This window comes from Hesperophylax consimilis, unplaced genomic scaffold (genome assembly GCF_061612785.1).
Source record: "Hesperophylax consimilis isolate HC1 unplaced genomic scaffold, BYU_Hcon_1.0 scaffold_36, whole genome shotgun sequence".
NCBI lineage: Eukaryota > Metazoa > Arthropoda > Insecta > Trichoptera > Limnephilidae > Hesperophylax > Hesperophylax consimilis.
Window position 1 is genome coordinate 64,950 of NW_028301266.1, and position 72,089 is coordinate 137,038.

At 33.1% G+C, this 72,089-nt stretch overlaps 1 protein-coding gene and 1 pseudogene across 2 annotated transcripts; one reads left to right on the forward strand and one right to left on the reverse strand.

Moving 5' to 3' along the window:
* Positions 1-7,006: 7,006 nt before the first annotated feature.
* LOC149409076 (uncharacterized) lies at positions 7,007-37,361 on the reverse strand. Its single transcript, XM_089650133.1, has 3 exons — positions 37,108-37,361; positions 35,801-36,171; positions 7,007-7,135 (listed from the first exon to the last, which is right to left on the reverse strand). The coding sequence occupies exons 1-3, from the start codon at positions 37,301-37,303 to the stop codon at positions 7,007-7,009; spliced, it is 696 nt and encodes a 231-aa protein (XP_089506259.1). The 5' UTR covers positions 37,304-37,361.
* Positions 37,362-42,975: 5,614 nt separating this feature from the next.
* Positions 42,976-44,681, forward strand: LOC149409077 (uncharacterized; annotated as a pseudogene). Its single transcript, XR_016305271.1, has 7 exons — positions 42,976-43,118; positions 43,201-43,310; positions 43,450-43,687; positions 43,923-43,994; positions 44,107-44,223; positions 44,392-44,466; positions 44,559-44,681. The product of XR_016305271.1 is annotated as an uncharacterized LOC149409077 (transcript).
* Positions 44,682-72,089: the final 27,408 nt, after the last annotated feature.

Consider the following 72,089-nt stretch of genomic DNA (forward strand, 5'->3'; position numbering starts at 1 on the left):
TCGGGGGTTATAAATGTACTGTGAATCCACAATTGATTGTTGACAAATATCCCATGCCGAAGATAGTAGTTTTATTATCACAAATTTCGGGCGGAATAATATTTTCAAAAATTGATTTACGTCAAGCTTATTTACAGTTGGAACTAGACGAAGAAAGTATGGAATATACTACGATTTCTACACATTTAGGGTTATTTAAATTCACTAGGCTAGTGTTTGGGATTAACAGTGCACCGGCAATAGTCTGTAGAACTATAGCTTCATGTCTACAAGGTTTGAAGAAAATAGCGGTTTTCCTGGATGATATTATGGTTACAGGAGAAACGATAGAGGAACATAATGCTAATTTAAATGCAGTTAATTAATTAACATAATGCTAATTTCATAGGTTAAAAGATTGCGGTTTGTGCGTAAATATTCAAAAGTGCAATTTTAACGCTTCATCGGTATTTTTCTTAGGGTTTGAAATCTCGAAGGAAGGGATTAAACCTATGGAAGATAAAACGAACGCAATTAGTAAAGTCGCGCAACCAAAAGATTTATCAGAGCTACGCAGTTTTTTAGGAATGGTAAATTTTTACCGATCTTTTGTGCCAAATATGTGTATGTTATTAGATCCTTTGCACAAATTATTGAAAAAAAATACGAATTTTGATTTTAATCAAGATTGCGTAAAAGTTTTTAATAAAATAAAATAAATTTTATGTGATAATCGAGTGTTAGCACATTACGATCCAAATGTTACTTTGAAGGTAGTTACGGACGCCTCAACGAAAGGTTTGGGTGCAACATTGTTACATGTGTATGAAAATAATTTACAAAGACCTATTTCTTTTGTTTCTCGTAAACTGACAGAAGCGGAAAAGAAATATTCAATTTTAGACCTCGAGGCTTGTGCAATTGTGTTTGCTTTTAAGAAGTTTTTCGAGTACATTTACGGAAGGGAATTTTTTCTAGAAATAGATAATGAACCTTTATTTGAATTTTTGGTGAAAAAAAAGGAATTCCTGTTTTAACTTGTAATAGATTACAACGTTATGGTGTAATTCTCTCATCTTTCAATTATAAAGTTCAATACGTAAAATCAACATTAAATTGTTCGGATTACTTATCTCGCGTACCTGTAGGAGATCCTGTTGAGGAAAATAATAACTTTGATTCAAGAATTTTGTGTTTATTCAAAAATAATAGCGAGATGCCAATAGATGTTGAGGAAGTTAAAGCAGAATCTAATACGGATAAATTATTATTAGAGATAAAAAATTATCTTAGAACAGGGTGGCCAAATAAAGTCAATAAGGATGATTGCAAATGGATTTATTGGATAAAAAGGAACGATTTATCAATAATTGATGATTGTATTTTCTGGAACCATAGGTTAGTAATTCCAATAAGTTTAAGGGATAAGATATTAATCTTATTGCATAGATCTCTTCTAGGGATTGCCAAGATGAAAGGGCTAGCTAGAGGCTATTTTTGGTGGCCGGGGATAGACAGTCAAATTGAATTTTTAGTTAGAGAGTGTGGAAGTTGTGCGGAAATTCAACCATCACAACCCAAGAGTGAGTTAATTCCATGGCCGATAACGGAAGAAATTTGGAGTAGGGTTCATATAGATTACGTAGGGCCTATCGGAAATAAATATTTTTTGGTAATCATAGATTCAACCTCAAAATGGTTGGATTGCGTGGAAGTAAATTCACCTAACTCAGATAATACCATTAAAATCTTACAGAGATTATTCAGTTATTTCGGTAGTGTACAAACCTTAGTTTCTGATAATGGAGCAGCATTCATGTCAGCAGACTTTAAACAGTTTTGCGAGTTAAATGGCATTAAACATTTAACAACACCTATAAATCATTTTCAATCTAATGGATTGGCAGAGAATGCAGTCAAAACGTGAAAAATTTTTTAAAGAATATATTGTTAGAAAAAAAATTTCAGTCAGGTTATAATGAGAAGTTAGAATGTTTTCTCATAGATTATAGGAATGCACCACACTGTACAACAGGGTTAGAGCCAGCAGTTGTAATGTTTGGTAGAAGGTTAAGGTCAAATTTGAATAATTTTATACCTAGAGGGGGGAAGGTAAAGGAAAATGTGATTGATAAAGATACCAGAATGAAAATGTCAAAATGTCAGGAAAATCAGAAATTCTATTATAAAAGGAATAACAAAGTATCTACAAATTTTAAGATTAATCAGAAAGTTATGGTTAGGGATTTTAGAGACCAAAACAATGATAAGTGGGTACCATGGAAAGTACATAAACGTTTGGGAAATAAACTATATTTAATCGAGGTTAAATTGAATGATAAAATCATGTACTGGAAAAGATATTTTGATCAATTGTCCAAACTGTGTGTATCATGGGAAAAGAACGCTAGTATTTTAATCCCTGAGTCTGAGACGAGGAGGCTATCGTTCGATGAGTACGATGTCTCCGACTTTGTTTCGGATGACAATCTAACGGGTGACCCTCTTTTTCCTTCCAGCTCCAGTGAACCCGTGGCGTCAACGTCGGGGAACTGGAAGGAGCGCCTTCGACCAAGGACAGAGAAATCATAATAAGCAGCAGTCAACTCCCGAATGAACATGGTTATAAATAAAAAAAGAAAATGTTGTAAAATAATAATTAAATATGTGTATGTATGTTTTATAATTATTATTATGATAATCATGTTGTGTTACTGTCTGCTGATTTAAGTGTGGAGAGATATGGTGAACGTATGTCTGTCGGTATGAAAGAGACAGGCATATCTGAGTGAGACAGCATGACCGAGACGTATAAAAAGGCGTGTCTGTTGTAACTCGTCCTCTCTTTGCAATAACATCTCGAATACTGTCCATTTGTATGAATACTAAATAAACCAAATAGTATGGAGTTTCAAACCGTATATTATTTACAAATTATCTGAGTGATCGGCACGGCAGATCACCACAAAAATTACTAATAAATAAATCCTAGCACGCATTTTGTGACGAAAATCCCTCATTTGACTATTTATTTATGGTCTCACAAATTGGTATAATAATAATATTTGGCTAATTTATATAGCGCCGTTTTTCGTGAGAAATCACCTCAAGGGCGGTTCAGATTATAGATGACATTATTGAAACAATATATTTTTAAAGTATATAATAGTAATTAATTTCGATTCGCGTTTGTGCATTTTTATCAACTCGGCGCAAGCAGAAATTTTGTCAACGGACGTTTGGTCCGCGCCGGTCTAGTTAATAACATTTTATAGAAATTCTTAGCTTAAAAATGGGGAGGAAAATACCCTTGGAAAAAAGTTTTATTAGAAATCACAAATTACGACATCAAAAACGTACGTGGGAGATATATTTTCAGAAAAAACAAAGGTTACTGATATTTAATTATCTCTGTACATTCTACGTACTTTATATGCTACAGGGTCGTTCCAAAAAAACAGTCAGAATACACATTTAGCGATAATTATTTTGTGTTGTTTAATTTCCAGGGAAAATAATCAACTATGGACTATCAGGAGTTTATGTCTGTCATCGATGTTCCATGTATAAATTTTAAAACTTATGCCAAAGTACTGTAACTGTTTGTTAAATTTTGATTCTTGATGTGCAATTCAAATCATGTTTTTGTTCATAATTTCTATTCTATTGTCCAATTCACTATTACATTGGTATAATTCAACAGATTTAATATTTTTTGTGTTACTTTGTGTCAGTTTCACAATATCATATTATGAATTGAGCCTCTTGTTTTAGGAAAAAAAACTAGGTTATTTTCGACATACTTACCTATAATTTTTCAATTGAAATTTACCTCGTGAATTTAAACTATAGTCTTTCTACCTCCGCTAACCATGAAACAAATACATGAAAGCGATACAATATTATGCAATCGCATATCTACATATGTAGGTAGGTACCATAGAAAATAGTTGGAAATAAAACCTAGTTTTTATTTTTTCTTTTTATTTATTTATTAAATTGAATATAATTACATTTAATACAATAAAAGATATGGGTAGTCCCACAAAGCTGTGACAATCAGCTTGTCTCTAGGTTCTACCATTTAATCTAATAACATAATACACAGTAGCTTAAGTTTAAATATTAATACCAAATATAATGTTTAGGATAGATAAACGTATTGTTCATTTATTAACCACTTTTTTGTCAGTTTAGGGCAGGGTTCCTCATAATTTTTTAATAACCATACCAAAAAATAAAGATTAACAGTCTTACTCATAATGAAATCCCTAATACGACGATAATACCCCGTATTAGCTATACAGGGGTGGGGGCCTATACTGGTCAGATTAAAAATCTTTACTCATAATCATAAATTTTCCCAATATAGCTCGACCGCTGGATTATGGAATATGATTTTTTTTCAGTAGCAACACTTGAAAAATTTGGCATTTCGCAGCGTGTTGCCAACTTCACGTTTATTCATATGTCAAAAAAGTAATCCACGAGTTGGTTTGTTTATCTTTGAATAACCTAAAAATGGATAATGTTGAGATTAATTTGGAGGTAGAATTAAAAAGGCTCAAGCGTAACAAAAATTGGGGTGACGTTGAAAAGGTTTGTTAACTTTTATCTTGGCCTTAATGTTTTGTTCACTTGTTTGAAATTAGTGTAAGTACAATGATTAACCTGTATTTTGTTGTTTGTTTCATTTTTGTAGGATTTATAGAAAAAATATAAAAATTCGTAAAGTTTATAATCGCGTGGATCCTGCGTATTTTTTTACTTCGAAACTGCTGTGACAGGTACTTTTTCGAGTCAACATGAAATATTTTATAATTCTGTATGTTGTCTGTGGTTTACTTGATAATAAAGGATACATGTCTATGGAAAAAAGACTTGATTTTAACCGTAAACAACCTTTCAGAGATCGTGGGTGAAAAAATATTTCAAAGAATTTGATCACGGACTGTCCAAATGTAAAGAACTAAATTACTATATTTAGTACATTTAACACACTGAAATTGTATTAAATTAGAAAGATAATTTCATTGTCTACAATTCCCAATAACAATTATTACAATTTTTGCCTTTTTTTAACTAATTGAATAGTATAATACAGACAGTCTATTTTACAATGTCAAAATCGAAGCGCCGTTTTTTATATAATTGAGATCTAATACTGGATATTTATGACCATGTTTTTATATTGGATAGTAAAACAAGAAACAAGGTTTTAAATAAGATATATATCAAAGCAATACATATTACTAATCTTTCAGAAAATACTTTGTTAATTGCTTAAATTCCGTGTTATTTCGACATTTTTCCCCCAAAATACGTGATTTTACATCGTTTAAGCTCAAAACACACCAGGTGAATTAACCTAGCAAAGTTGATGATGGTGATGAAACCTTTCATGTCAAACTTGCAGGAGCTTAGAGCGGTAATTAAAATCTTTATATTATTGTAGAAAGCAATCACTTTGTGGTTTGACATATTTAATAAAATACTTTTAGTTTTAAAACCACAAGTAGTAATAATTTGTACCCTGAAGATGCTTGACTAAAGCGAAACCGGTCGGTTGTAAAAATTATTTAAAACTCGTGGTTTTAAAACAAAAAGTATTTTATTTTATTAAAATCTTTCTGATTTTTATACCTAAATGTTGGGTTTTGAAAAAAAATAGCAATAAAAATAATTATTTTTTTTATTGGTGTCACATAATTCAAACAAATCAATATATAGTATCATTATGCCTCGTTGCAGAGTTATACTCTTAGTATCGCCCTGGTGACAGACCGCCATTCAAAATTGAACATTGCTTGAAATGGTTTCATTATGTTTAGCTACTAGATCTAAAATAGCCACTTTACTAGATATAGATAAATTGAAAAAACATATATAAAAAGACAAAAACAAAACAAGTAAAGTGTACAATATACAGGGAAAAACGAAAATACCTATGCATTTTTCAATATGTATATTTCAATGATCAGAATTGAAATATACATATTAAACGTCCACCAAACCTTCTCCAAAAGGGCCCCAAAATCGAACCTTTGGGAGCTTTGTCGTAACAACATTTTAATGAGATGTAAATACGCGGAAAGAACCTGGAAAGAATGCGGAAAGATCTGGTCACCAAACACAAGTGAATAGCCAAGTAATTCACCACCTTCCTCTTCCCCATCTCCTTCCATAACTTCAGTCTCACAACATACCACCAATTGGGGATGCTATCACACAAAAAAAACCTCAGGCGGCAGAATCGATCGCATTGCCTGCCTATCATCCTGGTATTGTCTCCTAAGTTCTATGGCCAAAGCGGGGTGAAGTGCATTGCTAAAAATTTGAGATGGTTCTGGTAACATGCATAAAGTATCCTCGTTGCTCACTACGTGGTCGACGTCGCTTGCTTCATCGTCCACGTCGCTCGCTTCGTCGTCCACGTCGCTTGCGCGGCTATCCTTCATGTCCGTTTCTGAAACAACAGAAATCACAAATTAATTTAATGCGTCTGTATTTAAATTACGGACCGCCTCTGGTACGACAATTAAAAAATAAACTAATAGCACGATCAAACGAATCAAATACTTGAGGCGGGCAATGTCAAGGTTTAGAATAACATCAGTGTATGTATGAGACGATGTATGCATGTGAATAAAGCAAAGATTATGTCTGCCAAGACGGAGTTGTGTAGCGGACCATAATTTTTGCCTACCCCTGCGAGGAAATGGTATGGTGGATTTGGTGGTTAGTTATTTAGTTTTTTAACTAACGGTTCCTAAGTGTTGACTTTTCTTGATAGCGAGCTGCTGCGTCCACGTCGCTCGCTTCATCGTCCACATCGCTCCCGCGGCTATTCAACATATTCGTTTCTGAAACAACAGAAATCACAAATTAATTTAATGCGTCTATTTTTCAATTACGGTCCGCACCCGGTAGAGTGTTTTAAAAAATAAACTCACCATTTCCAAACGCAGGCACTTCTTGGTAGAGTGGGACGTCCACCCACAACTCGCTATCATCACCCCACCGCGGTTCATCCCGTGATGTCCCAGGTAAGGGAGTGAAGGTAGCGGGAGATGTCAATGTTGGGGGAACTGGTGAAGGTAATGTTGCTGGTGTCCCTAGTGAAAAAGGACACCCTATTCTCTCCGGAGATGGAATTCTGAAAACATATACATTAATCACATTAACGGATTGTTCTCATTCACGCGTGAACTGAATCTGTAAAAAGCCAGTAGGTAAAATAAATGAAAAATCAACATCAGTGTCATGGACAGCTTCGAATCTACCTCATGTGTACAATGCACATATAACCAACGCTAATCCAACTCACTCTCACTGTTGCAGAACACTCAGGAAAACAATAATATTGTATCATGCATATTTAAACACGTTCACTTACTTTTTTTTGTTTTTCTTGGGGGCGCAGTGGGGAGAAGGATTCGCGCCGCCTGCTTCTGGACTTTCTGAAATCAAATTCCAGTTGGAAGGAAGCAGACTGGGCCCTTACTGCCTTTTGGGCACTGGCGCGATCCTCTCTCACTATTAGTAAAGCTGGATCACTGTTAAAATATAAAAAAAATATATATGATAGCACAACACAGATCCACAGTAAAAGAGCGACTTTAAAAATATTAAAAAATACTAACACTCCATACCGAGCTGTAGCTACAGCTTCTCGCCTACGTCCACGACCTCGCCCTCGTTCTGCAGCTAGTGCTGATACTGGAGCGGCACCAGCGGCTGGCCCAATCCCTCGTCTCCCTCTGCCTCTCACCAGTCCACTATATATTTTATATTCAAAATAATTAATGTAAATACTTATATTTTGTAAAATACATTTAAACCTTCAAATTTGAAATAAATTAATTAATCGTAAAACGAAATCATCGAAAACGTATTGTGTAGTGGGACCTTAATTCCAGAAATGTCCTAAAATGGCGAATTTATGTTCATAAATTGCTACAGATTTCAAATGCAAGTTACTTGTTTAAAAAACACCCAATCTATATAAAATTTATATTTTTCTCTTTGTTACGAATCACTATAATGGAATAACTTTATTTCCAATGCACACGTGAATTAATTAAATCGATTTTTGTAAAAACAAAACACATTCTGTAATGGCGTCGAAAAATTCACATTTGGTTTTAGAAATGTATTAAAAACAGTAATTTTTTTATATAATAGAGTTGAAAACACGTTAAATAGTTATACAAATGATTAGCAGATACACTGGTACAATAATATTAAATTAAAATGATATACTTACGACATTTCAATGATTTATATTTCTGACAGCTGTAAACCGCACGCGAAAAAAACACAGAGAATTTCTGAATAAAAGAGTCAACTTGAAATTTCCATAGAAGACGAATTAATCCTAGGATTTGCGACATCTGTGTTTTACCGGATAAAGCATTTCAATAGCTTCGTATTTAGTGCAAAATAATAGACGCGGGAAGGGCTAAAATTTTAAAATAAATATTTTCCGAATCACGAGATAATTTGCAATTTTTTTCAATATAGCAATCGGAGGCATTTAAATTGGCGCATTTATATTACTAAAAGCAATCCAGTGGATAAGGTATGCTTATAAAATGAAATTGATGTACACAATATATCAACAACATCGGAGTATTTGTTTCCTAGCTGTTGAATCCGTCGCATAGGAGTGTGATATTGGGACGTTGATATAGAATTGTTACAATAATACGGTAGGTACTGTCTTGTAACCGACCTGCTTGGAGTATGAAAAGAGATTACATATAATAAATAGTATCAAACATTGAATTAATGATTTTATACAAACAGGTTAAATCGGAAATGATTCTACGATCAGATAATTTTATTAAATTTACTGAACAAAGTACGTTATCGTAATTTAGGTTTTCTAGGAATGCCCAACTTAAAATTTACATATCTTAAAAATTATTTTGGATTCTTTTAATCGCATGTGAATGAACCTCATAATTTGGGGACCAAACCATGGAATTGTATTCTACATGACTCCTTACTAGTAACATGTATAATGTTTTTACAGTATTGACATTATTGAAATCACTAGATACCCTTAAAATAAATCCCAACATTAAAGTTTTATTGGTTATTATTTCTGTATGATTGATAAAGTTAAGTTTCGTGTCAAACCAAATGCCTAAGTCATTAATTTTCGAGACAGATACTAACGACATATTGTTAATGGAATAATAAAAAATATTGGATTCTTTATTCGATAAAACCTCATAATTTGACATTTGCTTCTGGTTGCAAGCGGTTATCACGACACCATATAATAAATCTTGACAAGTTATTTGACAATATGTGGCAATCCTTAATGTTTCTGATTGCTTTGAATAATTTCAGGTCGTCTGCAAACATTAATCTTGAACATCATTGAAAATATATAACACATCATTAACACATAATAAAAACAGGATTGGACCTAAGTGTGACCCCTGGGGAACACCACTCGTAGCAGTGAATTTGTATGAAAATGTACCATCAATTTTAACAGCCAGTAATCTGTTGGTCAAGTAACTATTATACCACCTATATAGTGAACCACCTATACCGAATTTATGGAGTTTATTCAGCAATAACTCATGATTGACTTCATCGAAAGCCTTGCTAAAATCGGTATAAATAGAGTCAACATGACATTTACTAGACATGGAATCAAATATATAGTTTTGATAGGTTAACAAGTTAGAAAGGGTAGATTTTCCAGTTATGTGAGATGTAAACGCATCGACGCCAGACGACGGTAAAATAAACCGAACTTAATCCTTGGAGTAATAGAGTACTGTTTTGAGTCCGATGTGATAAGTTTGGCCAAACAGAAACGTATTCGTTTGTGAAATCGAAATATACCGAGTAAGCCCCCTGAAGTCACATCTCATATACGGCAACCTGACTCAATAAAACACTGTGACCTTCACAACATCTTTCATTGTATTTTGTTGTTGTTGTTGTTTGTCTCCTCACCAGATCCCCAAAATTCTTTTTGCAGAGAACAATGAGTAACATAAATTGCTTTTAGTTGTTTTATATTTTCTGCGAAGAGATTCCTTGAATTTAATTGTATCAATTATACATTTGTCCAACCACACCGGATAGTTGACATTTACTTTGATTAAATTAATGAAATAGAAATAGGGCGAGTGGTTTATTTATGGATATTTGTGAGAGTTGTTGCTTCGGTATTTTTGCTGCTGTGTTTTGGTAGTTCTACCACAAATATTTTGGGAATATCATACCGATCAAGATACGAAGATCATGTAGGCAATTTTGCTAAGGCACTGGTACCTATACGAACCAGCAAACAAAAATATCGACTGGGTGACGACAAAGCACGTGACAAAGCTCGCAAATGAGTGACAGTATTTCATGATTGTGATATATGTTTATTTTTAAGTTATTGCCACTTGTTGACGATTTAATACCGTCTCAAAATATTATTTCTTCTCGAATGGCAAAACTTTTCACATGAAATCGAAAATAAATACAAAATTGAAAAACATTGATAACGAAAAAATTATCGTGGAAGACAAAAATATTTCGTCTGATCCCGATATAGTGATCAATATTAAAAAAAGTATGGTGTAATGCATCATTAAAGTCGCGTTTATAATAGAAATAAGCGGTAAGAATAAGCCGTAAAGCCCTAGGCCGTAGAAGTTGGAATATAGGTAACCTGTGTATCCGTTTATAATAGATGGCAATAATCTCTTATTTTTTTCCATAACCGAAAAGATGGTCCAACTTTATCTTTTACGGTTACGGATTACAGAAAGCTGAGATATTTACCGAGATTTATGTATTTTCGATCGATACTCTATGGTATCTACTATTTCCAACTTCTACAGCCTAGGACTTTACGACTTATTCTTACCGCTTATTCCTATTATAAACGGGCCTTAAATATTTATATATATATATATATATATATATATATATATAAAATAATTGTCTATGACTCATAATTGTTTAATTTCTATGCTCAAAAATTTTATTTGACGTACGCTTTCTCTACTGCCAGTGATTTCATTTTATTTTTAATCTTTAATTATACGTTGTAGTCCTTCAACTGTTAAGCCCACGCAGCTTAATTTATATTCCCATACTTGTTATTGTTATTGGTAAGTACTGATGCTTATATTCATCGCTATTAATTTTGGTAGCTACCGTTATTCTGAATCAAACTGAGCGACCAATTTCCTTTAATTTGTTTTATAGAATTCTCAAATGCACAACGGCGCTGTGTCTAAAGCAACTTATCTTATCTTACACCAATTGGTACCTTAGTTGGGAAATCCATTGGCATTTTGCTTGAGGAACTTCAAAATGTCAATTGGAGGTATACCATTTTTAAGTGTTTTGGAAGAATATCAAATATCGGTAACCAATATTCTGTTAATAGTATAATGGCGAACACAACGAACGGTTTACTGGCTTAACTTAAAATATGAATAAATTATATATTGAGTTATACGACGACTGACGACAATTCTCTCGACCGATTGCAAATGTCGACTTCAAGGTCAAAATAGTCACGATTATTTTATCCTTATTCCAAATATGCGTTAATCATACGATATCATTGTTTTGACAGAATATTCCGAGCACATTCAAATAAGGGTTCCGTTACAACTATGTTTCTTTTCATGTATTTTTGTTTGGTCTTGTACCAATTATCAAATCCCACTACAGCAGTGCCATGGACCTGCTTAATATCGATACAATTCCCATATTAAAGACGGAACCAGCGCCCCAAGAAGACGGCGGAGGTGAAATGCCGTATACGGATATGGATTTTGACCTCCCGGATGTGAAGATGGAATGTTTGCAAAATGCGGCGAGTTCTCGGACAGCCAGTTAGTTGCATTGCATATATAATATAGGATTGCACGAATTGTCAAAACTTACATAGCAGGTTATACAGAAGTTTAACCTGCTGTCTGGGCAATTCTTTCAAAGCGTTCTAAGCATTCATTTTTAACGTCCGGCAGGTCTATGTCAATTTCCGTATATGGATATCCCCCTACATTAAGTCAATTTTCCGTTCTTCACGTGGTCCATGTTCCGCCTTTGAGTCATTTCCGGCACTATTTACTAGTATAATTTCTTAAATATTGTTATATATGTATTTAAAAGCCATATTAGGCGTAAGATATAATTTTTTATTTTTTTATTTTGTGAACTCAAAGTTTTCTTCTCACTTTTTACAAAAATATTACATAAAACATGTCAGGCTGGGTTGTTTATCTTCCAAAAAGACTACGACGATTGTTTGTAATGTCGCGCGCCCGCCCGAATGTTGCAGGACAATTATAACTGTTAAAGTCATATTATGGAGCAAGCGATATTTTTTACGCCAACAATTTTTCTTGTCATTTTCACAATCGCTCTTGTAATTAATTTCTTTAATGCGGTTTAAGTAAAATAAATATTGATTGACTAAAATAAATTTCTATGACTCAATTATTATATAATGTCAATGAAATAAAAATTACCTACTCCTTTCTTACTGCTAGTGATTTCATCCTGTTTTTAATCTCTATACATCGATATACATTATAATTCTTGAACTGTTCAGCCCACGCAGTAAAATTTATAATCTCATAATTGTGATTGTTATTGGTAAGTACTGATTCTTATATTCATCGCTATTCATTTTGGTAGCGACCGTTATTCCAAATCGAACTGAGCGACTGTCATTTAATTTGTGCTATGGAATACTCAAATGCACAACTGCGCTGTCTCTAACGCAACTTTTCTAAACTTACGCCGATCGAAACCTAAGATAGGGAGTCCAGTGGCGTTTTGTTTGAGGAACTTTAAACTGTCAATAAGACGTCTACCATTTTTAAAGCATTTCTAATATCGATAACCAATATTCTGTTGAAAGTATAATGGCGGACCCAATGAAAGGTTTACTTGCTTAACTTTAGATATGGATATAGTATACATTGAGTAATCCGACGATTGACGACAATTCTCTCAACCGATTTTAAATGTCGACTTCAAGGTCAAGATAGTCACAGTTCTTATATCCTTATGTCCAAATATACATTTTGCATACAATATCATTGTTTTAAAAGAATATTCCGAGCACATTCAAATAATAGTTCCGTTACAACAGTGTTCTTTTTCAGGTTTATTTGTTTGGGCTTGTACTAATTACCAAATTCTACCACAGCAGTGCCATGGATCTACTAAATCCGGATACAGTTTCCATAAAGACGGAACCAGAGCCCCAAGAAGACGACGGAGGTGAAATACCGTATACGGAAATGGATTTTGATGCCTCAGATGTAAAGATGGAATGTTGGCAAAGTGCGGAGACTTCTCGGACTGCCAGTTAGTAGCATTACATATGTAAAAAAAAAATTTCATTCCCAGAAAATCCCAGTTCGTTTTGAATTGTCCTCTCTTGCCGTACATACATATATTTGGCATTTTTCATAGACATATATATATATATATATATTGATAGACGAGAACTTAAAGGTGAGGGGTCAAACCAACAGTTGGGGGACGCAGAGGGGAAAGGTGACTGTGATTCGTCAATAAATCAATCTGACAGTATATAGGCATCTCGCATTATAATATCACCATTTATTTCTTAAAAGTAAAATCTGCCTTTGAATGATATTTTATTTTATATTTTGTTTCCGTATTTAGTTAAGACCTTTTTATAAATGTTTCATAATTTACATTCCAGTAAACAACGATGAGCACACTTGAGAATCGCTACATTCGAGCAATTTTGGAGGGTTGTCACAACCGCTCTCAGCTCTGTTCCTATTAATAATAAAATAATGAAATAAAATATATAACATTTCACTTTTAAGAAAATAATAAAAAAGGAAACCAACTAAAAAAAACAAATGAAATTATATACACACAGCTTGTACCAGCGATTTCTAAGAGTATTTGGAGTAAAAATTTAGACATCATTTTGCCGTCCGATGACACTTTTTCAATTAAAAACAAAAAACATGTTTTTCTATCACACATCGCCACTCGGTATAACCTAGCGCATTACGTGATATGCACTCCTTCTCGTTCTAGCAGTACCGTACATACGTAATGACGCCATTAAAGTGGAATAAATTTAAAAATGATTGGTTTATTATCCTTAATTAATACGACGGAGTTCCAGCAAGAAAAAACAGATGAAAAAATAGACGTTCCAAATGATACGATTATGTATTTTATAAAACCCAAAAGGCGAAAGCACATCCCTGATTCTTATGCAAACGGCTTTGTGTACGCGTCCAGATGTATCTCGATGTGAAAGTATATGTTTCTACAACTGATCCATATTATACGATGTGAATAAGCTTAAAATAAAGTAAAATAATGCTAACATATGAAACGTAATACGACAATTGGGTTTATTCTCTTTTTCACATCTATTTTTATAAGTGTTCATAGCACAAACCACCATTTTGCCGTGTTATTTCGTAAAATGAACCGATGAAGCTCGACTATAGCTCGACGCTAGTTCGCACAAGAATGATGATGTCACATTTTCTAGATTCACCGGAGGCCATACGCGAGCCCAGCCGGCTCCAATGGAACCGGTATGGGGAGTGGGGAATAATACGCTTTTATCAATTAGGGAAAGTCTACTAATATTCATATGTCTATGGGCATTTTCATATAAAATGTGTCCTTGCCTTAGATGTGGTCACTAAACACGCCCAAAGCCATTTTATACACGTTTCATTTAAGAATTGTGTTCATATGAATATAACCATGAATATTTTGTGTATATTTGTAGTTATATTATATATGTTTTTTTTATGTCTGTTAACCCGGGCGATACTGAGCGTATCCTAAGAAGTTAAACGTGTGATTTATTAGGCGGAAGGTGCTCAAGAGCAAACAGTTTTCCGTTCTTGAAGCATCGGTCCATGAATCAGACTTGTTAGGCCATTCCTATTACTTAAATTAATCTTAAGGTCTCCTATCCAAATTATCGCTTCTACATTGTTAATCTAAGCTATCTTCAATCGTTCAAAAAAACCCTTTGTTGTTTTTCGATGTTCAACATTCTTATTGTTTTTATAGGTGGCATTAATGTGGAGACTGTTAGCATCAAGGCAGAACTAGGACCCCGAGCTGAAGATGAAGGGGGGTTTCCTTACATGGAAATTGACATAGACTTGCCAGGTGTTAAAAAGCAATGCTTAGAAGGCTTTGAAAGAATTACCCAGACACCAGGTAAAACAGATGTAAAACCGCAGACTCACAGTGGAGAAAAAACCTTTTCGTGTTGCGAGTGCAACTATTCATGTTCTCGAAAAACACAATTGACTAGCCACATGATGACTCACAGTGGAAAAAAACCTTTCTCATGTTGCGAGTGCAATTATATATTTTCTTATAAGAGCAATCTGACGAGCCACATGCGAACTCACAGTGGAGAAAAACCATTTTCATGTTTTTTGTGCAACGATTCATTTTCTCAAAAGAGCATTCTGATGAGCCACATGCTGACTCACACTGGAGAAAAACCTTTTTCATGTTCTATGTGCAACAATTCATTTTCTCATAAGAGCAACCTGACGCAACACATGCTCACTCACACCGGAGAAAAACCTTTTTCATGTTCTGTGTGCAGCTATTCATGTTCTCGAAAGAGCAGTCTGACAAGACACTTGCTGACTCACACTGGAGAGAAACCTTTTAAATGCTCTGAGTGCAACTATTCGTGTGCTGTAAAGGACAGTTTGACGGCGCACATGCGAACTCACACTGGAGAAAAACGTTTTTCATGTTCTTTTTGCAAATATTCATGTTTTCAAAGGAGCGATTTGAAAATGCACGTGCTGACTCACACTGGAGAAAAACCTTTTACATGTTCTGAGTGCAACTATTCATGTTCTCGAAAAAGAAACCTGACTCTACACATGCGGATTCACAGTGGAGAAAAACCATTTTCATGTTCTTTGTGCAACAATTCATTTTCTCAAAAGGGCAGTCTGATGAGACACATGCTCACTCACACTGGAGAAAAACCTTATTCACGTTCTCAATGCAACAATTCATTTTCTCAAATAAGTAGTCTGACGAATAACATCCTGACTCACTCTGGAGAGTAACCTTTTAGATGTTCCGAGTCTAACTATCCATGTTCTCCAAAAGGATGTTTAAAGAAACACACGGTGATTTATAGTGGATAAAAACCTTTTTCAGATTCTATGTGCAACTCTTCATGTTCTCGAAGGAGCGATCTGAAGAGACACATGCTAACTAACATATGGAAAAAACCTTTTTCATGTTCCGAGTGCAACTATTTAAAATAGCCAGCTGACGAACCATATGAAGACTCATATGAAACATAACCTTTCCAAAAATACAAAGGAGATTAGATGGATAACTAAACTCCCAAATTACTTGAATTCTAATGAATCACTCGTACGAGGAACGTTATCAAGTTTTATCATGCCTCTGTCCTACTATAACACACTTTCAAAACATGGAATATCTTGCAATTGGAACCTGCCTTGATCACTCACACAGAGCTGCTCAACATAGCCAAAAATAAGTTTACGCTTAAGAAAATTCTAAAAGTTCTGGTCGGAACTCCCACAGACGAAATATCTTTAAGTTTTCAATCCACAAAACCTTTATTTCAACATATCTGAATATCCCTCTGCTTAAAATAAATACAAAACCAGGGGAAAAATCGAAAATTCCTGGTAACAACTAATTTTAACACATCTTTTGGAAAGAGAAATATTTCATGGTGCGAAACTATATAATTCCCTAACAAATCAACTATCTAGTATACTAACTTAAATCAAACATGGCTGAGAGAACTAATTGATAATCATTATAGCTTGCAAACATTAACTCACTACAATAACTTGGAAACATGATGAATACAATGTAAAGATATATAGATAATCATTTAAAAATCTAAAATGCCGCCTCAGAACAGTAAACCATTGTGGGGAGGGTTGTGGAAATTGCAACATTATTCTCATACATTTAATAATATATTTTATTTTATATTAATGCTCAGTTCATTATGATACAAGTGATAAGGTGTATTAAATTATACTTGATAAGAGTACCTTTTATGTATCTGTATTCAATGTCTGACGTTTGTGAATTCAAACTGTACAGTTCAAAATCTGACCATACTATTGGTCGGCACACGGCCTGTCAAAAGCAAATCGGCGTGACGGAACATTCCGCCCACCAAAATAATAATAAATTAGGTGTTTAAAAAAACAGTTTATTTTAAACAAGTTCTGCTGTGTAATTATTATTACGCGTGACAGCTGTTTCGCCCTCTAAAGGCATTTTCAAACTGTGGGTAGCCCACTTACAGACGATACATTTATATTATTTCTAGGTAGGTATTTTAATTTCAATTACTGATTTCTTAATTGATTTCTGAGTAAAAATGTTAGAAATTATTGATGGTTATTACCCTAGTAAAGTTTCCCCAATTAGTGTAATGTTTGAATTTGACTGAATGTCTAAATGTTAGTTATTCCCAAACGATGACTCATAGGGTTATTTTAATAGAGGGCGAAACAGCTGTCACGCGTAATAATAATTACACAGCAGAACTTGTTTAAAATAAACTGTTTTTTTAAACCCAATAATAATATTATTGTATATATAAAAAAAATTAAAAATAAAATGGAGTTCTACAAATTAAACTTAATAACAATAAATAATAAACAACAAGGTGTATTTTAAAGAAAATTTAGAAACCAAAACAGGCAATGCTGTGAAAAGTTGCGTGAACGAAGAAACAGTGAAAAGAAAGAAGAAAAAAAATATTAATAATAATAATGATAATTATGATAATAATTAGAAAATGGAACAATAAAAATAAGAATAAGGAAAATCGATAAGAGAGAATGCGCCGCGAAAGCGAAGATGATTAGTCACATTTACTAGGCAATGGACATAATTTGGTTAATGGTCTCGTGAGAAGAGAACCATTCGATGTACGAACCGTAGCGATACGCACAACGCCGTCGGGACCTGGGTGCAATTTGTCGTCTCGTGCGAGAGGCCAGTGCAAAGGGACAGATTATCGATTCGGATTATCACTACATCATTCACAGAGAGTGAGTTGCAATTTTTGGTCCACTTGGCGCGCTGTGTTAGCAATTGGAGATATTCAAACTTCCAACGTTTCCAAAAATCCCCTTGGAAACGTTAAATGAGTTGCCAGTGACTCAGATGGTTGATTTTTAGATAAGTATAATCCTCGTCCGGCACGGAAGTCAAGAGTTCCAAAGTCAAAAAATGACCTGGAGTCAACACGCGCAAATCGTTTGGGTCAGAACTCAACGGGTAGAGAGGCCGAGAGTTTAGCATGGCCTCAATCTGCACAAATAGTGTCGTCAGCTCCTCGAAAGTTAACGTTTTGTTACCGATTAAGCGATGAGTTTTAACCGATTTAACCTGAATCTCCCATACGCCACCGAAATGGGAACTCGATGGTGGATTGAAACGGACCTCAATTTTTTCTGACTGTGTAGCAGTTTGCATAAATGAATTGAGCTGAGTCTTAGTTCCAACGAAATTCGTGCCGCAATCTTAGTGTATGACGTTTACACGACCTCGTCGACCTACAAATCGAAGTAGCGCTGCAATAAAAGCTTCGGTAGACAGGTCAGAAGCTACTTCAAGATGTAGAGCCTTGGTGGTAAAACAGACGAATAAGCAAAGATAATACTTGTTTATCTTAGCGATAGTTGCCGGCCATTATACGAAACGGACCACCGTAATCAATGCCCACAATCGAGAATGGTTTAACCTGATTAACACGAGCGGCGGGTAGGTCACATGAAAGGCTGTAGAGGTGCTGGATTTATGCGATAACATTGTATACACTTTGACAGACAATGTCGGATGGCGTGCTTGGGGGACAGAATCCAGAACTGCTGTGTCAAGAAATATTGCATTGTGTTAATGCCTGGGTGACAATGTTCTCGATGTAGAGCGTCCATCACAAGAAAAGTAAGGTTAGATTCGAAGCAGGACAGGATGTTTATGCTCGAATTCGAGCCCAGATCGAGATAACCTGCCACCCACCCTGAGCACACCGTGGTCGTCAATGAAGGGATCAAGCTTCCGCATTTGTTTCGACAAAAGGTTGCCCTCCTTCAAGCGCGTGAAATCATCATTTAAATGTACATGTTGAGTGCGTTTGACTACTGTCAAAAGTGAAGTGTGAATTTCGGCACCGTTTAGTGGAAGATAAATAGTTTAATAGTAGAAGTTTAAATAAATAAATATTATAATACTTAGTTTAATATTATAATACTTAACTTAATATTATAGTACTTTGTTTAATATAATAATACTTAACTTAATATTGTTATACTTTTTGACCGGTCGGTGGCCGAGTTGACATCGCGCCTGGGTCCCAACCAGGCGTAGTGTTTTCAATTCCTCGGCTGGCTAAGTCCTCCATCACAACACAAGCAACATTTTCCGCTTACTATGGTGGTAGTAGGAGATTTTCAAATATTGTCAGGTTATTCGTAACCCGGGAATGTTTGTCTTTGTTTAAAAAAAAATATATATATAAATATATATATATTTATATCGGACAACACTTATTGGAACATCTTTGAGTAAACCACCTTTCTTGATCATCCTTTCACATGTGATATATAACGCTGTAAATTACGTGGCAACATGTTTTTTTGTGAAATAAATTTAAAATGTGGTCAGCTATTATATATACAGCTATTTTATGCATATGCTCACAAAATTTTCATCATTAAATCATGAACGCTTGTTGATCTTTTTTATGAAAGCACTTACTTGATATGCAATGTTGCCAAATCTTTTGTCCTACTGTCGAGCTTCTGTTTGGACGGACTTGAACAGATTTATTTGTTGGTTGAATATTCGAAAATACGTAATGCATTGTAACGTTTGGCGCGAATATTTAAAATTGCGGGTTTATTTAAAATTAAAGTTATACAATCAAAACTTATTTATATTACGTTTACAGTTGAATTCATTATTTTGAAATTCGTTTTGTAGAACAGGCTTTTATAAGATATTCTATCTTTTTAATAGCATTAATATATTATTTGAAAATGTAGATTGATTTACAATTAAAATACCAAAGTTCAATAATATTAGTATTGTGTTTACAGTATTATTGAAAGTATATTTTATAAAATCTGATTTATTTGAGTTGTTTTCTTTCCTTTTATTATAGAATACCTATTATATGATTTTCAGAAAACTATTTTTGTACACAATATTTGTGCTGGTGTATGTTTATACATATTTTGTATGAATAGTTCTTCATTTTTGTTAATTTTATAACCTTAAATATAAAAGTTACAAATCAATGTACACCATTATATGTATGTATAGTTGTAATGTGTAAACTTTCCTAAATAAAGATATTATTATTATTTTTTAGTGGAATAAATCGTTGATTTTTTTTTTACATTTACTCCACACAAGAGGCCCAGAGGATAATAATTTCCCTCAGGGCCTATGTCATCTTTGAAGATGCTGTGTGGAGGGTCTTTTTGAGGAGGGGAAGGAGTGAACATGTGTCTTGAAGAGACCCATGTTTTATGAGGGAGGAAACACAGAGGCCGGAAAATTGTACTGATTTATTTGAGTTGTTTTCTTTCCTTTTATTATAGAATACCTATTATATGATTTTCAGAAAACGATTTTTGCACACAATATTTGTGCTGGTGTATGTTTATACATATTTTGTATTAATAGTTCTTCATTTTTGTTAATTTTATAACCTTAAATATAAAAAAAAAAATTCAAGAAAAAAACAAAAAATGTTGAAATCTGATGTTATGCCTTCAACTATCGATTTTAAAAAAATGTGCGACGAAGTTATGAAACTAGAACTGAATATAGCACAACGATTTGAAAATGAAAAATCTTATGCGGTCTATGAGGAACTTTGTAAAATAACAATTGCTCATATTATAATAGTTCCTCGGAGCATCTTCCATAGAAATACCGGTAGAACAAGCATATGCTCTAAAGATTGCAATCCGTTTGTTAAGATGGGAGAATCTATCAAACAGACCGCCCGTTTCTGCACAGAGTCGAGGGTTTTTCAGGTATTTTCGGGCTTCGCACCAGAGGTGGCTGCCAAATCCAACCGTGGGGCGCACTTGTGATTTGTACAGGGTCAGCAGTTGTGTACTATTAAAGTATTTACGGGCCCTGTACAGTACGCCCTCATTAACCTCAATTATTTGAAATATTCAGAACTAGTTATGTTACTGAGCCATTTTTTTGTTTGTTTAACAATAGCTCCACACAGGAAGCCCTGAGGAAAATATTTTCCCTCAGGCCTATGTCATCTTTGAAGATGCTGTGTGGAGGGTATTTTAAAGGAAGGGAAGGAGAGGAAGTTTTGGGAAGGATAAGGGGTGGGTAGGAATCTGGGGTGTGTGGGTCCAGGAGTGACGGACGTATGAATCCATCCCTCCCACTGCGGTGCAAGACGATGTTCCCAAAGAGTTCTGCCTGAAAGGTTTCCCTCAACCCGTCTCTCCGGCCTTCCACGCAGCTGGAGGACACATCCACCGCCAAGACCCGAGCAAACCTCACCCCATGAACCCGGGCACAGTCACCAAACCACTTGGGGTGACCTATGGCAGAGGTGTAGTTATCCAATAAATGGTTCCCGGGGTGGCAGTACCAAATTGTAAATAGATTAGAAGATACTTTCCTGAATGGTCGCCTTTCCCCATGGGGTTACCAGTCACGTCTTCCACTCTGGAATGTACCCGGCAGTAGCTGTAGTATAATCTACCATAGCCACATATTGCACAAGTCTTGTGTTTTAATAAAATTTTGCACAAATTCATTGTTTGGTAAAATAAAAACAGATTTGAAAAAATTCACATTTTAATTTATTTATTTTCAGACATTTTTAAAAACTTTCATAAGGAAATTCAACAGAACTAAATAAACTTTAAAACTAATTAAGTAATGATTTTTACATAATTGCAGTTTAAAAAAATATACAATACGTTATACAAAACTGACATTATCAGAGTTTAACAAAATATATAATAGCAAAATCGAGATAAACAAAACATACTTAAAAAATAATGAAGTAATGATTTTTACATAATTTCAGTTTAAAATAATATGGAAAACGTCATACCAAACTGACATTATCAGATATTAACAAAATATATAATAGCAAAATCGAAAGAAATAATACACACTTAAAAAATAATTAATTAATGATTTTTACATAATTTCAGTTTAAAATAATATGGAAAACGTCATACCAAACTGACATTATCAGAGCTTAACAAAATATATAATAGCAAAATCGAGAAAAATAAAACATACTTAAAAAATAATTAATTAATGATTTTTACATAATTTCAGTTTAAAATAATATGGAAAACGTCATACCAAACTGACATTAACAGAGTTTAACAAATTAGAGAAATAAATCATACTTAAAAAAAATTGCATTCATTTTCAACTAATTAATTATTTAAAATAATATGCATACCAAATCTTTATCAGACTGAAAAAAAAAACTCATAGATACAACGAGTAACGAGTCAATAGCTACTTTACTTGGCACCAACTGAATCGCATGACGTTACGTTTCATGACGTTGGCTCATAACGTAGGTTACTGGAGTCGTTCGAGCATTCGTTAAGCATCTTGCAAGTTTGATAAATAAACTTCAAATGGTGTTCCGTGTGATTACTTAATAATAAAGACCCATATGAACATATTAATGGGTCAGACATTGCTATTTTTGCAATATTATCATTTTTAAATACAGGAAATATTTTTGCATCTTTCTTTTTCGTTCTCGCAGATCAGTATCCAAAATTTTATTGTATTCAATAACTTCTGCCTCTAAGGGATGTTGGGTGCTAATATGACGTGTGAAGTTCGTTACCAGTTTAGTACAATATGGACATGAGTTTTTACGGTCATGCACTCGTGCTCCTTTACTAGTAGAAATAGTGCTTCGAGTTGTAGTCGATGACACTTCGATTGCCTCCTGCTTCTCTAAATGATGTTGCTCATCATCGGCGTTGGAAATTTTTATGTCTAAAAAGTAACAATACATTAATTAGCTTTCTTTAAACTTAATTAGTAAAACATCAAATTATAAGAAAGCAGTAATTGTTGAATGAAACACTAGTATATATTGAATTATTTCGCGGATAAGCGATAAGCCGCCATAGCTCAGTGGTCAGAGCTGTCGACCGGAAATCGAGGGGACACGGGTTCGAGTCCCGTTGGCGTCATGTATCTTTTATCAGGAGATTTTTCAATGTGGATGAGTGTTTCAGGCGAATAATTATTGCTTTTAAAATAATTATAATTAAATTAAATTATTTAATTAAATGAAGACAATATTAGCATCACTCAATCTAAAATCTGAAACAGAAAAGATATGGTCACATCTGGGACTCGCACCTAGGACCTTCGGCTTTCTGGGCCGCACCTCTGACAATATAATAATCAAATTATATGTTACGTATTGATTGTTTCAAGAGTATTAAACATGTTTTCTGTAGATACCTGATTCTGTGGAAGAAGTAACGTTGTTCGGTTTGTATAGTGAATCATCATCGTCGGACATTGGCGGACTCCTTTCTAACATTACTTCAGTTTTGGTTTCTAAAATAAAGCATAATATATTATATATTTATCCAATAATAATATCTCAATGTAGTAAGTAAGTCAAGTGCACAAATGTGAAACCTAACCTAATATAATGACAAAATAACAGACTCATTACGCATTTGCAACGGAATATTAATTAGCAGCATTTCTGATATTACCTATAACAATTTACTATAAGCTAAGGTAGCTCTGTAATATTTCAGATTATTATCAGTGAATATTACCTGAATCTGAGGAAGTTTCATGGTTAATTTCTTCGCCCAGTATGCTCTGCATATTGCTGATTATTAAACTTTGTCCTTTGGAAATTGGCGAGAAGGGTGAGTAGAGGGCGAGTTGTAGTCGATGACACTTCGATTGCCTCCTGCTTCTCTAAATGATGTTGCTCATCATCGGCGTTGGAAATTTTCATATCTAAAAAGTAACAATACATTAATTAGCTTTCTTTAAACTTAATTAGTAAAACCTCAAATTATAAGAAAGCAGTAATTGTTGAATGAAACACTCGAGTCCCGTTGGCGTCATGTATCTTTTATCAGGAGATTTTTCAATGTGGATGAGTGTTTCAGGCGAATAATTATTGCTTTTAAAATAATTATAATTAAATTAAATTATTTTATTAAATGAAGACAATATTAGCATCACTCAATCTAAAATCTGAAACAGAAAAGATACGTTTTTTTGTTATTTGTTTTTGGGGTGTTATGCCGTGTTGCGTAACTCCTTCTTTAGCCAACGTTTCGGACAACATTGCAGTGTCCATCATCAGGGCAGATGTGTTATTAATAAATAACCAATAACACATCTGCCCTGATGATGGACACTGCAATGTTGTCCGAAACGTTGGCTAAAGAAGGAGTTAGCGCAACACGGCATAACACCCCAAAAACAAATAACAAAAATACTTTTGGCCGTGAAAATCTTAAATCATATTAGAAAAGATACGGTCACATCTGGGACTCGCACCTAGGACCTTCGGTTTTCTGGGCCGCACCTCTGACCATATAATAATCAAATAATATGTTACGTATTGATTGTTTCAAGAGTATTAAACATGTTTTCTGTACTCTCATACACGCTTCTGGCTTTTTGCGGATGATAATAAGATTCTTCAGATAATTAAATCCTACCTTGACTGCTTACATTTTCAACGTGATATTGACTCGTTTAATAATTGGTGCAAAATAAACTGCATGGAACTTAATGTTGATAAATGTAAAATTTTGTCCTTTTATAGAACCAAAAAACCTATTCAGTTTGATTATAAATTAAACAATGTTTGTTTATCTACTGTAACATCTATCAAGGATCTTGGGGTCACTCTAGACTGCAAACTTTCTTTCCGTGAGCACATTAACAACATTGTTAACAAATCACTTAAACTACTCGGCTTCGTTCATAGAATAACCTCTGACTTTAAACATATAAGTACCCTTAAAACTCTTTACTGCTCGTTAGTTCGCCCTCACCTTGAATACGCTAGTGTTATTTGGTCTCCTTTCTATACTGTCCACATTTGTCACATAGAATCCGTACAACATCGCTTCCTACGAGGAATCGCTTGGAGGTTGGGTCTTGAAAGAGGAGAGTACTCATATGATGAAGTTGAACAAACTTTAAACATTTCTTCTTTGGAGAAACGTAGAAGGGACACTGATCTGATTTGCATATTTAAGATTATCAATGGTATTACAGACTCACCTGCTTTGTTGCAACTTATCCAATTCAACATCCCTTCCCGTAGACTCCGAAATAATGAATTGCTGTTCGTCAATCAACATTCTACCAATTATGGATACCATTCTCCTTTGTCCAGAATGTCGAGACTTGTCAACTCACTGTCAAGTCAAAGCATTGAATTTTGTGGTATATGCCTAAATGACTTTCGACAGTCAATACGCAATGTCTAATTTCTAATGCCCTTTGAACCATCTTCATGCTTTGACTTATTATTATTATCTCCCATTGTTACTTTTATATTATTATTGTCATTATTATTGTCTTCGCTCCTCATTTATATATGCTCTCCTTTCACTGTCATCTCTGTTTATAAAACTTATTCGTGTAATTAATATGTTGTTAATGGACTATTTGTCCGTAAATAAATAAATAAATAAATAAATAAATAAATAAATACCTGATTCTGTGGAAGAAGTAACGTTGTTCGGTTTGTATAGTGAATCATCATCGTCGGACATTGGCGGACTCCTTTCTATCATTACTTCAGTTTTGGTTTCTAAAATAAAGCATAATATATTAAATATTTATCCAATAATAATATCTCAATGTAGTAAGTAAGTCAAATGCACAAATGTGAAACCTAACCTAATATAATGACAAAATAACAGACTAATTACGCATTTGCAACGGAATATTAGTTAGCATTTATGATATTACCTATAACAATTTACTATAAGCTAAGGTAGCTCTGTAATATTTCAGATTATTACCTGAATCTGAGGAAGTTTCATGGTTAATTTCTTCGCCCAGAATGCTCTGCATATTGCTGATGATTAAACTTTGTCCTTTGGAAATTGGCGAGAATGGTGAAGACGAGATCATGTCGTCAGTACTGTTTATTGATGTACGTAAATCACTGGTTCTTGGAACATCTATAAAATATCAAGAACAAACATATGTACCTGCAGTTTTCTGTTTTGGCAAATTTTATTTAACCACAAAGGAATTTGCTTAATTTGAATATGAACAAATTAATGGGTGATTATCCGACGTGTAAAACTTCGTTTTAACTTAATTATTTTAAGAAACAACTGTTTGAAAACAAAACATGCTTTTAAATGCATATTTTAGTATCGGAATGTCTTTAGTTTGATTTGACATTTTTACCACAAGTTTTTAGGTTAGCTTGTTTGAATTTTGTTAATACATATATCTATTATTCAAAATAATTTTACTGCTTGGGCTCTCATATTACATCATATTCTATTCTATAATAAAATACGGTAATTATTCTGTACTCATTTGATAACCATAGATTAAAATTGTTAATTACTATATTTTACAATTTAGGTTATTATTTAGAAATATGTTATAGCTTACCGTATTTAAAATCCATTTCGCAAAGCTGAAAGATTAAGAAAGAAGAAGAGCAAAAACAACTCAACCTGTCAACTGATTCGTGTTATACGAATATTGAATTTAATATTATCTGTTAGCCAGTAACGAGTCATTGACGGTTCCAGTAAACTAACCCGAAGCTAGCTTCAAATGGACCAATACAAACAAACCAGCCTTGTGCTAGCAAACAACATCATTCGATAATGGGCTCTAAATAATATAATTTTAGAGGTTAATTTTGCATACAATTCTTGAGCCTTAGGTATAGTTCCTTTCGAATATTGTTTAGACCAATACGCAATGTCGTACGATAATAAGCTCTAAATAATATTACTTTAGAGGCTATTTTTGCATACAATTGTTAAAACATTTAATTACTTTAGAAAATTATTTGTACACCTGCGTTTGACACAAATAACGATGGCAACGTCGCTTTTTGATATCAATGAAGTTAGTTTAACATCCGATAGAAATAATTAACAAAGTCAGGTTGAATATCTGAGATAAAATCGCATATAGGAGCATATCTAATGCTCACGAAAATCGTACTTGTCACATCAAATTGAGTTGAAAATGCCACTGATCTCGTCTCGCCGAGACGATTAAAATGGTATTTAAATCTCAATTTGTCGATGATCGAGTAAGTGCTCAATGATCTAGTAAGTCGAAATGATCCGATAGTTCCGGTTATTTGCAGACGCTAAGAGGTACAAAGTGCCGTATCATAAACCTATATATATATATAGGTTTATGATACGGCATATATATATTTATCCCCTCTCGTACTATGTTGATCTTGCGCGACGGTACGCCAGGTATATGTTGATCCGTTTGCATTTGTTGATCCACCTCGGATATGTTGATCCATTACCCAAGCTGGCATACATATGTAAATCCCTATAGATCAACTTGTGTCATCGAGATTTAGTTGTAAGCCACGCCCATTTTTCGGTCGCATATACATTTTACACGATTTATTTTGTTGATCTATATATTTCTGACAAACTTGACGGCTTGCATGCGTTGTAAATTGAAAACCGCCGATTTCGCGCGCGTTGTGGTACTTTTTAGATTGTGTTAGAACATCCATATTCTATGAAAATGACTTTGTACTTAAAGAGGATAGACTGCCTCACGAGTATTTATATTGAAAAACTTTCGCAAACATCAAATCCATGCTAAAAAAATCTTTTGAACTTGATTAAACAAAAATTGTAAATTTAATACATCATTTACTTACTACGTTTCGTGACTTAGCAGGGGTGCCCGGGTTCATGGGGTGAGGTTTGTCTGGGTTATTTTATAAGAGAAATTTTGAACTTTGATTGAATAAAATTTTATTTTAATGTATCTTTTACCATCTCTCCCGACTTAAGTTTCTTGTAATTATTAAGTTGAAACAAAGCGTAATATCCATAATATGTGCCTATTAAAATTGCGGCGATTAGATTGGTGAGAATTTAATTATTTCAAATTTTAAATTAAAATTGCTATAAATTTATTCAAATTTGTTGTTTATTAAACATGGCTAAAGTCATTTCAAGCACCGATTCCAACCAACGATGTTTTAGTATATGTTCGTCAATCAACAGGAGCCATAATGTCTGTACATCAGAGCCCTCGAGAACTATTACAATTATGTGTACCGCCGCCCCGGGAACCATTTATTAGATAACCAACACCCCTACCATAGGTCACGGCCAACCTTTAGCGAGATTGTTGTTTATTTCTTATATTTTTTACATCATTTCCACACAGGAGGCCCTGAGGAAAATCTTAACCCTCAGGGCCTATGTCATCTTTGTGAATGCTGTGTTGGGGGAATTTTGAAGGAAAGGAAGGAGAGTGAGTTCTGGGAAGTAAATAGGTTTGATGGGTGGGTAGTAATCTGGGGTTCAGTGTGTTTGAGTGATATACATAAGAATCTAACTCTCCTACTGCGTTGCAAGGCGATGCGTTGAAAAAGGACTAATCGATCCGGCCCACCACGCAGTTATTAGGCAGGCGCATCCGCCGCCAAGCCCCTCACATACCTAATCCCATAAAATCGGGCACTCCTGATAAGTCACCAAACATATCAAACAACTTGGGGAGACCTATGGCAGAAGTGTGGGTTATCCAATAAATGGTTCCCGGGGCGGTGGTACACATACCCTCCTCCCAAATTGTGATAAACGTCTACTTTCAAATGTAAAACATAATTTAAAACGTACCTAAATGACGGCCTCTGTTATCGAGGGGTAAGGCTATCGACTAGCAATCCGAAGGTCGCGGGCTGAAATAAATTTTACTAAAATTAATTTGTACTATTTTACAATTAGTGTTTGGCAACCAGATCTGAATAGCCAGGTACTATCCCAACTTCCTCCTCGTCATCTCCTTCGAGGTTCACAATATCTTCAGTCTCACGACAACCCCGATTGGGGATGCCATAGTCTCACTGGCTCCAGGGACTCTGGTGTGATATTCATATATTATTTTTTTTTATGAAAACAGAAATAGTGTCAGTGAATAACATTAATTTAACATGACCACCCAACGAGAGGCTGATTTGTTTCACAGTTTATGGATGACACGTGCAGTGCTATACTAATACCAGCTAGAGGAGAGCGTAAAACACTTCAATATTTTTTTATTTAAATTTTGATAATTCCTCGATGATTCATATTAATGTTTCATAAAAAAATACAAATGAAATCACACCACATCCAGACAAAGAAGCCGATATGTTTTTATACACTAAAAACGTTTATTTGGATATTCTCTGTATGAAAACTAATTTCGTTAATAAAATAATACTGTATTGTGAATTTGATCAGACCTACTCTTCGTTGTTAAGATAATGCACCTGCGGACTCTGGCCTTAAAGTAATAATACTCTAAAAGCCCAGCTACACTACTCGCGAAGTTGACCGAATACGATAGTGTGGGCACGAACTTCGCTTCGCTTCGGGCATCTTCGCTTCGCTTCGCAAGACTTCCGATTGTTGTCGGTAAATGCGCCCGAGTCAAAGGACTCGAAGCGTCACGGCATAAATAAACCAATCACTGACTGGTTGGACTGAGTTACTCGCGAAGTTGCGAAGTGTGTGGGCACGCACTTCGAACTTCGTCGAGGACTTCGTCGAAGCGTCGAAGCGAGTAGTGTAGCGGCCGCTTTAGTCTTTGGCCGCCGGCCGAGATATAACGACACCCTGATTAGAATACATTTAATTGTTTTGTCTTTGATATCATAAATATTTTTAATAAATTAAAAACGGCTATGGAATTCCACGTTTTGCCACCGCGATACTATTGATTACTTAACACGGCTAGATATTTCATAACGACTTATTAACGATTCCAGAATGTATTTTATTTATTACTGTTTTAAAAATTTTTCTGTTTCCTTAGACAATTTTTTTTTATAAAGTGCCTATAAACTACATTTTATTACTTATCCACTGGAGCGATTTCTGCCATATTTTAGACCGGTCGGTGGCCGAGTTGACATCGCGTTTGGGTCCCACCCAGGCATAGTGTGTTCAATTCCTGGGCTGGCTAAGTCCCCCATCACAACACAAGCAACATTTTCAGCTGACTGTGGTGGTAGTAGGAGATTTTCAAATATTGCCAGGTTATTCTTAACCCGGGAATGTTTGTCTTTCTTTTCAAAAATTAGTTTATATTGTTTATGTTTTTATGTTTTCGGGGGATACCAGTACAATTGACCCAGTACTACAACTAAACGTCAGTTTTTTTTTTTAAGTTTCTGTTAATACAGCTCCCAAGTCTTGCTCAAGTGCATGTCCGTCCGTAACACTTAGTCAATGTACTTATTTGTTCGTTGTCCTCTCGTTCCTAATGTGAAGTTGCTATTTTAATTTTAATTCATAAATGAGATCCCTGAGGCGTATGTGTGGTTAAACCATGTTTGATCGTGTGAGGAATGTGGAGATCCGCAAAGAGTGCAAGGCTGATGTAAGCGTAATGAGTAAGATTAAGAAAGGGACGCTTAGATGGTTTGGGCATGTAGAGCGAATGAGCGAAGATAGGAGTGTGTAAAGAGGATATATGATGCAAATGTGAATGGTAGCAGAAGTCGGGGAAGCCCGAGGAAGACATGGCACGATCAAGTGAATCAGATACTCGAGTCGGGTCATGTCAAGAGTCAGAATAATAGAAGAGTATTATGAGACGATGTATGAATGTGAATGAGGCAAGAAGTGTGTGCCAAGACCGAGTTGTTTGGCGGTCCGTCCTCTCTGTCTACCCCTGCGAGGAAACGGCGTGATCGTCAATTAGTTAGTTAGTTAAATATACACGTTGTTTGGGGGAAAGTTTTATCTCATTCATAAAAAAAAACTTTTTTCCTTCTTTTTTATTGAGATTAAAGCAAACTATGATATAAACATACTTTTTTTATTTTATTTTATTACACTAAATAGTTACGGTTCGTGACTAGACTGATTTTCTTGATGCCAGATAGTGTATTACGTTAAACATAATTGAAATTTTGAAAAATTATTATTTAACTAATTAAAAAACTTCTTTTCCTCGTCGAAGTTATTAAAATTGGACAACTTTGGTTGAATTGGTTCAATTGGCCACATATAGAATTCATTTGAGCCACTGTAAAAAAAACTTCATATAAAATATAATCGAACAAATTGATTAAATATAATTGCATTTGTAACCACCTTGTAGCTGTTTTTTAGTTTATGATTTATTTATTTCAAAGAAAGATGCCGACTTCCGGTCATATTGTTGTATAATATTAAATATGAGATGTTTCTTTTAAGAGCATTTCATTTTATTTAGAGAACTTTAAAATATAAACATTTCCGGTAAGGGTTCCATGATAACTCAACACAGTGACAATTCAACACACCTTTAAAAAGTGATGTAAAGTCATTAGAAACGATGAATACAAAATTTAAACCTAACCGAACCTAACCTACTTAACCCAGTTAATAATGTTTTTGTTTCATCACTTTCCATGACTTTACATAACTTTTTAAAGATGTGATGAATTATCATTTTGATGATTTATCTGGTCATCTCCGGTAAGATGTAACAATCGTTTATACAGAATATTAATATTTGAAGTTGAGTTGAGTTCTGCGATTATTAAGCTTACGAGTTTTTTTAAATTCTAAAATAATGTGATAATCGATAAAAGATGGGTGTATTCATTGCTTATAATATAGATCATTTTGTATGTCTCTATATTCAAATTCGGAGGTATGACTTTTTTATGTGACACCTCTCACAAGAGTGCCCTTGTCTTTATACGTTAAATACATAGAAACTATGTCTCCACCCAGTTGGGCAGCATTATGGGGCGGATTAAGATAGGGTCTGTAGGAATGAATTTATTAATGCGGGTCTTAAAGAGGCCCGGATTATATTGAGGAAGAAAAACAGATGCCGATAGCTCGTTCCACATACGAGCCGACTTACGATAAAACGAGTCGGAGAAACGACCCGTTCATATATGTATAGATAACATCAACTTAACTGTGAACGTGTATTCCGCTCGTGTCCGTCGAGTTGTCGAGTATCAAGCACGTGCACGGTGCACCGGGGATCAATGCTGCTAGCTCCTTTTAACAGGCTCTAATAAAATATCTGTAGAATAGACACAGCATACGCACATTTCGTCATACATGATTTTACCGTACATATGCCTCAGGGATCTCATTTCTACAGTATTCAGTCTACTTTCAGCCTTCTTCTGCCAGTTCCATGCCTCACTTCCATATATTAGGGTAGGTACCAGCACTCCATTGTGGACTGCTAGCTTCGCTTCTTTGGACAGTTTTTTCTTAGCTCCAACCTCGTCCAATCATCCATTAATTACCCATTATAACCAAGAACCCGGCCACCCCTACTAAGTCACGAAGCGTAATCAGGAGAGATGGTAATAGATGCAAGTTCAATATTTCCCATATAACATTATGCCTTTTGCCGCCATTTTGGATTTTGATGGTCAAAAGGTATCCCTCAACCAGTCTCTTTCGATCCGGCCCCCCACGCAGTAAGTATTTTTTTTAATGGATTTGATTTTTGCGAAAGTTTCGTTTCAATCTAAATACGCATACATTTCTTATAAACAATTCAAGCAACAAACAGTCGAATGAACACGTCATTTTGATTTGAAACGGTACCATCTCACAGTCATTTCATGCGATATCCGACTCTAGAGACTAATACTTTGAGTTCAATATCACAAAAGATTACGGAATCAGATAAAACCTTGTGATGAACAGTCCACCGATTGCTCTTGATTGGTTCATTTAGTAAAACCATATATAGGGACACAGATCAACTTTGTCCAATAACTTCTTACCTGGATCAACATACTACGGGAATAGATCAATATATATGAGATCAACATAAGTATGCCAATTTAGGTAGATCAACATAAATTATGCATCCGATTTCCATACAAATTTAGAAAATTTTATGAACAGTATATCAAATGGTTTTTCTGGCAAACTGGCAACATTGATAATTATTGTACCACTGTTGTCAATTCATTCAGATGTATTCCACAATAGCCAAGTTATATGGTGTTAAAGGTGGATCAACATAGTCTAACAACTTCTTACTGGATCAACATACTACGGGAAGAGGTCAATATATATATATATATATATTTTTATATATATATATTTATACTTGGTTTAATATTATAGTACTTGACTTAATATTGTGATACTTGGTTTAATATTGTAATACTTAACTTATGATTAAACCAGGCAAAATCAATAAAGTTTCTCAATATCCTGATAAATCTACCAATAAACCTGGAGCTCAGAGGATGATCGTTATTTTCAAAGATGAAAAGTCCCAATCTGAATTTCTTAACGCACGCAAAAAAATAAAGCAATTGAAGGACTGTAAAGTATTCATTGGTGAAGTTTTATCCTCTTATTCAAAAAACCTTCTTTGGAAAACCAAACAAAAAGCTAAAGAAGCTAAGTTTCAATTAGTATGGTTTCGTAATAATAAAATTTGTGTGAAAAAGAACCCGGAACAATCCTCAAGAGTTCTAATCATTAAACACGTGGATGACTTGAATCAATTGTCTTAATCATCACTCAGAGACTGAAAGAAAAAATGGATGATATTTTCAACATAATTGATTTGGCTGACAATAATGAATCTAACATAGCATTAGAAGATTCACATTCTTGCAAAAAATTTTTGAGGGATTCAAATTTTTTTCTATTGTGCATGAATATTAAAAGTTTAAGCAAAAATTTTGATGAAACTGTTTCTATGCTTGATTGCATTAATCATCGTCTAGAAGTACTAGTCTTCACAGAAGCTTGGCTGGGCAGTTTGATTAATATGCCTATCATTCCCGAGTATGTAGTCTACAAACCAAAAATGAACTATTTGCAAAATGATGGAGTAGCTATTTATATAAAGCAAAACATTCAGGTAACTGTTGAGGAAATTTCTCTCCCCAATGCCAACTGCTTAAAAATACAATTTTCCAATACAATATGTTTAATAGCTATATATCGATCTCCATCTCAGATTAATATAGATAACTTTCTCGATTCATTGGATGAATTGCTTGACTAAGGAGATTATATTATGTGGAGACTTAAATATTGATACTCTAGATTTGAAGAACATAAAAACACCAAAATATCTATCACTTCTAGCATTTCATGGTATCAAGCCCATAATAAATTCACCAACAAGAGTAACTCCTAACAAATCAAGCTGCATTGATCATATTATGGCGAAATCAAAATTAAAATCACAGGGAGCAGCTTTTACTACTGGCATATCGGACCATTTTGCATTTTTGATGAAGTTTATGAGCTTAACTCTTAAAAATATTTCAAATAGTAATGGAAAACCAAAACTTATTGTCGACAACAACCTTTTGAAGACCAAATTAAAGGAGGAATCCTGGGATACAGTACTATCAACGAACGACGTCAATCTGGCAACAGATAATTTCATTAAATGTTTGAAAACTCATGTGCAAAGTTGTACGTCAGTACAAATTGAGAAACATTACAGAAAATATCTAAAACCATGGATAAATGTTGGAATAATCAAATGCCTCAGAACACGTGATAAATTGCACAATAAATGTAGAAGAGAAATCTATAACAAAGAACTGTTGGAATACTATAAAAGATATCGGAATTGGTGTACAAAGATAATACGAACAACAAAACAAGCATACTACAGAAGAAAATTGGATGAAGTCAATGGTAACATTGGAAGGTAACAAATGAATGAACAAATGAATGGTAACAACAGTGGAAGATTATAAAGGAGGCTATCAACCTACAAAAGGAACAAACTACCATAAAAAATTGAAAATTAACCTTTCCCTTACTGTCCTAAAAAAATACACGCGTTACGGTGCTGTGTAGTCAATACACATCTTAAAATAAGCGATTTTAAATCGGAAAAATATGAATATTCATAGCCAATCGCTTATGTTTATTATATTTTATGTCAAAAGTGATAATAATTGTAATTTAATAGCTGAAAACATGAAAAAACCATCGGCAGATGCTAAAAAAACGTGCGAGGAGTGCTTATCTAACGACGGTCCGTGACCGAATGGCGGCTGATTCCGCTGATGGGCGCTGGACTATACGCACACAGCTTTGCGTGTTTACGCTGCCAGTCTTGCAGGGGTTTCAAACTTAATTTTTTTTTAAAAATGAAATAAACAAATGTGTAAAAAGAAATATTATATTGAGAAACTAAACATTGAAAATTCCACATGCATTATATTTAAATATAACAGCAAAATTATGTAAGAACAAAACAATACAGCGAAATTAAAAATAATAAAAATTTAAAACCAAATATATAAAATTGTTAATCTAAATTGCATCGCAATTGTGGCAGGAAATATATATTTTTTCTTTTCTGTGGCTTTTGCATACAGATTTTTGACAAATATGACAAACTATGGTGCTTCTTTTTTTGTGTTGTATGGGCAAAATCTGCAAGTTTTCGAGGGTGCTCGGGACACTAGTACATTTCTTGAATCACTCGTAATATCATTCGTAACAGCAGTTGCGGGTGGTGTTTCTTGATAATATGACAAAACTGTCTCGAAAGCATCTTGTTGTTGTTTCTGAAATTTGACCGTGCTGTTTTTTCTTTTCATTACATTGGGCTTAGCCAACTCTAAGCCTAGCTGTCTTATGAATAATTTCCTTTTACTTCTATTATTTTTTTTCCACTCCGGATACTTTTGAATCCATAATAAATATGTGTTCAGTGCAGCAATGTCTAACATTTCCATGAACAAGCGAAACGGCCATCTTCTTGTCGACCTTACACACGAATACTCGGAGGTCATTTTGTCCCCTGTGTCAACAGCACCTTTGGTTTTATTGTAATGTAAAATAATATCTGGTTTTTTTGTATCGGTTTGGCTTATTTCATTTCCAAGGAATTGAGTTGATAGCAGCAAAACTGCTTTATTTTGCTGAGGCACATATGACACAAGTGTTTTATTTGATGTAAAACCAAACTGGCTACTATACAATGGCCTTTCTTTTTATGGCAAAAACTCTTTAGGGATTTCCCTCTTATTTTTGCGAAGAGTGCCAGTTATGGTCAGATTTTTAGACAAAAGATTGTCCGCCAGTGGTACTGACGTAAAAAAATTATCTGTGGTTATGCCTCTATTGGTGCCATATTGAGGTTCCACCAATTCCATAACGACACGATTGCCTTGATTTATTTCTCTTTTATTATTTATCAAACCGCTGTATATTTGCATATTACATATATATGCGGTTTTAGCATCTGCAGCGATCCATATTTTGATGCCATACCTGGCTGGCTTTGACTTCATATATACCCGAAATGGACATTTACCTCTAAACGCCGCCAAACGCTCATCCACGGTTATATCAAGCGATGGAGAGTAATTTGATTTACACGCATCTACCAATTTACTGAAAATCGACTTAATTGGCTCTAGCTTGTCTGAAGAAGCTTCAAATCTCTCTCGTCTTGTATCTCTATTATCAAAACGGATCTGACTATAAATATTTATGAACCTGTCTCGAGACATAGCTGCCGTGAAAAACGGCTGACAAAATGGACTTTCACTTGTCCACAACTCATTCAAACTTAGTTTTCGGGTGCGATTTCTGCCAGAAGCAAGCATTATACCGATGAAAGCATATAATTCATCTTCGGATAATTGCTCAATCATATTCCCGGGTAAACGCCTCAATTGACGATTCGTTTCTTGGCATATTTCTGTCACCATATCTGCGCTTATAAATAAAGCAAACATTTCTCTTATTGTGTTAGCTAATAAACTACCATTTTTCAGGCCGGAAGTTTCATTGACAATATTGCATTGCCGACGTCTCGATGATGATGGTGGTAATACACTCCATTCGAATCCATGTTTTGAAACCAGTATTTCTCCCTCGTCTTCATTTTCACTAGTCGATTCCGAGTCCGATTCTTCTAAATGTTCAACCAAATCTTCAGTATCTGATATGTCATTGTTCATTTCAAACTCAATATCACTATCATAATCAAGTTCTTGCGCTATCTCTTCTTCTGTTAAATTTCTGTCAGTCATTATTCTTCCTGAAAATGTAAGGGTTTTTGTAAATAATGTAAAACGCAGTATTGCTTAACTGAATATTATAACTAAAAGAAAAAAAATGTAACATTTGAAATAAATATTCAAAAATAAATCTTAGATCAATGATTAAATGACGAAATCGCACGGATAAATAGTTACGTAATACACACTTTCCAATACTATAATATAAGGTAATAGTATAACACAGTATTCGGAAATAAATGAAAAAGTACTTACCAAAAATTATTAATTTAATTATCGAACGGAAATAATGATTCACTTTAGTACCCCTGCACAAGTTGGTCACGAGACGAAGCTACACAATGCGGCCGTAGGTATCGATGGTCTAAATAGAACTGGGGACAAGTGGATTTCTCATGTGCCCGTATAGCGAAATAAAGCGGGACATCAATAGCGTGTCATTTCCCCACACACTCTTCGCGTAGCAATGGCACACGGTTGATTGTATTGGTGTATTTGTTCCCGATTTCTTACAAAAATCTCTGATTTTTAATTGAATTTGAAAACTATGTTAAATATTAATTTTTAATTCAGTGCATAAATGTATAACGGAGGAATACCTAAAATCTGAACCCAGAATTTATTATATTTATAGAGTTATTAAAGATATTAGAAGCAATGTGTAGTAAATACACACCACAGATGAGGAAAAGTTAATAATATTATTACTTCAATGCCAAATAGATAATGTCGAGGAAGCCTGGAATACATTTACAAATACGTTAACGCAAGAAATAAATAATTACACGACAATAAAACATGTAAAACTTACACACAAAGCAAAAAAAAATAAACTATGGATAACACAAGGAATATTAAACTTTATTCGTAAACGAGACAAAATTCACAAACAAACACCGTATGACATGGAACAACTTAATTACTATAGAAGATATAGAAACATTTACTTTCAATACTCGCTCCGCATCGAAGGAGTACAGTCGCGTAATTTTGTAACAAGTAAATCAAATAATATAGTTTACATTAATAACTCGCCCACCTGGGCGCTTCATTCCATCCAATATGGAAACTCAAGAAATTATTAAAAACATTAAAGATTTAATAAACAAGATCACTTCAGTGAAGGACTCAAAAATAAAATTAACACTGGAACAGAACATTATATCACTGGAAGAAAAAATTCAGCATGAACTAATAAACCTACAAAAAAAGATTATAGAATTATAAGAAACTAATATTAAAAACAATCATCACTACGCACAGAAACTAGAAGAAATTCATAATAATAACAAAAGGACATATGCAAATGTATTAGGTGACAATAAAAACTTCGTGAATACAGGTGCACACATTCCAGAACAGAAGCACGCCATCATAATTACATCTAAAAACACCTTGAAGGCCGAAATATAAAAATAAAAATTCAAAAAAACATTAATTTAACTAAAATAAAAGTTAGAGTAAAAGGAGTAAAAAAAATCGGAGAACAAAAATTACTGATTTCATGTCAAAAAAAAGAAGATGCAGAAAAGTTAACCGAAGAAGGTAATTGGAAAAGAAATATTGGCCGAAGAAATTAAAAAAAAGAAACCGTGTAATGTTGAAAAGACTGCAATGCCAATTGACTGAAGAGGAAATAATAGATGGGATTGTACAACAAAATGAAGGATTAACCCTGGAAGACAAAAACAACATCAAGCTTATCAAGGAATTAAAAAACAAATACAATGAAGGAAAAGAAAACGACACCACTAACTACATTATTGAAACAACCGGTAAATTAAGAAAAACGCTACTAGAAAAAAACAAAATAAACATCAAATTCCAAAGAGTATACATAGAAGACTGTAACCCGCTTACTCAATGCTACCACTGCCTTAAGTTCGGCCACACAGCGCAAAGATGTCTCGCCAGGACGCAGCCCCCCATTTGCCCTCACTGCACAAAGGAGCACATTCTGTCTAAATGTGAAAATAAAGAACAACCTCCAACATGCAACAATTGCTGTGTTCAAAACAAAAGATTTAATATGAATTATTCTACAGAACACAGAGTTGATAGCATGAAATGTCTCTATCGGCAAAAAATGCTTCAACTAGCTAGAGAGCGCATCGACTATGAATAATACGGTAAATTTCATTTCTTTAAACTCTAATCTAAAACTTTAAAAATTAATGATTTTTTTATGTAACGCATTAGATAAAAAAATGTATATTGAAGAAAATTTATGTCAATCTATGAAAGATTTTAACTTAATTTGCACTGAAAAAGGATTTACCCTATTTCATATAAATATTAGAAGTTTAGAACGAAACATGGATGAATTAGTTATAACATTAAAAGAATTAAATTTTTTCCCGGGCCTGATTGTCTTAACAGAGACATACTCTGCAGGCGAAATCAATTACACTATTCCAGGCTACACATACCATGCCACAATAAACAAAATAAACAAAAACTCAGGTATCGGATTATTTATTACTAACCAGTATAATGTTCTCAATATTAAAGAAATAATAAATGTTAGTAATGTTAACATATTAAATATAGAATTTAAAGACGTAAATAAATATTACAACATTATTGCAATTTATCGCACGCATACATCGATAGTACCTCAATTTATAGATGAATTAAAAAATATTTTGTTAAATTTTAGAAATAAAAATACCATTATTGTTGGAGATATGAATTTAAATATCGCAAACGACTATTCTAGTAAAGATAAAGACATATATCTAAATATGTTAGCAGAACTCAATTATTTATCGTGCATAAATTCTTATACTAGAAATGTTAAAGGTCAACGCCCCTCATGCTTAGATCACATTTTTACAAATATTCCTGATATCAAAAATATAAAATCAGCTGTCATTCATACATCTATCACTGATCATTATTCATGTATTTTTAACTATAAATTAAGCAATCCAACTTTGCCATTATTTAAACAAAATAATTACTCAAAAAAAGTACTTAATATGGATACATTAAAACACCAATTAGAATCAGAAAATTGGAATAAATTATTACAATGTAATGATGTCAATATATGTTGTAAAATGTTTGAAGAAAAAATATCTAAATGCATAAATGACTCGACAAATAATAATATAATAACCAAATCCAAAGTGTCGAACTTGAAACCTATAAAACCATGGATTACTCATGGTTTAGTAGTATCTGTACGACATAAGCAAGCTCTTTACAAATTAACTACCTACTCAACAACCAAATAATAAAAATTTACTAAATCATTTTAAAGCATATAAAAACAAACTTTCATATATTATAAAAAACACAAAACAAAAGTATTATAAACAAAAGTTGAATCAGGCTGAAAATGATAGTAAAAGAGTGTGAACAGTTATAAATGAAATAATTGACAAGAAAAAAACAAGAATAACGACATCGCTACTATATTTCATGACAACATGAAAACATGTTGTAAAGAAAATCCCTCAAAAGCTGCAAACATATTTAACACCTTCTTTGCGAATGTAGGGGAAAATCTTGCCAATCTCATTCATACTGACCCAAATATAACATTTCCAGACTGTAGTATTGATACTGACAATAATATAGCAACATTCCAAGTCACCACAGAAAACGAAATAATATCAATTATAAACGGTATGCAAGGAGGTTCTGCCCCGGGTTTTGATGGAATAACAGTTAATATTTTAAAAAATATTAAAAATCAAATTTCTAAACCGTTAAAACACATAATAAATGTAAGTTTCCAAAGCGGAGTGTTTCCATCAATCTACAAACAAACTACCATTACTCCAATATTTAAATCTGGTAACCCAGAAGAAGTTAGCAATTACCGACCCATATCAGTAATCTCGAACATGGCAAAATTTTTTGAAAAGATAGTTAAAAAAAGGATAAACCAATTTGTAAAATGTAATAAATTAATTAATGAAAATCAGTTCGGTTTTACGGAAGGTAGAAGCACTCAGGATGCAATTGCAAAATTAACTAGTCTTGTTCATAATTCATTAGATAAATCATTAAAATGCATTGGAATTTTCATAGATCTAAAAAAAGCTTTTGATAGCATATCACACGACAAACTTATAAGTAAATTAAGAAACATTGGATTAAGTGGTACAGCTATAGAATGGATAAAAAGCTACCTTTTCAAACGCCCTCAAGTCGTAAAAATCAACGATGTACTTAGTCAACAAAAAACAAGTCACTTCGGCATACCTCAAGATACAGTCCTGGGACCGTTACTGTTTATCATTTATGTAAATGACATATTCAATCAAAGATTAAATGGAAAAATAATATCTTATGCTGATGACACTGTCATAATAATTGAAGATACTGATTGGAATAATGTTAATAACTTAGCAAATACTGATATTAATATATTGAAAAATTGGTTCGATAAAAACCTCCTCTCATTAAATACTGAAAAAACAAAATGTATCCCATTCTCTATCAACAAATTTAAATCAATACCAGAATTAAAAATTATAATACATCAACTTAAATGTAACAGAACTAATTGCAATCAAGAATGTTCTATACTTAGTCTAACTTCTGAAATTAAATATCTTGGTATATATATAGATCAACATTTTAAATGGAAAAAACAAATTTGTGAACTTGTCAAAAGAATTAGAAAATGTATTTATATATTTATAAGACTTAGAAATATTCTTAGACTAGAAAACCTAAAAAGAGTGTACTATGCAATTGTACAATCTATATTACAATATGGTATTATTGGCTGGGGAGGAACTTATAACAATATATTAAATCCACTTAAAATAGTTCAAAGATTGATAATTAAAGTAATATTGAAAAAACCATCCAAATTTTCTACTGAGATTCTCTTTTCAATATTCAATGTACCCACAATAGACAATATATATAAAAAATATTCAATTCTACAAATTTATAAAGAAATACAGTTAAATAACTTACAATTCAATCCATCAGTAAGATATCAAAAAACTATCAAAATCCCAAAACTTAATACAAAGCACACACAAAATACCTATCTCTATCTAGGTATAACATATTTTAACATCCTTCCATTATATCTAAAAAATATTGAAGATATTCAGGAATTTAAAATAAAATTAAAAAATTACCTAAAACTACAATAAAAGTCCATATCTTACTCTTATTATTATTTCCTTCAAATCTTGAAACTGTATTATTGATAAATCTTGCCTATTTCTTACTTATCCCTTTAGTTTTGCAAATATATTATTTACTTACTTACATGATTCCATATAATTGAGCTAGGATTCACTCACCATTCACCAAACACAAGAGCCTTGTCTCTTTATGGTGAGGAAAAGCTATTATTATTTACCTTGATAACACTGTATAATATGTATAATTGTATATTTATTGTAAAAAACATACAAATATTAAATAAATAAAAAATAAAAAAAACTAAAAATCCCAAATAAATTGTGAAATAATCTCTTGTGTAGGTATTTATTGTTTTGAGTCTTACTCATAATGAAATCCCTAATACGACGATAATACCCCGTATTAGCTATACAGGGGTGGGGGCCTATACTGGTCAGATTAAAAATCTTTACTCATAATCATAAATTTTCCCAATATAGCTCGACAGCTGGATTATGGAATATGATTTTTTTACAGTAGCAACACTTGAAAAATTTGACATTTCGCGGCGTGTTGCCAACTTCACGTTTATTCATATGTCAAAGAAGTAATCCAAGAGTTGGTTTGTTTATCTTTGAATAACCTAAAAATGGATAATGTTGACATTAATTTGGAGGTAGAATTAAAAAGGCGCAAGCGTAACAAAAATTGGGGTGACGTTGAAAAGGTTTGTTAACTTTTATCTTGGCTCTAATGTTTTGTTTACTTGTTTGAAATTAGTGTAAGTATAATGATTGTTTTCCTTGTAGGCCTTGTTGAAGGACTGTGTGGCTGAACACGTGAGGGCTGTAGAGAATAAAAACTAGGACAGTAACACCCTAATTGCCAAGAGGGAAGCTTGGAAGCTTGTTTTATTAAAGTAAGTATACCTCCATAATATATCCGCATTGTTAACTTTTCTACAGATTAAACTTTAAGTTTGTCGCTTCGTAGCTTTGACATCCATTTCAAATGTAAAGGTATGCATACCACATAATTAATAGCACACTATTTTTCAGATTTAACACACTAAGTGACCAAAAAAGAGATATGGGTCAGATACAAGCTCAATGGAAGATGTTCAAATTGGCTTGTAAGAGCCAATTGAGCCGGTATAGGAGGGAAGTGATGGCAACAGGTGGAGGTCCCCAACCACCAAGTCCTTCGCAGGATATTCTCTCGATGGTGGATTTGTTACCACATGAATTCGTAACGGACAAAAATATTGATGATAGCGATTCAACATTTAAAGCAAAGGTAAATATCTTTTTATCGAAGGAAGCAAATACTTTGTGGTGTGACATTATATATTAAATGGAAAAACACACTTTTTATATGAATTAATATTTAACAGCCAACCAGCATTTTTTTTTCAAAAGATAAGATGATAGTAATATTATTGAAATATTGATGGTTGTGTCTATATTTAAACTCATGTAAATCTTGCTTTAATTGTGGGAGTTATATTGGTAATTGTGTTTTATTATTACAGATGAATTTTCCAACATCAACCCCTCACTCCACACTGCCACACTCTGTTCCCAATAGGAAGTTGTCTTTTGAGGTAATATACCTAAACCTACTTAAATGATCAGCGCAACAATGAGTGCTAACTATTTGCAATATTTAAAGCAGTAACTTTTCAGTTGGACATAATCTTTTGTTTATATCAACAGGAAACAAGTGAAGCTGATTCACCACCACCGCCACTATCACCACAAGCATACACCATCCAGCATGTCCCGCTGCACGCTTGCCCTCCACCTCCACCTCGGAGGCGACCACGCCATAAAGTAAGTATTTCTTCACACCACATTTTTGTTTGCTCAACTGACTTTATTGTCGTACCAAAACTGAAAGTTTACTAAGAAAAACAATAACTCATGTGTGAATATTATTTTTTTTATGTATAAAATGCATGATAATTTCAGTTGGTCATAATCTTTTGTTTATATCAACAGGAAACAGTATCGAGTAACAAAACTGCTGCTTCGGAGAGAGACGGAAGACGTTTAAGCGAGAAGTTTCGGACTGAGGTACGTTTTTACTGCCAAGATGCTCAAATAGTATTGTTATTTTCCTAGGAATTCAATGTTGATACAAATAATATATTATGTGCTTTTTACAGGTTTCCAGTGAAGCTGATTCACCACCACCGCCACTATCACCACTCACCACAAGCACACACCATCCAGCAAGTCCCGCTGCACGCTTGCCCTCCACCTCTACCTCGGAGGCGACCACGCCATAAAGTAAGTATTTCTTCACACCACATTTTTGTTTGCTCAACTGACTTTATTGTCGTACCAAAACTGAAAGTTTACTAAGAAAAACAATAACTCATATATGAATATTATTTTTTTTATGTATAAAATGCACGATAATTAAGAGATTTGCAGAGAATAGATTAAAACACCGTACTAGGTGACTGCCTGTTTCATGGTGACTAAAGTTGAATATAGTTATTTGTATGTAGTGTTAACATATGGATTAATAAAAATAATAATTGTAAAGCGTCGTTTTTGTGAGAAATCACCTCTGCTGTACACTTTGTTATATATAGGCACTATCTAAGTTTATTATTTACAAAGATACATAAACATACTTACTTGGATTGAAAATTGGAAAAATTATAATAGAAAGTTGGAAATAGAATAATTATGTTAAACCAGTTATGAAAAGTTTGTCATTTATTGTTTTTATTTTCAGGAAGACGACTTAGCCCAAATGAAGGCGAACGTCTTTGAAGAAACAAAAAAAATAATGCACCTTGAGCACCAAAAAAAAAATGGAGTACTTGTTCAGGCTCATGAAAGACGAATCCAGGGCCAAAATTCGTCTACAGGAAGTAGAGTCACAGACCAAGGTCAGCTTGATGAAGAAGGAAAGTGACCTTAAAAATTGTCTACAGGATGAAGAGTCGCAGACCAGGATTAGGTTCATGGAGGAGGAACACAAAATTAAAATGTCGATGCTGAAAGATGGATGGATAGCCAAATAATAATTTTATTTTATCTATATTTCATATTTTCGTTTACATTTATTAATGTTCTTCACTGTGCTATATAAAAATGTACAGACGTACATCAAATTGAATTCCTTGATATATAAATAGACCAGCTCAACGCCCATGTAAACATAATGAGGAAATCTATAAATGGTTTCTCAGTTAGGTGAATTACACACTATAAATTAAGCACGTTGTAAACTGATTTCCCTAAAATAAAAATAAATAAACAATATTGATCATACCTTAGTCTTATTATTATATCTTCATTATTGTGTAATATGCATTTGTGTCGCAGGTACATTATACTATTGAGTATTTACATTTTTTCAGTGTAATATAATTATATATGTAGATACAATCATATTGAGTACATACTAATACATTTAAAAAATGTTGATCAATGAACACCTGTCTAGTAGCATTTCCAATATGATTGATTGGGGCTACTTGTTCATTTGGGGCTACTTCCATGAAACCACCACCACCTGCTTCTGCTCCTGCACCCTCATCATGTTCTTCAACATCATCTATTCCAAATTACAAATCATAGCATTAGTACATACAAAACTCTAATGTAAGGAATATCTAAAAACTGACATATTATATAAGATTTCATTTTAACACATCTTTTATTTTGAGTTGTTTTCTTACCTAACTGAGGATCATTCATATCGATGGCAAGACAATGGAGAACAGCAAGAGCTACGATAGTTGTCTTGATGGTATCGAGAGATCCTGGCATACCCCACAGCAGGCAACGAAATCTCTGTTTCCATACCCCAAAACATCTCTCCACCGTGTTGCGAGTAGATATTTGAGCCCTGTTATACGCCACTTCTCTGGGGTTTCTTGGGTTCCTAACTGGGGTGAACAGATATGGTGTACAGGCATAACCTCCGTCTCCCAACAGTCGTCCGTTGAAGTGACCTTCTTCAAACCTCTGCTTGATGGAACTTTCCCGGAAAATACGAGCATCGTGAGTACTGCCTCTCCAATGAGCAACAATATCCATAATTTTTAGTTCTGCATTGCACACCACCTGGAATGAATTTATTCATGCAATCAATGTTGGTTAATGTTTATATTTCAGACACGTATTGAGGTTTATCACTTTACAAACCTGGACATTTAAGGAATATATCCCCTTCCTATTGATGTAATATTGGCCGGCATCACCCCCAACTTTCCTTATTTTAATGTGCGTGCAGTCAATGGCACTCATTACTCCAGGAAAACGTTTCATTCCTTGGAACTTTGCAACTGTTGATTGTTGCTCTTCAATAGATTGTGGCATTTTAATGTACTGTGGAGAAAGGCGGGCAAATGCAGTTGCGACCCTTTTGGCAATACGGGACATTGTCTGTTGACTAAATCCATGTAAATCTGCACAATCATCTGCACAATCATCTGGGAAGACTCACTAGGTTAATTAACTCCCTTCCAGCTAACTTGGATATTTCCTACAACGACTTTAAGCGCGAAATATTGTATTTGTTTTAACTGTATACTTATGTATAATTTTTTTTCCATATTTTGTTTACCGCTTTTGCATATGTTTTAACTGTATACTTATGTATAAAATTTTCTTCAATAATTTGTTTACCGCTTTTGCAATGTATTGGTTTTTGTACTGTTTTTGCAAATAAATAAAATAAATAAATAAATAAAATAAAAAATCTGCGAAAAAAATGTTATAATAATTTAAAAACTGTTTAGTTATCGATTTTGCTGATTTGTTTCACAGGAATGCAACTATAAACACTATCCTTACCTCGTTTCTGCCCCAGTATCGTATGGCACAAAGAACTTGGAGATCGGTAGATATTTTTCCACCCCGTTTGTTATTGACATGCAAATATGGCCGTACCAAGTCGATCAAACGTCTCATATTTGCTTTGGTGAATCTATATTTGGACCTAAAATCTCCTTCCGTTAGCGCCGTAAATGGGTCATACCGCTTTTTGTATGTTTTCCGTGCCCGTGGTGGATGAATACGGTCAAGATTTGCCAAAGCTCCAGTCAAAACGTCAAAATTGTCAAAGTCAGCCATTTCCGAATTTAATACGCTCATAATACTGCCTAATCCTGCTCTTCGGGTGGGTTAAATTTTGACGTCTGCTAATACGGTCAGATTAGGCAATGCGCATGCGCGCGAGTTGGCGCTATTATGAGTAAAAAATTCACTTAACCTGTCCATATTATCGTAGTGTTTCGATTATGAGTAAGGCTGATTAAGTATAGTTACGGTAGTTCATATTATATAGGTTAAGGTACAAACGTTAATATATCGTAATTTCCAATAATGTGTTATGTATACTATTTCACTGTTTTTACAGAATATTACAAGTGAAACCAAATGTTTAAAGCACAAACAAAGTGGGTTCCGTCACAACTATGTTCTGTTTTAGGTATATTTGTTTGGTCTGGAACCAATTACCAAACGCTACCACAGCAGTGCCATGGATCTACCATATCAAGAGACTGTTTCCATCAAGACGGAACCAGGGCCCCAGGAAGAAGACGGAGATGAAATACCGTATACAGATATAGATTTCGACCTTCCCGATATAAAGAAGGAATGTTTGGAATATGCGGAGAGTACTCGTACAGCCAGTTAGTTGCATTGAATACGTATAAATTGTCGAATATTAAATTCAGATGTTCGGAATCCGTTTCGAAATGTCGTGCAGGACAGGACGCATTTACTTTAAAATATATCTTTGCTAAACTAAAGCACTTTTTTAACTTGTGTATTGCTCACAGTAAATTCCCGTTTCTTTGAATTTTCACCTCATCTGTTTTCGACATAAATTCGTATCTATTAACTTAATATACATAAATATTTATAAAAGGAAATATCATTTCATTGACTTTTAACAACAAAAAACCGTGTTCTGAAGGTAGTCAAGAGTAAATGGCTTTCCTTCTTGAAAGATCGGTCCTTGAAGTGACATCTCACACATTTATATCTTAAATTAAGCTTAAAGTCTGTTCACCCTTTTCTTGCTCCTGTGTGGTCAATCAATGTTATCTTTTGTCGAAAATATTTTATTTTAATTAAGAAATTTTAATTTTAATTAAATACATTTTTTTTGTAGATTTACGGTTAATATACTTCGTTGTATTGTTTTTCAGGTTGCTTTAATATGGAGTCTATTACCATCAAGGCGGAGCTTGGACCCCGAGAAGAAGATGAAGGGGGATTTAAATACACGAAAATTGACTTAGACCTGACGAATGTTAAAAAGGAGTGCTTAGAACGCGTTGAAAGAACTGCCAAGACAGCAGGTAAAATGTTTTTCCTTCTTAGTAGTCCAGTTAATCAAAACAATAAACCAGAATGCTGATTATTTTAAGGTCAACGAAAAAATACTTGAAAAATAATATATGCCGTTATTTTTATTACATTTCTAAGGAAGTAAGAAAATCTAAATAATCAAGTGTTTTGATTTGGTTGCTGCAGAAGCTCGCTAGTTCTGTAAAAAGAAAACCAACTCAGCATGTAGGGAGCAAGATGACGATTCAGCTACCTAATATTTTGTTTAAAACCTGTAATTTCGTAGTAAATTCTGACAGCTTACAATACAGAAATAAAGGGAAATTATAATAAACACTTCTCGCAATGATTTTCCGTATTTACATACATTCCTAAAAAAAACAACCGTGCAGTATTGGAGTGTTCTATTATATGCGGCCTCTGATATGGTATATTCTGCTGCAACCCGTCTGAAAATACTGATGAGATATTTAAAGATGAATTTGAATGAATATTTTCTGTAGCTAAAAACTATAATCTATGAATATTTTTTGTAAGAATTATATTTTTTATTTCTTTACTTTATTGAAAACACTATTTCTTAAAAAAATTGTTTTGTAAAGTAAATCCATATACAACTCGGCGTTTCAATTCAAAAGTATAAATAAGTGTAAAGCACAAATTAGTCACCTGTTCCTGTGGGAACCTATTTTTTACTTTTATGTTAATTTGAAGTGCTTCTCTGTACTTAGTAAGACACGAAAGTAATAAGTCACATGAATCCAACTATTAATCCTTTTTTTAATTATCGTCAGATCTGAAGATAAAACCAGTGGAAACCACGGAGTGCTACTATTCATATTCTCAAAAGGGAAATTTGACGAGCCACATGCTGACTCACAGTGGCGAAAAATCTTTCTCATGTTCTGAGTGCAATTATACGGCTTATCTAAAGGGCCTTCTGAAGAGGCACATGTTGACCCACATCGGTGAAAAACCTTTTTTATGTTCTGTCTGCAACTATTCATGCTCTCCATCTTTCCATAAGAAATATTTGACGAGCCACATGCTGATTCACAGTGGAGAAAAACCTTTTTCATGTTCTTTGTGCAACGCTTCATTTAATCAAAAAAGCCATCTGAATAGCCACATGCTGACTCACACTAGAGAAAAACCTTTTAAATGCTCTGAGTGCGACTATTCGTGTACTCAAAAGGGACATTTGACGGTACACATGCGAACTCACAGTGGAGAAAAACCTTTTTCATGTTCTTTGTGCAACAATTCATTTTCCCAAAAGAGCAGTCTGACGTGCCACATGCTGACCACAATGGAGAAAAACCTTTTTCATGTTCTATGTGCAACAACTCATTTTCTCACAAGGGCTACCTGACGAAACACATGCTCACTCACACTGGAGAAAAACCTTTTTTATGTTCTTTGTGCAACAATTCATTTTCTCTAAAAAGCAACCTGACCAAACACATGCTCACTCACACTGGAGAAAAACCTTTTTCATGTTCTATGTGCAACAACTCATTTTCTCAAAAGGGCTCCCTGACGCAACACCTGCTCACTCACACTGGCGAAAAACCTTTTTTTATGTTCTTTGTGCAACAATTCATTTTCTCTAAAGAGCAACCTGACCAAACACATGCTCACTCACACTGGAGAAAAACCTTTTTCATGTTCTTTGTGCAACAAATTATTTTCTCATAAGAGCAGTCTGACGAGCCACATGCTGACTCACACTGGAGAAAAACCTTTTTCATGTTCTATATACAACAATTCATTTTCTCTAAAGAGCAACCTGACGAAACACATGCTCACTCACACTGGAGAAAAACCTTTTTCATGTTCTTTGTGCAACAAATTATTTTCTCATAAGAGCAGTCTGACGAGCCACATGCTGACTCACACTGGAGAAAAACCTTTTTCATGTTCTATGTGCAACAAATTATTTTCTCAAAAGAGCAACCTGACGAAACACATGCTCACTCACACTGAAGAAAAACCTTTTTCATGTTTTTTGTGCAACAATTCATTTTCTCAAAAAAGTATTCTGACGAATCACATTCTGAATCACTCTGGAGAGTAACCTTTTAGATTTTCCGAATACAACTATCCATGGTCTCCAAAAGGAAGTTTGAAGAAATAAACGCTGATCTACAGTGGAAAAAAACTTTTTTCATATTCCGAGTGCAACTGTTCAAAAAAGCCAGCCGACGAACCATATAAAGACTCTTATGATACATCACCTTTCCAAACATCCATAGGGGATTGGACGGATGACTTAACTCCCGTATTACTTGAATTCTAATGAATCAATCGTACGAGGACGTACGTTATAAAGTTGAAGCATGCCTCTGTCCTACTATGATACAATTGGTAAGGTGTATTAAATTATACTTGATAAGAGAACCTATTATGTATCGATATTCAATGTCTTAGTAATTTCACCTAGATATGTGAGTAAAACTATTTAAAAAGAGGAAAGTTTGTGGATAGATGAGCAGAATTTTTTGATTCTGTGTTTATATGTGCACGAATCATAATTGACTGCTTATAAAATTTTTTTTGAAAAATTAAGCTTAAGTGCTTATAAAATAATATAATCATGCTAAAAAAATATGAGTATTAATTTTTCGTATTAGATTTACGCGAGTGATTTGAAAGTTATTTGCTGAATTAGTGTTGTTGGCTTCTATATAAAGGAGAGTCGTGCGCCTAGTCCCACACGTTGGAACATTTAAACCAATGACGGGTAGCAATTTCGAACCATCCATTTCATTTTTTAGAAGAGCAGAAACAATGTCTACTTTGTTACTTTTTTTGTAAATTTACATTGTAATTTGTAGTTTTGTTGTATTTTTTACGTAAATTTTTCAATATTTATTTTATTAGATAATAATAAACTTTACCGCCGTTTTTTGTTTACCGCAGTTTTTGTGCAAAATCCACTGAAGGGCGCTTTACAAATATATAATACATTTGTACAATTATCTATGTTATAACGAACTATATATGGAGATAATATACAGAACAATCCTTACCTGGTAGATCATTTGAGATTAAATCTACGTATATCTTATATTCTAAATCTACGTATATATTTTATTGTGAAAGCATTCTCCAGAGGACTTCTGACCAATATAGATAACATTTCTGTAGTCCTGGCACTTTTTGAATTCTTACTTATTCTTAACAGAAAACCTAGCTTCTTGTAGGATTTTGAAGTAATTTGCTGGATGTGCTTTGCAAAAACTAATTTTCAGTCTAGATTGTGTTTTTTTTTATTAGGTCAGCAAACAATACGATGACCTAATAAAAAAAATCGATCTAACCATAATCCAAAACCAAAAAATTGAAACTGAATTAGAAACATTCAAAAAAGAACAACAAGACCTCAAAAACAGTGGAGTACCTGGAGAATAAAATTGATATTCAGGAATACGAGTCTCAGTCGAACATCCTAGAATTGCGCAACTTCCCGGAAAATCCACATGAAAATCTAGTTACTATATTTCACAACCTATCCACAAACGTCATAAAATCGGTAGTACAGCCCGAAGACGTGACCTCTGTGGTGCGGGTGGGAGGCAGAAACCGCTCCGATGATTCTCGTCCAAAACCAAGAGATATAATAATCACCCTCAGCTCTAAACTAATGCGAGATTTATTCCTGGTTAAACTAAAAGAACACATTAAAACTAAAGGCCGAATTACTGCTTCATCCATAGGACTACCACATACTCAGATGGGTCACAGTACACCCATCTATATATCCGACCACCTGACTTCAAGAAAAAAATTCCTCCTGGCTCAAACAAAACAACAGGCAAAAACAAAAAAAACTATAAATTCGCATGGACGAAAAATGGTCAGGTGTACGTTCGTAAATCTGAGGACTCTAAAATCCTTAGAATCTCGTATGAATCGGACATTAAAAAAATATGACTGGAAGTCAACAAAAAAAATCCATTAACTAATCTGCTTATCTGTAATAATTTTTATTTATTTTCTTTTCTCAGTCAACTTTGCTCACATCACAAATCTATCTATAATTATTAATAATCTTACTAAACTCATCAACTTGCTTCAAATATTTATCGTAACTTGCTCCATAATTCCCCTTTATCTGATCATTTTAAATCACTCAAATATTCTTTTCCATATATATTCTATGTTATATTCTATATTCTATTCTACAACTATTCCAATTCATCCATTTATTTCCACTGTGTTAATTTATCGAATTATTATACCAAACTTAATTTTTTTTTTAATTTTAAATTTCTGAATTACTCTTTGTCGTATGATACATTCAATTGTTTTAAATTATAAAATAATTTCAACAAAATTAACTCCTTATATTCCCATGATAATCCTAATCCTATCATATCATCAAATAAAATTATCTTACTTAAATCAATTACCTCACTTAACTTCTCTTAATATTGCCATTCAAAAATTGGATACAACTATTCTAATTAATTTTATAATTTCAAACCACTTGATCCCGTCTATTCTAGTGATTGTTTGTATTCTTGCACTTTTTTCACTTTTCTTAATAATTTTAATTTTGCTAATTCTCTTAAATGTGGTATATTTATTAATTTTCTTATATCCCTTGGTAATTATTATACAATTAATTTTAATTACTCTACTTCTACAAATAACTAAAGTCTTCTATAATTCTCTTAACTGTCGCTTGAACTATAATTATAACAATTGTATCAACCATTTCCTATGTATTATTATTTTAAATCTGTTTTAACTATTTTGATTATTGCGTCTCTTATTTTTCGATGAATTTAAATTGTTCCAGTTTTATTTTTACACACATTTGTTTTAATTATTTAGTTTATCTCAATGTCTCTTATTTTTCGATGAATTTAAATTATACCAATTTTATTTTTATATATACCTGTTTGAATTTTTTCAATTATCTCAATGTCTCTTATTTTTAGTTGAATTTAAATTGTTCCATTTTTGTTTTTATAAATATCTGTTTTAATTTTTTTGATAATCTCAATGTCTCTTATTTGTCGATGAACTTAAATTATTCCATCTTAATTTGTATATACATCTCTTTTAAGTATTTTGATTATCTCAATGTCTCATATTTTTTTGATGAATTTAAATTGTCCCATTTTTATTTTTACAAATATCTGCTTTAACAATTTAGATTATCTATATGTCTCTTATTTTTCGATGAATTTAAAATGATCCATTTTTATCTTTATAAATATCTGTTTTAACTATTTTCATTATCTCATTGTCTTTTATTTTTCGATGAATTTAAATTGATCCATTTTTATTTTTATATACATCTGTTTTAACTATTTTGATTATCTCAATGTCTCATATTTATATATATATATATATATATTTTGATGAATTTAAATTGTGCCATTTTTTTTTTAAATACCTGTTTTAACTATTTTGATTATCTCAATGTCTTTTACTTTTCGATGAACTTAAATTGTTCCATTTTTATTTTTAACTAATATCAAAATGGATAAGTTCACTTGGAGACCACAATATATAAAAATTGGTACATAAATTAAATTATATTATAATTTTATCAACTAATTATCAATTATTATTAATATTTAATACTATTTTTGTTACATTTGTATAATTTAATAACTTTTAATTTAATTTAATTTGTATAGTTTTATTACTTACTTATTATTTAATTTAATTGTATAATCTAATTAACTTATATTTTAATCCAATTTGCATAACTTTATAACTTATAATTAACTTATTTTATAAATCCAATCTGTAAACATCACCCGCCATAACACAGGGACAACCCTATCATGGCGGATGAATTATCACAAATATGTATAAATGTTCAACAAGTTCTTATAATAAAATAAATAAATAAGTCTTTACATGAGAATTTCCTTCGTTCCTACCGCAATGTCATTTATTTAGTGCCCACCTCTCCGTTCACATTACCTTACTGGAAAACTATTCGAATTATGGTACATGACAATTGAAAATTAATAGTTTAAATTAGAGTAAGTATAATTTTTGAAAACAGGAGAAGGGTTAGTACCACCTCAAAAGCAAAATGTTGGTGCCTTTCGTGTACATAATTGTTATATCTGTCTTACTTAGCAGATTTAAGAGTTGGAAACTCTTTGTTAAAAAGTAAAAGGTTCTACTTATAATTGTTTTTATTACGTTACAATAAATAGGTCTGGATTTAGCTACACTGTTCATTACCCGAGGGTTGGTAATTCTCTGGTTCGAGAATCTTGTTCCCGGTCACTATAACCTCACAAGCATCTGTTACACTCTAGCGACATCTGACGGACTCTGAAGTAAGCTTTGTGACTAGCGCCATCTATCGCTTAAATACCCGACTTATTACCATACATCACAATAATATCGTTGAAATATAAAAATACAAAAGTTGACCCTCTTAGAAGTGCATAATATCGCTTTAAGTGCTCATTGTTTTTGTTGTTCCGATAATTACCAGGAGGTATCGCGGTCGAACTCACTATATTGTGATTGTTTTGTGTGTCTTTTGCTGAGATACAGTGGTAAATGATTAGTCATCCCATTTTCCCTCCTTCCTTATTGTTTATGGAACTCAAATAACTTATTTTACATTCAACTTAAATTTAAATTAATTCACATGTACAACTGTATGTTTCCTAAATAAACTCAAATAAAAATATCTTTTTCATTCGGATAAATAGTATCATCCAATTCTAGCAATCGCCTGTTTATTTCGTTTCTTCTATTTATTTATTTGAAAAAATTATAGTCCAAAACTAGTGCTTATTAAACTGTTATTCAATAGCAGAGTCGGATGCAACAGATTATAAAGGTTTTTTGTTCAAGTTATAAGTAAGAATAGATAATAATATTTTTTTATTTCTAGTCAACGCAATTTAGTGTCATAAATGTTATCATAATTTATTCAAAAATTCATTTTTTTACATAAAAACAAATATATTATACTAAAAAAACTAATAACAATAAAAAATGTTTTCTTTTTAACGTAACTACCCAATTCAATAGAGAAAAACGTTTCTCGTGTTTGATTTGGGGAGTAGTGCCATTACAATATATTATATTGGGTAAAGAAAAGAAAGAAATTTTTCATTTATAAAGTAAGAAATAAACAAAATGTATAAAGCATGATAACTAAAGTATAGATAATGAAAATAGACTACAATAGCAGTTACTCAATTAGATACACAGTAAATGTAGATAAATATAAGAATATATTTATTTACAATATATGTACCCGCCCCAGAACAGAAACCTTCTAGTGAGGCGGGTTACTTTCACATTTGTTATATTAAACATGTAATTGCAATAAACGCCCGGGTTTCCGGATATTTAAATATTTATTTATTTAATTAACCATTCTTAACTGATGTTATTTAAACTACATTTTCACTTTGACCACTGAAAAAGTTATTTTTTTTATATTTTTTCTTTCTAGCTTTATGTTGACTTTAACCTCCTTAAATTTATCTTTATAATATGACTGTTCTCTCTCTCTCTGGTTTCAATCCTGGGATTGGTTTGCAGCAATTTTATCTACTCTCCTCTTCCATTCTTCCCTGTCTTGTGCGGCTCTTTTGACTGTTTTTCTTATTTATATTGATCGCCTTTAATGATTTGCGGTTCTAATTTTTTTGATCGGTTGATTATTGATTGTAATGAATTAAAAAAAGTATCAACATTTTGGAGAGAGATCTGTTGATTTGAGATCTGTTGATTGCAAAAATACATTAGTTATTATTCAATATGAATTTCAGACAGTTTACTTGTGATAAAAATTCATAAACTTGCGCTTGAAGCCCGTCTTTGAAGTAAAAACTACAATCCCAATAACCCTCTGCAATACATATAAACTTTTCGAAAGTACTTCTCTAACGGATAGTGAAAACCCTAAATTTATAGCATATAGCTATTGTTTGAGCAGGATTTTCAGAGAATGGATTGTTTGATTAAATAATATATATTTTTAATGAAACGCATTACTTTATTTAGTGTCTTTACATGAGCGTAATTTTTATGCTGTTCGCGGCAGTTAACTATCTTGGGTATTTATTTATTTTTTTTTATTTATTTTTTTTTACATTAGATGCATTTAAAGGATACATAACAGTAATAATATAGCATAATGAGAGCATAAATTTAAAATGAGTAGGTACAAGTGTTATTACGTTTTGTTGGGTCGAATTTAGTTCCTAGCTAGGCAGATTGCCTGTTCTAAGGAACCAAATGTTTTTGAAATGCCAAATGTAATTTAATTTTTACTCTTTTTTTTAGTTTTTCAGTCTTATATTAAGTTTTTACTAAATGTGATATTAAAAGGTAAACATGTAGGTATAGTTTTAAGTGATATTATATAATAGTTTTTTAGTCTTATATTAAGTTCTTACTAAAAGTGACATTTATAGTTAAACATGTATAGTTTTAAGTGACATTATATATAATACATAGTTTTTCAGTCTTATGTTAAGTTTTTAATAAATATGACATAGGTAAACATGTTTAGTTTTAAGTGAGATTATATAATAGTTTTTCAGACTCCTCCCTACCTAAGCCAATCAACCATTTAGTTATTATTGCACCGATGTAGGACATTTTGCATTTTTTTATATTTAAATCTCAGGGGATTTTATTATTTTACAAATGTTACGAAATCTACGGTAGTTCTGTTGTTTATGGGTGTTTTGTGGGTCTTTTTTGCCACTTTATGTAAATGATTTCTTTTGTGTATAGCTTTTACAATACCACTACTAATCCAAGGAGTAAGTTGTATTTTTTATGTGCAATGCGTTTATCTTTTGAATTTTTGTATATATACTTGTTGATTTTATTAATAAATAAGTTGAGTGCATTGTTAACTTCAGTCTCTCTACATACATCTTGCCATGTTTCACCATTTAGATCCTTAATTAATCCCTCATAGCAGATGGATGATGTAGTGTGGTTAGTTTTTACTTGTTTTTTAAGAGATGTGTCTGGAATGCTTATTGCGGTTGTATAGTGATCAGTTATTGTATTGTGAATAACAAATGAGTTAGAGGCCGTAATATTTTTGGTATTTATGTGATCTAAACATTTACTTTTATAAACTTATTAAAATAATGAGTCGACGAAGTAAAGTATTCATTTTAAAACAGATAATTAATTACAAGTGAGTAAAATATAAATTCAAATGGAGAATCTAACAACAATAGCTACAAGTATCTTTGGTGACTGAAGGTTGAAAATTAACCCTGGCTGGGTTGTTGAGTTCCTTTTTATATCTCTCATCGCTGGGCTTGTCCGGGTCCATCGTTGATGCTGATAGTTTCATTGGTGTTTAACGCAGCTTGATAAGGTGAAGAGCTGGCTGCGTGGTGTACTCGGTGTTATCTTCGGGTCGGGGGCATCGGGGGCATTCTGGGGTAGGTAACACTACCCCCCTTAAATTCATACTCCTCTTCTTCTGGATGTGGGGTTTAAAGATTTTCCATATGAGGAATGCGGCTACGGCGATAATGCAACCACTGGTCAGTGATATATGTAGACTCCTTTCAATGGGATTTGTGATAGGAGTAATCAGTTTGTGCCCTTGTGTGTTCGTAAGGTCTTGAATTCGGAATTGTGGAAGTTTCAATACTTGAAATTTTTCCTTGGAGTAGGTAACCGTTAACTCTTCTTAGTTAACCGTTTGTCCTATAGCGAGTTTTTCCTTGGATGCTGCAATCTGGGCTACTGATTAATACAAATTTATGTATAGTCGTCTTTTGTTGGTGCTCATGGCACAACCCCACTTCATCGTTCTGATTATTGTGATTTGTCGAATTGAAGGAGGAGTAGTGATTTATTAATTTGGGAGTATATAATAAGTCTATATTTAGATGGTTAAGCTGTATCTGGAGTTCATTAAAGTTTTTATTAACGACCATGTGTTTTGGAGCGTAATTGTAGTGTATTTTTATCTCTGCTATAAGATATTAATTGCAAATGTTGACATCTGAAGTAGTAAAAGGGTTGAATTGATTACCTTGTTCTTCGTATACATGATTAATGTTAATAGCCATTTTATAATTCATACTACACAAGAAATCTTGTTTTTTTTACTATTTTTCTTGCTTCCAGTTTACTAACCCTGCTCCTATTTTCAAAAATAATCATTCTGGAATATGCATGCTATGTAATGTCCATAATTCAAATAGTTTTCTAGTAAGGTGATGCTTATGGAGGGGAAAGAACAGGATATGTTACATACCCGTGGGAACCAAGCAAATTCTCATCGCAAGAGTAAAGACAATCTAGACAGCAAATTATTTTTTGGTAAGCACATCCGACAAATTATTTCAAAATCCTATAAGAAGCTAGGTTTTCTATTAAGAATAAGTGAGAATTCAAAAAACTTTTAAAAAATTGCAAATGTCTTTTACTTCATTGGTCAGAAGTCCACTGGATAATGCTTTCATAATATAAGGTATACGTAGATTTAGCTAAGAAAATTAATAATTTTAATATTTACGTAGGAAATACAACAAAACTACAAATTACATATTAACTATACAAAAAACGTACCTACATCGTTATTGTTCCTACTCCGCTTAGTAATAAAATAAATGGTCAAAAAATTGTATCCGTCATTGGTTTAAATGTTCCAACGAGGTGGACCAGGCGCACGACGCTCCTTTATATAGAAGCCAACAATACTAATACAGCAGAGTACTCATATATCACTGGCTTGATCACAACATATACCCAATTCTTATTAACGTATTACAATTCATGACCACATAAATTCTGAATAAAAAAATTCTCCTCATCTCTCCACAAACTTTCCTGGTTTTAATTATTTTTACTCATATACTCGTATATTATGTATACATTAGTTAAGCCTGGTCCGCCATCAATAGGTTAAGGTGCTCCCATAGCCGCTGTGCCCACATGATGAACAGATGGGGCCTTAAAGAGTTGGCGATGTGTGAATGTGGTACGGTGCAGACCACCAAACATGTGGTCAACGAATTCGTTCCCCGGCGGGATTGATGAGGTCCACATGGCGACGCCTGAGGCCCTAGACTGGCTCGCAGACCTAGATGTCTCCCTCCGACCCCCAATCATACGAAAGAAGAAGAATTAGTTAAGATTAAGAACCGTTCTCCAGGTGAAATAACTAAGATATTGAATGGAGATAGGCAATTGGTACTCTTTCACTCTTCCATTTATAATTTAATACACCTTATTACTTGTATCATAATAAACTGAATTTCTAAGAAAAAATACATATTATTAAAGATATTTATGTATAAGAATAATGTCACAGTTTCCACAACCCTCCTGACTATGGTTTACTGTTAAGGTGGCCTGTTTTAGTTTAAGAAATGATTATCTAAAATTCTTTATATTGCCTTAATAAGTTTTTTTTATTTTTATTTTAGATTATTTAGGAAACATACAGTTTAACAAAAAAATAATTGAACATAAAATAAAGAACATGATTTAAACCAGTTAAGTTCCATTTATAATATTTATAAAAGCTATAAATTAATTAAAAGTAGTAAAGTACATAGTGTGTGTGAAAAATGATTAAAAAGAGAATACTAAACAATACAGAAGTAATACTTTTAACATAGGTGCATAGTAAGGTTAATTTGATTTTAACCGATTTAAGGGTACAGTGGAAAATGTCAATATCGCTTAAGGCATTATAAGATTTGCAGATACGCCCGAGCAAGGAGTTTTGTGCGTATTTCGATTTAAAATGTTTTTATTTATTTTTATTTAAGTACATAAAACAGGCATGGTGCCCAAAAATTTATATACCTAAATGGATGTTTAAATACATAATAATAACAAAAAGAGTAACAAAAGGAAAATGTAAGTTATATTAATATTGATCTATTATAATAATATGTAAGCTAAATATGCAAGTAAATAACAAATAAGAATGGGTAAAAGGTAAATACAAATATGTTCATAAACGATTTGTTATTGTCACACCTGTACTGGTGAGACACTGATTAGGTAGGTACAATGTTGCTTCTCTTTAAATAAAGGGCTTCATCACAATATCAGCTTAATATGATTAAAGGTAATACATTTTTTTTAAGTGTTTAAATTGGTCATTAAAAATGTCTATTTCATTATTAGAGCCATGTATAATGTTATAATTTCTTAATGTTCGCGGTACAGGGGAAAAATATCCTGTATTTGTGTGGTAGGCTTTAATATAGAAAATGTCTTTCATCCTCCTTGTTGATTTTCTTGATGGTATATTGATGTTAATTTGGGATAAAATGTTCGGTGTATCAACTGATGCATGTATAATTTTGTGTAGGAGCAGTACGTCAGAAAGTTTACGTCTGACCGTCAGTGAGTGTAGTTTATAGTGCAAAATTCAATCATTATATGTTCCAAATTGACCAGATAAACCTTCACGATAAGCAATTACACGGGTTAGTTTCCTTTGTATGGATTCAATCCTATCATTATGAATCTGATAATTGGGAGACCAAATTGGTGATGCGTATTCGAGAATACTTCGCACAATTGATTTATATAATGTTAAAGTTAATTCTGTACTTTTAAAACAATTCGTGATTCTTAGCGTTAATCCTAATACTTGTGATGCACTTTTTGAAATTGTATCTACATGTTTATTGAAGCTAAGTGACGAGTCAAATGTCACGCCTAAGTCTTTGATTGAAGTTGTGTTTTGTAAAGGGATATATCAGTTGGTAATAGACAATATCCATGTGACTAGTTCATATTAATTTTACTCCGTTTAAAAGTTTATTTTTTGAAGGTTAAATCGCAAAATTCAGTAAGAAACTATATTGCTTCCTGTCGTGGCATCAAAGTTTAACATATTCAAATAATATCAAGGTGTTTTACTGTCGCACTTAGTTTATTTCAGAAAATATACTAAATTTATCAAAACATCATCGTGTCGGTAGTTATTAAAAATCAATCACAATGCACTGCCGCGTATGCCCTGAAGTAGTTATTCTATCAGACGAGTCGATATTTGTGTGTTCGGTGTGTAAAGGCACATACCATCTAGCCTGCGGAGGAATAACGGAAAGCACCTACCGTCGACTCACTCAAGAACGTCGAGAGCAACAGAAATGTAAGCAATGTAAGAAAGACACACGAACGGCCGCCGCCAGCGATCACGCACCTTTGGATCCGCCCAAAAAATTAACGGCCACTAAGGATCAAGGAGTTCCATCATCATCATCATCCTCTGCTAATCTCGAAGATATTCAGGTCTTAGTCATGACCAAAACAAACAACCTGGAAAAAAACAGAACGACATCATGGACCAAAACAACAAGATACTGGAAAGCATTCAATTTATGAACGCGCAATATGAAGAATTTATGGCCAGAATCCGTGACGTCGAACACCGTAATGATGAGCTTACTGCGAAGAATTCTGCACTGGAAGCCAGAATCGTCCTACTGGAGAATAGTATCGAGTTCCAAGAACGGGCCTTAAAGTCAAGTAATGTAGAAATAAGAGGCATCCCTGACATTAAGGACGAATCACTAAAAGACGTGGTATTCAACATCTTCAAAATAACAGGATCTCCCATTGAAACTAAGGACATCGATGCTGTATATCGTCTACAAAAAAAAAAAAACAACCAGAAGCAGCCAAGGACAATTGTTCTTAAATTAAAATCAAACCTGGCTAGGAACCAACTGCTAGCTGATGTGAAATCATTCAACAAGAACAAACACAATACCGAAGAAAAACTCAACACGTTAGACATCGGTCTCGCCGGCCCCCGGTTGCCAATCTATATTTCTGAGCAACTAACTTTTCGGGCGAAGCAGATTTGGTATAAAACTCGTCAAGTTGCAAGAGAGAAACGATATCAATTTGCATGGATCAAAGAAGGACAGATATATTTGCGGAAAGATAGTGGTGCAAGTGCAATTCTTATATCAGATGAAAACAAGCTCTCTTCCCTATGACTATCTCAAAAACAATAGACATAATACCAACAACAAATAAAAGATGAAGGTTTTATTATTATTATTGCCATATTTATATCCAGTGATTATCCTCACCCAGTCATTAGAACCAAATATACTCACGAGGTATGCTACTTTCCGCTATTCATTATATTACTATTCATTATATTATTATTATGTTTCCGATTCTACTATGTACTTATTCTCTAATACTTCTATGTTCACTTACCTGGGAATACTTCGATTATTATCACATGCTTGTTTTCATAAATACTATTATATTATGTTTGTTATACTGTTTCTAGAAATGTATCAAAATCGTATAGTACTGAAATATTCTGTGCTAAGCATTTCACCTGAATAATTATGATTCAATTACCTCCTGATATCTACAATGACACAGATATAACTTGCAACTCGAATTTGATTGTCGATCTCAGTGTTGGATCAACAAAAATTACACATCTAAAATAATACAAACTTACACGGAATATCACTCAATTAATAATATAAATAAATCTAGTGGGGTCGCTGTTTACATCAAAGATGGTATTCAAGCGCAAGTCGAAGAAATCTTAGTATCCCAAGGTAACTGCCTTAGAATTGTTCTTAATAATAACTTATGTATTTTTGCTATATATAGATCACCTTCTTTCCTGAACATAGATTCTTTTTTGAATTCACTCCAAACTGTTATCAGTAGTTCCGATAAATTTGAACGTCAAATCATTATAGGCGACCTTAATATTAACACTTTATCTCCATTTCATCCACAATTCGATGACTACCTATGCATGCTCACAGAAAACGGATTCATAGCAACAATCAATACACCTACTCGTGAACAGGGCACGAACAAATCCTGTTTGGATCACATCAACGTAAAAAATATTAACTTTACTGACTCTTTTGTTATCCACACTTCAATTTCCGACCACTACACAACAGCCCTCTGCTTTAAAGATAAACCGCCCACAACTGCAAAAATTAAGTACGTCCCTCGAACAAACTACAAGAATTTAATTGAGGACTTGCAATTAGAATACTGGCAAAAAGTATTTGATCAAACTGATACTGACATTGCGATGAACGAATTCATCTCCATCCTTCATACATATATATCTAAACATAGAAGTAACAAACTCATACCGAACAGTCAGTTAAAACTTACGCCCTGGATATCTCCCGGCCTTGTCAAATCGATACACAAAAGAAACAAACTACACAAAAGGGCGCAAAAGTTTCCAGATAATATTTTAGTTCAAAATCACTATAAGAAATACAGGAACTTATGCAAAACGATTATTAAAAATACTAAAGAAAATTATTATAAAACGTTCGTTTACGAAAATTCTTATTCTCCAAAACGTATGTGGGAAGCATTTCGTAATATTAGTGAAACAAAAATCTACAGGTCTTCCGAAATTAAATCATTAGATATCGGTAACACAAACTCCTCTAATCCAAAAAATATGGCGAATTTTGCTAATAACTACTTCACGTCGGTGGGAACCACACTTGCCAAGAATATCCTCGATAAATGCAATAAAACTGAAACCGATCTTGCAAAGTTGGTCACCTCTAACCTCAACCATAAAATAGACAATATACAAACATCGACGAACGAAGTCTTGGAAATAATTGACGACCTTAAGCCATCCAACGCTTGTGGACCAGACAAAGTTTCGACAAATCTTCTAAAAGTAATTAAGTCATTCATAGCAGCTCCAATAGCTTTTATCTCAAATCTAAGTCTCAAATCAGGAATATTCCCTAACCATCTAAAACATTCAATTGTTGTATTGCTACATAAAAATGGAGATAAATCTACGATTCAAAATTACCGGCCGATATCTCTGGTCAATTCGGTCTCAAAAATTATCGAGAAAATTGTCAAAAACCGTCTTAGCTTTTACCTTGAAAATAATAACATTCTTTCTGAAAGACAATTTGGCTTCCGACCGGGTTTAGGTACCGAAAATGCCATTGGCAATCTTACTAAAGTAATTTCTAATAACATCGATCGAGGAATTAAAAGCATCGCGCTCTTTCTGGATCTGGCTAAAGCTTTCGATACCATCTCGCACAAAATCCTTTTGAAAAAACTTCAACGAATCGGTATTCAGGGGCAGTTACTTAAATGGTTAGGAAGCTATCTAGAAAATCGAAGCCAAAGAGTTAATATTAGTGGCACTCTAAGCGATCCAGCCAATATCGAATTTGGTGTTCCACAGGGAAGTACTTTAGGACCGATATTGTTTAATATTTATATCAATGATCTTTGTAACAGTAACCTTGCCGATCATATCATCACTTTTGCTGACGATACGGTCTTAATATTTGAGGCGAAAAACTGGTTCGAAACGCACAGAAAAGCCGAAATTGGGATAAACAATGTTAAACACTGGCTAGACAATAATCTCCTTACTCTCAACACGGAAAAGACAAAATTTATACGTTTTAGTGCAACTCAAGCGGGACAACCCAAGGAAATACTGAATATTACTATTCACATTTGTAATGAACCGAATACTTGTACTTGCAAAAACCTAGAATCCGTAGATAGTTTAAAATATTTAGGAATCACCATTGACAAATATCTGAGATGGGAAGAACACATTAACTCAACTGCCTCAAAAGTCAGAAAACTTACCCACCTCTTTATGACCATCAGAAATATTCTCTCTGTAAAAGATATGAAATCAATATACTATGCCATGTGTAATTCTTTACTCGAATATGCATCCCTAGGTTGGGATGGCTGTGCCAAAACAATATTAGACTCCCTGGTTAAAGCACAGAAATCACTACTAAGAGTCATCCTCAAAAAACCATTCAGGTACCCCAGTGATGCATTATTCACGGAAATAAAAGTTCTCGATGTTAGACAACTGTATATTAGAAAGATTATATTACTTGCACAAAAACAACGTCAGCACTTCCCTTCCATCGACCACCTTCACGACACCCGACTTTCAAGGAATAATCCAATAGTTCCAATAAAAACCACGACGTCCCTTGGGCAACGGCAATTCTCGTACTTAGGACCTAAATTATTTAATATCATTCCTAATGCTTGGAAAACGAAAAGTACAAATGTTTTGCGCAAATTGGTCAACGACTGGCTCCTTGATTTAGGGAGGGTAAAAAGTGAAGATATGTTGATCAATAGATAATCTCATTATAAAAAAATTATAAAAAATATATATGTTCATTATTGTCAAAACACTGATACATAATTTTTTAAAGTACATACAATACAAAAACACATATTTATCACCTCTGAACACAATTGTCAATGCTGTATTAATCTGTACTTTATTTATCAATGCTATCGATTATTCTCTAATCATCCAACTATATTATAAACTTATAAACTACCCTTCCCATTTTTTCTACCTTACAACTCCTGTGGTGATCTGTCTTTTTATTACTACTATCTGGCTGATATTTACTTTACCGGTTTTGTTTTATAAATTGTACTAAATTGTAATATGAACTAAACTTGTCAATTTGACTGGCCTAAAACAGGATCCATTCCTAGTTGGCTAGTCAAAGTTTCCGCATGTTTTATTGTATGATTTTTATGTGAAATAAATTTATTATTATTATTATTATTATTATTATATTGTTAATGTGATATGTGTTTGAGAATTTATAAATGTTCTTTGTGAATGAAATTATGGCACATTTGTTTTCATTAAAATATAAATCATTTAGTGTGCACCATTCATGAAATGATGATAAGTCTTTTTGCAAATCGGTGCAATCTTCTAATGATGTAATTTTTTTGTACAACTTAAGGTCATCGGCAAACAGGAGATATTTTGATGTTTTTATTCTTAAAATTATGTCGTTGATAAAGATTAAAAACAACAAAGGTCTAAGATGCGAGCCCTGCGGAATTCCCGACGTTACATAAAAATATCAGCGGAGTAGCCTCCTACAACCACTTGCAGTTTTCTTTCTGTAATGTAACTTTCGAACCATTTCAAAGTATTTCCATTTATGCCAAACTTTTCCAGCTTCTTGATGAGTAATGATTGGTTTAAATGGTCAAATGCTTTGCAAAAATCCGTGTAGATGGCATCTACTTGTAAACGTTTATCGATGCTATCGCGGATGTACTGAAAGTATTCGAGAAGGTTAGTTGTTGTGGAACGTCGAGGAAAAAACCCGTGTTGCTCAATGATAATATATTTACTTACATGAGCTAATAGACAGTCATATATTATTGACTCAAACAACTTTCCTATGCAGTCAAGTTTAGAGATAGGTCTATAATTTTTTATATCGCTCTTACAACCTTTCTTAAATATGGGTGTTAAGAAATCCGTTTTCCATTTGACTGGGAAAACACCTTCTTGTAATGATTTGTTATAAAGAAGGCTAAGTGGTCTGGCAAGAACATCTCTGCACATTTTCAAAAATATTGGCGGGATACCATCAGGACCTGATCCCTTATTGGTTCTCAAATTCTTACACTTGACTAATATCGTTAAGGGCGAAATAGTGATCATACCAAGGCTTTCGTTACAGAAATCTTCAGATATTTGTGGCGAATAGTTTGCATTGTGAGGTTTATAAACAGATTGAAAGTGCTTAGAAAAAAGCCCGCAGATAACTTGACCTTGGGTAGTTTTTATATCATTTAGGTGCATCTCTTTTGGAATATCGGTTGTGTTTTTATATTTGCTTTTTGCAAATTTCCAGAAATCATTCGGGTTAGCTTTTAAATTTTGTTTGATTAAGTCTAAATGCTTATGATAACAAACTCTAATCAGATTTTTTGTTCTGGTTCTAATCAAGCTAAATGATAAATGATCTAGTTCATTACCATATTTCTTATATTTTTTATGAAATTTGTTTTTTTTCCTTTATCAAACGAATGAGATCTTTTGAGTACCACTTAGGAAAGTGATTTTTGTTCGTTTTGAGGGGAACATGAGAAAGGATAATCTGGTAGAGAATGCTGTAAAACTGATTGACAGATTGATCAATATTTCCCTGATTAATGAATTCCCAATCAATCTCACGAAGAAAGGTATTAATTGAATCATAGTAGGCTTTATAAAAGTTTGGTCTTGGGGCGTTACGGGTTTCTAGATGTGGTAGAAAATTAAAAAGAACATTTATTTCTAGAGCAGGGTGGTATGGGTCTTCTTTGCTTAGTGGAGATGAAGAACGTATTACTGATATGTCTTCTTTATCTGATAAAATGAAATCTAATATTTTGGATTGGTGATTCACTATTCCGTTAAATTATTTAAGATTACAGAATGATAGTGTATCGATGATGTCAGAGGTGATTGTATTTGTGTTTGTGGTGAAAGGTAATACATTGTTTGTTTCATCGGTAATCCAATTAATGTTAGACATATTAAAATCGCCAAATATTAAGATGTGTTGGTTTGGTGTTGTTAGGTACACATTCCTAAGATTGTTTAAAAATTAGCTAACAATAGATTCTTCTTGAGTTGGCGGTAGATATAGGGTGCAAACATTCAGTTTGATACTCCTGTTATTATGGTTTATATTGAGTTGGATCCACAAGTCTTCCGCTTGACATTCCCAATGCGCCATCCTCTTCGCCTCTAGTTTTCTTGATACAGCAATCATGTCTCCTCCTCCATCTTTTTTGTCATGTGAACTCTATCCCTCCGAAATACTTCATATCGGTTATCTACTAATTCCTGGTCACAGATAGATTCCTTTAACCATGTTTCTGTTAGGTTTACTAGGTCGTAGTCATTGATAAGGACGTTTTCGTATATTTCATCAAATTTTGTCCTCATTCCCTTGATATTCATATACATGCAGTTAATCATTGTAGAATGTATGGCGGTTATGAATTTTGTCATATTGGTAAATTACCAATCAATTTTTTCTTCAAGCAATATGTTGGTCTGTGTGTATATCGGCCTGTTTAATCAATGATTCAGGCGATAGTTGATCCTTGTTTTATATAAAATAAGGTATTAGTCTCTAATTACTAAACTCAATACCCTACCACATCTCCGATTATGAGACTTACTCACTACCCTGTAAACATACTTCTCACGATGGTCTCTCAATATTTTACAGTTCAAATAAAATAACTAACGTAATAATTAATATCCCCAAATTTAAGTATTCTAATGCCATACATTTATCCTTCACACATAACAGTAAAACATACTCTATACTTGCTATATATCGCTCCCCTTCCTTAGACTCTAAATCCTTTATTACAGAACTTAAATATTTTATAAATGAAAATAATTGCAATCAATCCGATTTCTCATTTATTGTAGGTGATATAAACATCAACATTGATAATTCGATCCTAAACCCTATTGCAAACGAATATCTAAATGTTATATATAGCGAGGGTTATCTGTCTTACATAAATAAACCCACTAGACATGGCCATCACGCTGATTCTTGCCTCGATCATATATTACTCAAAACTAATAAAAATTTTATGCCCAGATCAGCTGTCCTAAAATTCGATATCACAGACCACTACCCAACCTTTTTCGGTCACAGTAAATTAAATTTTCATCATACAACTAAAGAACAACAAGTGGAAAAAAATAAAATTAACTACCAAACACTAAACAATTCTCTAAAAAAAGAAACTTGGAACCAAGTTTTATCCAATGATGACCCAAATCAATCACTGAATACATTCTATTCGATATTAAATAATAATATCAAAAATAGTCTAGAATTAACACGAACACCTAAAAGAAAACATAAAAAAATTAAACCATGGATCACGCGTGGACTGATAATTGCAAGTCAACACAGGAACAAACTGTACAAAATTTACAAAAACCATGAGAATTACTGTATGGTAAAAGGTGTACCATCTAATGGAAATTTACGTCAGCAATACATAATCTATAGAAATTTTTTTAATATTCTTATGAAGAAATGTAAACAAGAATACTATGCAAACCAATTGCAAAAAGCTGATAATGATTCTAAAAAAACATGGCAAGTCATAAATGAAATAACGAATAGAACACACAAAATAAAAAGATTTCCCGAAAAAATTGTAACAGACGATAAAATAGTCATAACGGATGTAGGAAAAATCGCAAATAAATTCAATGATTTCTTTACAAACGTTGCCGCAGATTTAATAAATAATAATCCCTCATTTCAAAACAGTATACATAAATCAACCCAAATAGACATACCCACCCCCGAATATACTCCTAATTTATCTCAATTTAAACGGATAACTGAATCTGAAATTATAAAACACATTGACAATCTTAAAACAAATACAGCCAATGGTCCAGATGAATTAAGCTGTATCACAATCAAGTCTATTAAACAACACATTTCTATGCCCTTACAACACATTTTTAATTCCTGCCTTGAAAAAAACATTTTCCCAAATGCATTTAAACTCTCAATTATTGTACCCATACATAAATCTGGATCGATCTCTAAACTTGACAACTACAGACCAATATCGCTGATATCCCAACTTGCAAAGATATTAGAAAAAATCATAAAGATACAAGTACTAGAGTTTCTAGAATCTAATGCACTCTTGTCACCACACCAATATGGTTTCAGATCAGGTCTTAGTACTGATGATGCTTTATTTAATCTAACAAAAAAATTATACACCAATCTAGATTCGAATATGAAAAGTTTAACAATATTCTTAGACCTAAAAAAGGCTTTTGATACCGTCAATCATAATAAACTGCTTGGAAAACTTAATAATATGGGAATCAAAAATAATTGTCTGTCACTTTTAACAAATTATTTACTTGATCGCAGACAATCCACAAAAATTGGCGTAAATATTAGTAAACCAGCATCTATGAGACATGGGGTTCCACAAGGAACAGTTATAGGTCCGCTTTTGTTTCTAATTTATATTAATGACCTATGTAATATTAGTATTCCGGGAAAACTTTTCTCGTATGCTGACGATACCGCAATCACAGTTCATGGTAAATCCTGGGACGAGGTCTCTAAAAATGCAAATAAGTGCACAATTATTGTCAAAGAATGGCTCAATCAAAACCTTCTAACTCTGAACTGTGAAAAAACTATATATATTCCTTTTTATAATACCAAAAAAGCGGCACCCTTAACTCATCTAAGTATAAGGTTTCACAAAAATACTTGCAATCCTGTCTTATGCACTAACTGTACAGAAATGAAATCGGGGAATACAGTTAAATATTTAGGAATTATAATAGACAGCCAACTCAAATGGACAAATCACATAGAAAAGCTTGTAAATAAACTTAGATATTTAACTTATATTTTTAAACGTTTAAATAACATAGTAGATATCAAAAGAATCAAATTGGTGTATCATGCATTGGTGCAATCATCAGTATCTTATGGAATAATTGCATGGGGGGGGATTTATAACACCCATATTAAGCCACTAGAAATAACACAAAAACTAATACTAAAAACAATGTTGCATAAAGATATGACCTACCCCTCCTTGCAATTATTCGAAGAGGCTAAATTGTTAGAGATAAGAAAAATTTACTGTACACAATGTTTAAAATATATATTTGCTCGAAATTTTCTTTTTATAAAAAATGAAAATCGGTCTAGTAATAGGGTAAATAATGTATTTAAAGTTCCACTGTGCAAAACAAGGCTTGCGCAAAGACATGCTTATTTTATTACACCAAAAATTTATAATGCACTCTATACCAATACAGAAATCAAATGTGAAAATATATCATCCTACAGGAAACATAAAAATGTAATAAAGTCTTGGATAAATACCATAGATATTAATATTTACCTGCTGTAACATCTGATCTTAATCTCTATTAACTTTTAACAAATCCTTATTAACTTTTATTTTTCATATTTAATCCCGTAAATACAGTAAATAATGATTTTACCATAAATATTTTCATTCTTTTCTTTTCAATTTTCTACAAAGATAAAATATGTATATTTAGAGTAATTTTAACTGAACTGCCTTAAAGAAACACAAGTATACCCACGAACTGGCGATGCCTATGTGGGATTTTTTTGCTATCATACATTTATGCATATTATTATTTTTATGTATATGCTGTTTATGAACTCGTGTGTGTGTACGTGTATTGTGTGTGTATGTTATGTATGGTGTGTAATACACTATATATGTATACATATGTGCATGTGTACATATACTTTTCTGTAATTCGCATTGTTTCTTTCTTTTTTTTAATATGTATGTAAAAAACATAATTTGTATTTTAAAACCATGTATGTAACAAAAAAAAAAAAAAAAAAAAAAAAAAAAAAATTAGATCTGGTATTGCGTTCAGGACAATGAAATGCAATCCTTTCTCACAGGGCTGGGGATCTCCTTTCTAAGGCAGGTCACAATTTTGTACAGAAACAGTACGTCAAAAAAATTTCTTCGTTTATAAAGAG

Coding starts and splice junctions, on each gene's coding strand:
- LOC149409076 (XM_089650133.1), bottom strand. CDS start 37,303: ATGACTGACAGAAATTTAACAGAAGAAGAGATAGCGCAAGAACTTGAT. Junction 36,172..37,107: donor AAAACATGGATTCGAATGGA/GTGTATTACCAC, acceptor AAAATAAAGCAG/TTTTGCTGCTATCAACTCAA. Junction 7,136..35,800: donor AACAAGATGCTTTCGAGACA/GTTTTGTCATAT, acceptor ATATGTTTTCAG/AATTCCATCTCCGGAGAGAA.